Source organism: Crocodylus siamensis, chromosome 6 (genome assembly GCF_052110815.1).
Source record: "Crocodylus siamensis isolate JL-2025a chromosome 6, ASM5211081v1, whole genome shotgun sequence".
Classification (NCBI taxonomy): Eukaryota; Metazoa; Chordata; order Crocodylia; family Crocodylidae; genus Crocodylus; species Crocodylus siamensis.
This window is the reverse complement of record NC_143400.1, coordinates 91,937,024-92,008,472: the sequence shown is the minus strand read 5'-3', so window position 1 is coordinate 92,008,472 and position 71,449 is coordinate 91,937,024. Positions and strand designations below refer to the sequence as shown.

The following is a 71,449-nucleotide window of genomic DNA, read 5'->3' as shown; positions in this document are numbered from 1 at the left end:
CCCCGGGTCCTCCTTCCTCCGCTTTTTGAAGATGGGAACCACATTGGCCTCTTCCAGTCCTCCTGCACCACACCAGAGCCCCACGAGTGCTCGTACAGCCGTGCCGGGGGTCCCGCAATGACCGCAGCCAATTCCCTCAGCACGCAGGGGTGGAGATCGTCTGGACCAGCTGATCTAAACATGTCCAGTCCCTCCAGACGCCCCTGACTAGATCCGCCCTGACCCTGGGCCTGGGTGCGCCTCCCCTGGGGCCCGAGGGGGGCCCAGAGAGGGGGGTGGCTGTTTCGGTCCCTGCTCAGGAAAATGGAGGCAAAGAAATCGTTAAATAGGTTAGCTTTGTTGTCTGGTGTGATGTCCAAGTTTCCTAGCGTGTCTTGCAGGGCCCCACGTTACCCGGTACCTTCTTTTTGCCCGTGTATTTAAAAAACAACTTCCTGTTGTCTTCATTCCACTTTCGCTGCTTTTTGGGTGTCAGAAGGTTTTCCTGCCAACCGTCAAAACATGGAAGGAGGTTGTGAAAAGGAACCGATTTCTCAAGGTGACTTATTGTCTTTTAAATGGGGAAGAAAGTTTCTGGGCCAACAAGGCCTTTTCAGAGCTGGTTGGGAACAGGGAAAGAAGATAGACTTGTTTAAAAGCAAACCGAAGTCTGGAAAATTTTGGTGAGCTCCTGATCAGATCCCCAAATAGCTGATTCAGCACGCTCGATATTCCCCCACCCCACGTGCTGCACTTTGGTTTGGAAAATGTAAAAACTCTCATCTAAACCCAGAGTTTTGTGACATCTGGGATAAGGTCAGTGCTGTTTTCCTCAGCTTGACAGAATCCAATTACTAAAACTGGCAACAGGAGAAAAAGCACAAAGGGGCAAACCTACCCATGTGCAATGCACTTAGCGTCCACTACATGGACTTAGCCTCGTGGAAAAATAATATGCAAAGCAAGGTTTCGAGTAGATAGCAATGCCACCTAGCGAGCAGCAACTGAAACCCTCAGGGGAGCTCTTCGGAAACAGCTGAAGCCAGTGATGAAACTAAAGCTATATGAATGGCCTATGTGAACCAAGCAAAAAAAAGGTTATAGAAAAATGCAAGTTCTGTGCACATAAGTATCGAGCCAGGTGCCCCACACTACAGTCTCCCCCTCTCCCAACTTGTCAGCTGCATAAAGCAAAAAAAAGTTCAAAGACTTTTTAACAGATGAATAATTTACAGAAAAATGTGTGTTTTGGCAGATCTTGAATTCAAAATTTCCCTTTGACAGGGCCTTTCAGCTATATTTACTAGTTGAAAAAAGAAGTGACAGATGGCTTTAAAAATCAGAAATCAGCTCAGACCAGCATTTGTAAAGATGTTCCAGGTAAAAACAAATTTCTCCAGCTAAATTTAAACTACACGCCCGAGAAGGGGAGGGGGAAACCAATAATTCATCCAAAAGCCTAAAACTCCAAGCGGGGCTCCGGAGGTGTACGGAGCAGTGCAGGAGGATTCAACAAGGGAAGAGGCCACACGGCAGCCCTGACTGCATGGGAAAAGGCAATGAGCTCCAGTTCCCAATCAGCTTTCCATTTGAAAAGGTCCAAATGCCAGCGAGCGACTCACCCCACCATCTATCTGATGAAGATTTAAAAAAGAAAAAGAAAAAGAAAGAAAGAAAGAAAGAAAAGGGATCTAGGTTCTACGCAGCTATTTCCAAAACCATGCTGAGTTACAAGCAAGAGACCACAAATTAGACAGAAGTTGCCACTGATGTGGTTTTTTGGAAGAATTTGAAGCAGGAAAAAAAAGTAGCATGAGAAGAACTATTTCAAGGGGTGGTTGGGACTGGAATAAAGACATTGGGCAGCCGGCCACATTCCAACCAACCCCCAAAAAACCAATGCACGGCCAATTTGTAGACATGAACAGAACATCTCCGAAAGAATCGTTCCCAAACCACACGCTGCATAGGCTTTGGCAGTGGGTTTGAGGAGGGTGCAAATGGTTTTAAAACAGATTTTTAAACGCATTTCAAATTTGGTGGTGATTTCACTCAAACATGCAGAGACGTGGCAAAAGGCTTTTTCTTCCAATGGTCCATTTTGCTAACACCAGGGTCCTACACCCCAGCTCCACTGATTTTTTTTTTTTTGTTGTTAATATGGTCCTTGGGTGACACCCAGCGGTTGGACAGCAGATCGCAAGACTATCCTGGATTTCAGAAAAGGGTGCTGCGCATTCAATTAAAAAAAGAAATGAATAAGAAACTGGACAAAAGGACTTAGGCTGTCATCTTGCCAAAGACTGAGTCAGTGAGAGACTCCTATGTCGAGCTCAGTGGACAGCCTCAAGTAAAATGATAAATTTATCTACCCCAAGATGTTTTAAGCTAGCTAGTAGTTTTGAGTGCTTCCCTTCCCCATCCCTTCAAAGAGACCCAAATTTCCAAAAATAACTTCTGATCCATCCTTGGGTGGGTGCGTGTCGGGGCAGGGAAGAATCATCTCTCTTTAAAGGATTCCAAGTTGTACAACCCACACCAGAAGGACCAGAAATGGCTACTGCCAGGATTTTGGAGGTGACTAACACCAATTAGATGAACCAGGACTCTTTGTATGTTAAGTTGCAAGACCAGAACGCCGAGAAAGATGGACAACAGCAGCCGAAAACGGGAACGCCCATTTTAGGCGTGAGAAAGAGAGACATCTACAAAAGGCCGACTGCAAACTACAAAAGCAGCAGCCTTAATATGTAATGGCAAGGCTGAAGATATTTGTATTTCCGTCTGCATAAACAAACCCCATTGAAGTTCAGTTAAACAGATTGTCTGTAGAAGCCTGGTCTGCTGGGAAGAAGAAAAACATCAGAATCAGGTTTCCAAACGCCATGAAAACATGCCCCAAGGTCTGCCACTGCCCTGTGAAAGCAACGTGCAGGATGGTTTCTGCACCGACTGGCATATCAAAGAAAATTGGAGGCGATATTTCTGTTGCACATAATTAAAGAAATCTGCAACTATACAAATCCCAGGAACGAGAGAGGGTGGAAATCCATGCAATTGGGACATTCAAAAAACAATGTCTTAAAATCAATGGCATAACACAAGAGACTGAAGGACCTGCTTCGTCCATGGGAGCCTCCAGCATACTTGCGGAGGGGAGTGCTGTGGCCCGGCACTGCCGATGGGCCGGCTCTGCAGGGGTCAGAGAAAGACAGAGCATTAGACCACCCATGCCAGACAACATTCCTTCCAAGTGCTGCCTTGGCGGCTTCCCCCTCTCCTGCTGTCACCGGTGCTGCTCATGTAACCTTATTCTAGGTGCATGCATCCAGCAAACAGCGCACTCCATACAGGGGACAGGACAGTGGTGTCCTGGGCTAGTCCATGTCTACCCCCTTCAAAGACCCCTGCCATAATAGTGGTCATCTTTCCAGAGATGGCTCCAGTGCAATTCAAGCTACAGCGAGATGAAGAGAGCCCTGCCTTGGAGCTCAGCAGGATAGTCGCCATGCTGCTTTGTAGTTATTGTCTGCTCCCCAAGGTGGTTTTCATCACACAGACAGACCGTACTGCATACAAGCGTCTGACAGCAGAAACAAGACCTACCTTGCATTCCAAGCTCTGCCACGGAAGTCCCTTGATGCAATTAAACGCAATTTTGACTCTGGCATCAGCTCTTCCTTTCGTTACAGGTTTTACTTTTCTTGTAACACTGGTTTCAAGGCTTCTCAGTGACTAGGACACTCCTTCCACCAAACCCTCCAAAATCCAGGGTTTGAGTAACTCCAAAGAACATTGGTCTCTTTGGAAGCAACTGGGACCTTCGAGTGGGGACTAGTGCCATGTGTGAAGAGACATAAGAGGCACTTGACTCTAATGTGAAAATCACAAGAATGAAAAGTGGCCAGAACGTGCATGGGTGGGGGAAGAAATTCCCTGAAAATGTCCCACTTGCTTCTTTTCAGAGGGTGGCGGGGAAAAAAAAAAAAAAAAACCAACCACACACAGCAGTTTATTTCTCAAGATTTCACCCAGTTTCCAGCATTTTGTTTAAATGACACTGGCTGAAATGTTACATGCTCAGAAAGCTAAATTCACTCCCCAAATCCTTCTAGTCTGTTACTTGTAAAATCCATTAAGTTCAGGCACAAGCAAACCAAGGCTCATCTCTTCGGCTCCCAATGCCTATTACATATAAATAGTAATTATTGTTCCCGGCAAGGCTCTAGTGTCTCTTATGATTTTGTATTTTAATGATCTGATTTCTTAGCACTTTCCACTGAAAGAATATATTTAACAAGCATCCACGCTTCCTCCAAGATAGGATTTTTAAATTATGAATGTAATAAAGACAACGATGTTGCCACTCTCAGGATTAATAGCTTAAAGCGACATTCCCACTAAGCCTTCATTTTTGCCTTATTGGCCACAAATTCAGTAACCCTGACATGATTTTGTAAAATTTTGCAAGAAATGAAAGATTTAACTCTAGAGCTCCGTAACCTAATTAACCAGCAGGGCAGAAAGGTGCTATTTTTGTCTTATTCACACACAGTGCAGAAACAATGCTGTATTCGAGCAGTTCGGAGAGATCTGCCTGGTTTGGTTGTATCCTAGGTAGGAAAAGTGTCTATTTAATAGATGCAGCTTTACAGCATCGCGTGTATAAAACAGAAGATGGCCCAGGTTGTACAGTGTTACAGCTCAAACCACAGTGAACAGAAAGTTGTTTCACCACTTAACAGTGTCATTTGTAAATAGCTCGGCGCAAGCAAACTAAGCCAATTTGAAATCTTGCCCCTTTGCAGCATCTTGCACTGAACACTGCCTTAAAAATCATTATAATTGTTTTTAAGAATTGGGATGAAAACAAACTGCTTAAGGAATTCAGGATTATGGTCTGTGCTTCACTGTATTTCTATAGAAACACAGCATTCATTCAGTGCTTGAATCCTTGTCAAAGCAGTCGTGGTTTAGGAGCTTCAAGTGATTTCTCAGTTAAGCTTCCTTATGGCGATTCTCTTTCCAGCTATGTCAAACACTCAGAGGAACGAGGCCAGGTTAATATATCAGAGATACAACGCAAGCTCACCAGCGCAAGGGAAGGCTCCCAATACAGTCTAAAATGGATAAAATGCTCGGTGTCCATCTTCAACCATCAACAAGGCAAAGTAGGAGAGTACAGCACAACAGCAGCACCTGACTGTCAGCATTAAGCTTCTGCCTTCGTGCTACAAGGCTCAACGCAAGGCCTGCCCTCAAGTGTCTGGCAGAACCCAAGGCCTAATTTTTTGTCTCTTGTATTTGTGTTTGTACTTGCTACGCAGGCAGTTATTTTGGACTACAGATTAAAGCAATCAAAAAGTGGAAAACTAAATTCATTTGCAATTGTGTTTTAGGCATTTTACAATTCAGGTTGCTTAAATTCTCTCTCAAGCATGAAATGGACACAGGCTGTACCAATTCGGGGATTGCTGGGGTAATTCGAGAGTGGCTAGACCAATGGTTCTCAACCTTTTGAGACTCGAGCCCTCCCCCGCATCCTGGGACAATGCCAGCTCCTAGCTTTCCTTCATCTTCTGACTGCAGAAAAACAGCAGCAATTTCTTTATTGCAAAGAAGTCTGGAAGATGCAGCCGATCACAATGTTTTTACCATGACATATCCCCATTTGAAACCCCTGGGTTTAGCATGAGAATTGCGTTTGCATATCTAACCTTGCAAACATTGCCTGGCACTACACAGCACCCCTGAAAGGATCTCAAGGCACCCCAGGGTGCAGCAACATCCTGGGGGAGAAGAATCACAGGCCACACAGATCGTTGCAGGCTACAAGGTGAAATTTAACTCTCCACCAAGCCCACATGGCATGATTTATGAACGTCTGAAACTGTCCCCTGAGAGAACTCCTGATAGGTATCACTCCACTCACACATGCACTCCTCTAACAAAAACATCTGACACTGTTCTGTGTGAACAGCCCGAGAAGGAGGCTGTCTGCAGAAGAGAGTTCAGCTCCATTAAGGCATCAGAATAATTTCTGGTGAAGACTCGAGCCCTCTAGTTTCACAGTATACCAGAATGTGATGGTCTAAAATCAGGGGCGGGCAATTATTATATACAAGTGATTGCATAAGAGCTCAAAATGCAATCTTACTCTTGTATATTGTGGGGGGGGGGTGGAGGTATGTGGAAGGGTATGGAGTTTGTCGGGGGTTGTGAGTGTGTATGTAGGGCGTGGGGGTATTGTGGATGTAGGTGGGCAGGTGTGAGGTTTGTGGGGGGCTGTGGAGGGGGAGGGTGGCTGGGGCTGTGTGGGTGCGTGTGTGTAGCAGTGAGCAGGGCTTCCACCAGAGGCGTGCAGTTGTGGGGAGGCGGGTTTGAGGATATGTGGGGTGTGCATGGGAGCCCCCGCATGCACCCCCCATAGCTGGTCAACCCTTGCCTCCACCCTGCAACAGCCCAGAGCCTGGGCGCTCTGCAGTGCCTCCCCTACCACTGTCGACAGTACACTGCCCACGCCCCCTCCACCCAGCTATGGTGCATCCTGCTGCCCCGGGCCTGCAGCGCTGCTGGGCAGAAACTGTTACTCAGCACGGGGGAGGGAGAAAGCAGCCCTCCTCATTGCCGCTGGGGTGTTTTTGGTGCAGCTGCCCAGAGCCCTTACTGCGCCAGGCTGCCCTGCGGCATCTGTCCCACGGGCCATATTTTGCCCATCCCTAGTCTTAAAAACCAAAAAAACTCCAACAAACAAACCCCACCCAATAATGGCAACCCACCTTTTTGCCAGGCATGCTGCAAATTAGCCTTGTACCCTCCCCTAGTGGCACTCCAATTCCCCTCCCCTGCCTGATCGGCTGCTCTGTTTTCTGCTTCTTTCCTTGGGTTTTTCCTGCCCCATCTGCCACTGTGCTGCCTCCCTGTCCTCTCTCCCATCCTCTCCAATCCACACACAGAGGATCCCCACACCACCCGTCTTGCAGCTTGGTCACCCGTGGTCTAAAATGCTCATGATGACTCAGTGATCAAACCCATGCACTGATTACATTCTACATGTGTGACAGAGAGAATGAAGATCAACCTCCCCTCCCCCCCAAACACACTATTTTATTTTTTCAATTATCCTAATATCAACTTTGCCTTCCCTTTTTCAGATGCCCTGTGCTGGGAAGGTACACATTCAAGGTGTCAGTGTATTCCCTACACTGTCCAATAATCAGCTGGACCCACAACCTCGACAGGCCACTGACTGACAAGTACACAAAGCCTCCACCAATTCCAATACTGCATGGTGATATATATGAGACCCAGTTCTAGCAACAACAACAAAGTCTTGTTCTGAAGCTGTTATACAAGAGGGGAAAAAATATCACTTAAAATTTAACCACGAAATACTTCAAAACCTTTTCCCCCAAAAGGGGAAAAAAAATTTTAAAACACAGGGTTCAGCCCATCAAGCACAGAATCGTGAACAGCCATCAACAAGACATCCTGTCTGAAAAGCAGGAATCTGAGGCGTCTCAAAGCAGACATCAAGCACACATGTTGCCATTTACATAATTTATTCTTTGCATTTTGCTCATCTTATGCAATGAAAAGAGTTTCCACTTTTGTTTAAGGCTGGTCTCTGCAGCTTTCAGTCCCAGGCCCCCTGGCAATTAGACTGGTGCTTACATTCACAACACATCCACGGACCATTTTCATAGACAGAGCTCTTATGAGCATTTTTGAAGGTAAGCACATGTTAAGGGGTGAACCCCAAACTAATCAGATTTGAAACAACGGCTCCGATTAAAAGCAGTCTAGCTGAATTGGGACTTAAGTTTGACGTATGATGTTCAGTAGCCGAGCAACATTGTTGTGCTTCATCACGAGCCAATACTAGGCACAAACACAAAATATCTGCAAGTCTAATCATATACTGGTGTGCTGAACAGCTCTCCCTGGGCATACTCTGTTATTGCAAGGCTACACTGTTAAAAAAAAAAAAAAAAAAAAAGGTGACAGCAAGGTATGGCAAAGAGCAGGTCTGTGAAGGGAGTGCTGTGCCAGCAAGGCACTTAGCGACATGCTCTCCTCTTCAACCTCTCACGTGCCAGAAACGTTGTAGGATTATGCCACAAATGATGGGACTGAGGCCTCCAGTTCTCAGTGCCAGATAAGAAAATTGCTGGACAAACCCACACGACGTCCTGACAACGTTGTACTGGTCAGTCAAGCACTGAACACCCTTTAACTCTATGCGCTTGGAGGCATTTTTCCTTCTTGCATTTAGAACAGTGATTCAACCAAGGAGTTACAGGACCTGTGTGCGCCATGGGATCCTTTTAAGGGTGCCGGGGGGGGGCTGCACAGTTGTGTGTGCAAACGCCTACATGATTTACAAGATCAACCCAGGGAATGCGAATGCGCCGTGTCTGAAACATTCTGACCTGATGTGGTCTTTCAGAGCTCCGCAACACAATAATTGCTGTATTCTTTTTTTCCAGTCATCTAAAACGAAGCGGAAACGAAGAGTTTGCACGGGGGGAGCTAAGAGGGGTGAGCTTGAATCTAAAAAGCTTGAGAACCACTGACTTAGACAGTGCTTAGCACAATGAGACCTTGGCTTGCAACTGCTACCAGAATAAAAAACAAGAAGTCATCAAGATTTGAGATGTGCTCTGATGAGGAGCAACCGTTTTCTTTGATAGGGAATGCAACGAAGGGGAAAGGAATTTGAATAAACAGTACAAGTGAAAAGGGAACTCAGTTCTAGCACACAGGCAGAAGTGAAAGATTAAATTGAGATATGCATAAAATTGGCTGTTTTTCAGAGAGACTCAGAAACAGCCATTTAAGATTCAAGTAGTTAGTTACCAAGATAATCTGGCTTTGGCTAAAACCAGCTGTGACTTCAGTATCAGCTTCATAAGTCTCCCTACCATAGCCACGAACACACACACACGGCTCTCAAGCATATGAAAATACTATCAATCTGATTGGATGAACATCTTCACACTTTTTATTATACAGTCAAGTGCTGAAGTCTCATTTGTGCAAAGGCTGCTTTCCAACCATAGGAACAAGGTGGTCATGACAGCTAGATAAATGTTAACAGAACAAACCTCTTTTTTTAAATAGTTGCTAATAAAGGAAGTGGGGGTCTTCTACAAATCAAATTTGTAGGCAAATTTAACCTGCCTAAAAATAAAATAAAGGTGGGAATTCAGTACTACACAGCCACAATGAGAAAAAGTGGAATTTGAGATTTCAAAAGGTTCTAGCTGCTCTTTTTATGGCATTGAGTCTTTTTTTTTCTTGATACATTCAAAGCATTATTGCATCAGAAAAATGGATCATGCATCTTTATGTTTTCAGACAATTTTTTAACCTGTATTCTGTCATTTCTAGCTACATTTCAAAGGTGCACCAAATCTACAGTTTTATACTTTTTTTTAGTCGCATGCTCTGCCTATACGCATGCTTAGATAATAAATATTAAATACAGGAAAGAACATAAAAGAGAATCAAACTGACATTAGGAATATTTTGTGGCAGGTCTCTTAAGCTCTGCCAGTTAAAGAGCATGTCAGAAAAAGTTGAGGTAACAACAGTGGCCACACCACTCAGCTGAGACTTGTTTGAAATTCACGGAAGTTTTCAGAAATTCAAGTACACAAACACCAGCTGGAGCTCTTCAGAAATGCCAGAGGAATAGCATGACTTTAGTTTTATTAGTCTATTAACTGGCGTTCACACAGCTCCTTGTAAATCCTCTTTCTTACTCGGGGCATATCTTCCTGGGAGAACTGAAAAGGCTGGTCTAAGGCGAGGCACTTGCAGTACTGAGGAAAATGAAAAGGCTGAATTGAAACAGGGACATTCACAAGGCAAGTCCAATGACAAAGGCCAGGCGAGGTTTTAACATGACACTCTTACCTGGAGCACGAAAACCCCACAGTCACTGTCGTTTTTCTGTTGTGGAATGCACTGAGCGGGGATAAGAAAGGAGAAGTTAAGTGACACGCATCGTCTTCAGCTGGTCTTTCATTTTCAAAGCTCTATTTAACATTCAAAATTAGGCCCTGGAAGGAAAAAACGGATGAGCTCATTTCATAGACGTTAGGGGCTGGAAGGGACTTTATGAAGATCATCCATTTCATTGGTAACCAGTTGTTCTGTGGCTTTCACAAATGGAGTTGCCGTCATGCCACGTGATGAGAACTCAATACTTTGATGGGGTCAGGATGAGTAGCTCGAGTGTACAAGTTGAGATAAAAAACTGACAATAGCTCTTCCACCTGTGCCAGATTTTCCACATCCTATGCAACATGGTTTCCTCCCAATTACTTTAAGGAAATATTTGAGCACCACTACCTACTTGATATGGGCCAGACTTAAAAAAAACGCATCAAAAGTCATACAAGCCAAGAGAAGCACTTTGCAAAAGGCAACTCGAAAGCAGCAAGGACAATCTGCGATCAGGCCAGGGAAAGAAGTTTTTAGGTTAAGGGTCTGAAAACTGCCTAGATTCTTCCAAAATAGCAAAGATTTCATCCCAAAGTAATAAACCTTTCCGTTTCTGGGTTTTGTCGGTTCTGCTAATTTTTAACCCGTCTCCCCACTCTACTTCTGATACTAAGCGTGCCTTTAAATTTATGACATTGCAAGAAGAAAAACTAATCCTTTTTTTATACCCCAAGTCAGTCTCTCATGAGGCTATGCAGAATTGGCCGGGGGGGGGCAGAAAAAAAAAAAAAAAGGCAGCACAAAGACCATCTCAGAATTTGTACCAAAGCCTAAAAATATCCTGGGTGAGCAGGGAGCTCCTGGATGACTGTCTGATGTTCGATGACCTGTTTAGTGTCCTCCAAACTATTACAGGAGTTATGCAAGTCAAAAAATCCCTCATTTGCACTTCACGTGAGTTGCTCCCTTTTAGTCGCTGCCAGCTTTGCTTGTTAATGAACACAGTGCTGGTGGAACGCGTTAGGCTGACAGCCCTGAAGACCAAAGCTCTCAATCCATAGCATATGCACAATATACACAGCAGCAGTGCCAGACTTCTGCTTCTCCACCTTCCCTACACAAGGCCACTTCAAACTGTTTGGAACAGGCACTTGAACACTGGAGGAGAGCTGGTCTCTATAGCTCATTCCATCCTCAACCTCCCTGCCAACATGGAAGCAGACAGTAATGGCCTTGAAGCATGAATACTTATCTGCTGGACCCAATTTATGGAATAGATGGGATTAGGGACTTGTGTGAGAGCTCAACCAGTGACAAGAAGCCCACAGTGCCCCAATCCTACCATCTGCCTTTTAGCTTCAAAGATAAATATTTACTGCTTCTTAAAACTCTACAGATACAAGAGTGCAGATAGCCTACTTCAAGAGGCTAATGCTTTGGAGGGATTTACAATAGGCTCTGGCACTTACCTTTGTAACAGCAGTCTGCCAACCCTGAAGAAACTCGGGATGATTCTTCTCCTTTGCTTCAGTTAGTAAATACTTTCGTATGTTCTTTAAAAAGAAAAAAAAGAGCAGCAATCAGAAACTTCCTACTGCCCAGCAGTTACAACCAAAGAAGAAAACACCAATGAGGATCCTTGCTCTTATCTGTGCAGAATGGATGACATTTGCTTTTAAGCAAGGACGGAGCACAGACCTCGCACAGGAGGACAGATTTCACCTAAGGTAAGTTCAGCACTAGGGGCGAAGCTCAGCAGTAGGTGTTAAGGTGACAATTGATTTCAGTGGGGACAGCATTTTCTTACATCAAGGCTGAATTTGGCTCTGTAGTCTGCCAGCAGCAGCAAATACCCCAGGTGAGAGAAATTTCCACAGCTAGACTGGACACATCTTTTCCAGCATAACCTTGCATTTGTTCACACGGAGATGGCCAAGACGGCCAAATAAACCATGTCTGGCTCTTCCCCACATATCTGGGTTTCAAGACCTCTACAACTCAATCACCTCCACTGCTTGGCTCTACCAGGGTGAGTTGTGCAAGTGGCCTCCAAGGAACACCAACGTTTTGTGGGAGCATTTTTCCATGATGGGTAAAGGCCCAGCAAGTTTGGTGGAAAACGGAAAGAAGGGGACACACTCTCTGGTTGGCAGCATCTCTGCTTCTCTCAGGCACCTCTAATTCTTGAGAAATCACAAGTCCATTTGACTAAGTCCTGGCTGAGCTTGAAATGTTGGCCTCCAAAATGAACGAGACTGGTGTTGGGGGAAGGGCACACAGACCTGTTTGGGTGTATTGCTGGGACACTATGGCAGGTGCCCAAAATAGTGGTATGGGAGGAAGGAGGAATGGTGGGAGCTCCTGATGCATGCAAAGCAGCCTGACCTATGGAAGCGAAAAAGCAGGTGACCCCCAGTTCCATAATCAGCAGCTTCATCTTTGGCAAACACTGGCAGAAAACAAGTATTTTCATTTTGATATCCTGATGATGGGCTCTCCAGGGTACAGTAATTGCTACTCTGCCTTAAGATGACAACCATGCACACTTGGAAGTGGAAGCCTGCTGCATTAACAAGCAATTAAGGCAGCAAAATTATGCCTTACCCAAAAAAAAGAAAGTGGTCATTATATTTGCTAGTCCAGGCACAAACCACTTGCTTGTGCTTTACCTCAGTGATTAATATTTTGTTTGATGAAACGTATTATTTGTCCAGGTGACAAATTTTAAAAGTTTAAATAGTTATAATTTTAAAGCTAAAAGGTCCCCGACTCCTGATCCCTCGAAAAATAAGGCAAAAACTACAACTGTCTTTCGTTCACATGGTGTCAGAACAGCAATCTCCTTTAAAAAAATGGATCTCTCTTACTGTACTTGGCCTTTAGCATTTGCTTGTGTGGAGATGAAGGTAACAGTACAGCAACAGAAGGGTTTGTTAGATGCAGTTTGCCAGCAGGTTAAACCAGGAATTTGCAGCCTTTTTACTCTCAAGGCAGCCCTCAGAAAATACCAGTTCTTCATTTGCATTGAAACTGAGTGCACAAAAATAAAAAAGATCAATTCTTCTGTTGCAAAGAACATGGGCAGACCACAACAGATCAGAGCAGTGTTAATGCTACGGATTCCTATTTGAAACCTCTGGGTTTATCTTGCAAATTAGGTTTGCACACCTAACCATGCTAACAGTGTTTTGCACCCTATGGCACCCTTGAAAGGCTCTCAAGGCACCCCAGAGTGCCACAACACGTTAGCTGAGAATCACTGGGTTAGATGGATGCTTGACTGGGATGGTTTAGTCAGGGTCAATCTTGCCTTAAGCAGAGGGCTGGACTGGATGCTACCTCCTGAAGTCCCTTTGAGCCCTACTTCCCTATCATCCTGTGTGTCCCGTTCCAACGTTGGGAAGGATTCTGCCACCCTAAGCTAGGTTTGAGCCTGAATTTTCCCCACCTGTGAAACTAATTCATTATCTCTGTGAAAAGCTTTGCAACTACAGATGAAGCAAACAGCATACTTGCCAAACACTCCATTATTGCAAAAGTTGATACCATGCATAGAGTTATTTATTTTGGAGAGGGTAAAAAAATGACACTTCTAGAGCAAAAACTCAAGGGCGTTAGCCATAATCACTTCTCTTACCTCTACACAAAATTTAAAATGAATGCCTTGGGAATCATAAAATGAAATAATTCGATTGGGGATGTTCACTGTAATGAGGGACCAGTGGACTTCCAGATGAATCGGAATGAGCAAGAGGGTCTTTTTGAACAAATCCACCTGGCAAACGAAACAAAAAACACATTACAAAATTAATTCACAGCCTGCAGGAAAGCCAGGCACACATCCTGCAATGCTATACTTAAACAGCTTTGCTCTCTCCTGACTCCAGAATAAGAGTTCTCTCCGAATCCATCCCATAAAGAGTCCTTCACATGCATTTCAGTCATATGCTCACTTAAAGTATTAGGTGTGAGACGTGACTGCAGTACAAGAGTGACTGAACATGGTGGGGTTCCACCTTTAGTCTCCACCTACGATTGTGGCAAGGTGGACACACTTCACTTGTTAAAAATGGAAGATTGGGGGACTAATTTTATCCAAGGCTGACAACACAACCTGGAATCAATAGAGATCATTTATACATCTTCAGCAAGGAAGTTCCTGTATTCTGAACTCTGCTAGTTTGTATCGACTGCACAGTGCTGATGCCAGTAAAAAATGGGTCAGCAAATTAAGCAGTCACAACTCAAACTCCATAAACAAACAGCAGGCCTGTGCAATTTTCTAACCCTCATTCACTGCAACATGCCACTATGTTCTTGCCCAATTAACTGCAGTTCATCAGGGAAGAGTCAGAGTCTCTAGAGGAAGAACTGCAAGGTGTGTACAGCACCAAGCATATTCTGCTCTGCAAGCCACTCCAGCCAGCAATGTCATGGAAAGAAGAGATGTGATCTGCAAATTCAGCAAAATACAGGGCTACTATAGACCTAATCTACAAGTAGGCATTTGAGGGCATATTGCAACAGTAAGATAACTTCTGGCAAGGAACAATGGTGGTGGCTTGGTCACCCTTCTCCAAGAAGAGTGACTGCAGCGCATCATGGGAGATGGAGTCCCAGAGAGAAAGGTCTCAACCTCGGACTCCCTTTTCCCCTCTCTAAGGCAGTCTGTCTGATGGGGCTCCATCTCCCATGATGCACTAGGCACTCCTCTTGGAGAATACATGACCCTGGGTGTGGGACATCACAGGAGATGTGGGCACTGCTGTACCCGCTCCATAAAGGCACTGCAGCAGCATCTCTTAAGCATGATGTTTCCGTTTGTGGGTGAAAAAAAATTCACACTGAGCAGTTTAATGATTTTTTTTTGGCCAATCCTTGAAATTCTGCCCCACCTTCGCCCTGCTGAATAGCTTGATTCACGATTTAAGGGACTTTTGTAAGTGTTTGAGTGCAATATTTTTTCACCTGAGTTTCACTTAACTGTCTTGGTCCCCATTTGAACGCTCCCTACCGGACATGATCCAAGTGCTGCTCAAGGACATGGGAGCCAAGAAGTGAAACTGAACTCTTTTGTTTCACTTTAAGAATTTTTGCAAAACACAAAATAGTAATATTTAGTGCACAGGGGGAAAAAAAAAGAGAAAGCCAGACTTGTTTTAAGAAATTCCAGATTATTTAAGATGAGGATTTTGACCACTGTAACCCACTAAATACATATTCACAGAAGTGTAGGGCTGGAAGGGACCTCCTGAGATACCAGGTCCAGCCCCCCTGGTCTGGCCAGGAAAGGCTGCTGGGGTCAAATAACCCCAGCAAGGTGTGCATTCATGTATTAGTACACACCATTCCTAGCTGTGAGGAAGCTTTATTTAAACTTTCTTAATACTTGTGTTAATGCATTGCGGGCTTCAGCTGTCACCTCATTTCCATAAGAAATCAGCAATTTTCTCTCACAAAGACTCTTTCCAAGCTGACCTGGGTCGTGGAAGTCAGGCTGAATACCCTCCTTCTTGCAGATCACCAGCAAACAGGGTAATCACACAGGGTCATTAGCTACAGGCTCTCTCTTTAGGATAGTTGGCCAGGAGTAACCTTTTAGAGCTTAACAAACAATTCTACTGATGGTACTAAAAAATATTTGAATTCAGCTGAGCTGCCCAGAAGCTGAGTGGCTGGGAAGCACTAGGAGGTGGCTAAAAAGCGGCAAAACAAAAAAACTGATTCCCATATGTATTTAACAGTTTGACAAACTATACAAATTCACACAGAGTTTACCTACTTAAAGATGATTCAGTTTACAAAGCTGGGTTTCCAAAAATTTAACCACACCAAGTAAAATGGGGGCAACCTGCTGGCTTTTCAGGATTTTGTTTTGGGTTGTTACCGGACTTTTTAATACAGGCACTTTAATATTTCATGATAGCACTTCTCCCTAGTCACGGGAAGCATCAGCATGTGCTAGCTTAGTCCATATAAGTAGTAAGCAATAGAAAATAAAATGAAATAGTACCTTTTTAGTCCATCGTTTTACTCCATTATATCCTTTGGTTACCAGCTGCCTATGAAAAAAGCTGTTAAAGAAATGAACCTAGAAAGGCAAATTAAAAACAGAAGCGAGCTCAGAAGTGTTCATAAATGTATGCACAGTCACTCAAAAGAACTTGTACAAAACTAAACATTTAAACTGGCTATTTAAAACAGCAGTGAAATTAAATTTAAACTAGCTACCAATAGGAACAAGCAACTTGATGGGTGTTGCGGTAAGCTTTGGATATCAGTGTTCTTTAGAAGGAAGATAAAGCGGCTTTATTCCCCTAAAAACATCCGACGTAGTGTTTACACTTCGAGCCTTGCTATTGCCAGACCTCTTGTGTATCACTACAAGGTTTTGTTCGGGAACAGAAGAGCTGAAAAGAGTTATTGCTATTGTTCTTCCCCCCCCAAATCCCAGGGATTAAAGATCCCTATTCTCTCATTGTCCCCACTTAATAAATTTGCCAGAAGCTGTTTTCTGCTCCATGACTCAAAATAAATGCATAAATAGAAGGTGACCACCAAAAAATTCATGAAGTTTAACACAAACGTGGTCATTGGCATTCAACCCCATGGCCAGTTCCAGACTTCAGACAAAACACAGGCATTCGATCGTTTCTGAGTTGTACCGCATCCGCTCTGCGAGCAACTAGAACTGTTTGTGTGGACAAAGACGGCAGACTTCTATATTAGAAACCCCCCCCACAAAAACTCTATGTTAACCCTTCTATTACCCTGTACCATTATCATTTGCAATTAAAGGGATCACTCTGCACTGGCACTCACCAATCAGTCACATCTCACGTATTTTAAACACATCTGGTTTTGATACATTTTGCTGGTAGTGTGAGTGTAGAAAGCTCGAGTTATTGCTTGAACAAAAAAGTCAGACTTCAGCATTTGAAAATGCAGAACAGCCACTGGCTATTCCAACAGAAACTTCAAAATTGCATTCTACTAGGGACTAGCACAAGATCTCCCATGAGGATTTAAATTATGTGCTATTAAAAAAGAAAGAGCGGGTGGGGGTAGACAGATGCAATCTCCAATACCACAACTCTGGTGCATGCTTAGAAAGCACAGGGAATACTAATGAAGAATTACCATCACCACTTTAAAAAAAAGAGAGAGAGAAAAGAGGCAGTGCTGTTCATTCTGAGCATGGACATTGGAGGGTTATGGCTGGAAGAACCGATCTAAAAATGGCTTTCTGTGGTTCTTCCTTTGTGGTCTCAATGATTCCAGATGAGATTTGTCCAACTTGCTAGTAAACAGATGGCAATTTAAAAAGCACATTGCTACAAAGCCATTCCTGTGATCTGAAACGCAAGATGGGTTTGTCTGCCCCAAGCCCCCCTGTTGTGAGCTAGAAACACCGCATCCAGAAAGTAGCTCACAATTGTGTTGATGCATGAAGCAGAAGAGAACCCATCTCATTTCTGCGCACGGGCTGGGCTCAGAGTCTCGCTGGACTAGAAGCACTAAAGGTTTGTATCAGCACAGCAAACCAAGACGTCAAATGGACAGTAAATACAAAGCGGCCATTTCCCCATGGTCACTGAGTCGCTAGGAGGAATTTTAAACCAAGCTAAACCTTCCTTAAAGAAGTCAACTATCTCAGCTTCAGAAATGTTGCAATAGCATCCTAAGGACAAAAAGTGGTATCCCCTCCCCTCTCACTAAATATCTGCCACAGAAATGTCTCCTAGCTCACCACAGACAGCACTGTAGATTGCCAGAGTAGATGTGGCCTTGCCATCTCCTTCCCCATCTAGAAGTGCGCTACCTAAATGAGGCACTGTACATGCACTGATAAGCCCTGATGCAACTCCACAGCTGGATGCAACATAACTACATCAGCATAAGGCTGTGCTGGATCACACTGGGAGCATCTCATCCTGATTCAGGCTGCCATAAATTTTGCAGCCTTAACCTGCCTTCCATAGGTTTGAAATGCTTATGGCCTTACACCACCTTTCCTGTTGAGCCCATAACAGTTATCCTTTCAGGAGGCGAGCAGAGGGAGGGGGGGAAAAAAGGCTCACCTTGTCTGGGACTGCATCCATTATGAGCTCGCCATACATGTTAATAATCTGCAAGAGTTAGTAAAGATTTTAGTTTGCTTGAAATAACTTTTCCGTACAATTATATCACTGAGAAAACCCAGGCCTTGTGAGTACGTGTAAAAAGCACACTTGGAATTCAAGACAAGAAGTTGACTAATTGGAGTGGACTGATGCTCCGGTATTCTGAAGGGCAAGCGCTGGAACTAATGGGCTGCCAGAAAAGACACAATTTAACTGGCTGAAAGACTTCCTCAATCTAAAATATAGTTTTAATTCAAGTCTACTAGTGTATGTCTGAGCCTTTCAAGTCGCTCTAGTGTTTTGGCAATGGGCCACACATTACTGTTATATCCTGGTTTTCTTGTATTACAGTCTGTTTTTCTAGCATTGGAACTGAAGAGGAGGAAATACATGTACATTTTTAAATATCTGCAACAACTGCTGTCTCAGAAAGGAAGTGCAGTCTTGTTGCATGTGCACAAGTCTGCAGTCAGAGACTCGAGAGCTATTTCTGGGTCTGCCACTGCCAAGTCACCTGACCCTGCCTCTCCTCTATCAGACGAACTTTTCTTACCAAGGTGGTGGGTGGGTTGTGAGGGTTACTGATATTTTTAGAAGCCACAAAGAGGTAAAGACCCACATAAATACCAAGCATCTCTAACCTGGTCATTTAGCCAGTTCTGACCATCCAGTGTAGTCAAATCATCCATATCTAGCATGTGCTTATTATAGAAGACCCGGAAATTGCAAGTGGAAGATTTTGGATGCTTTGCCCGATAGTTCATGATTTCCTTGGTGATAAAAGGCTTTCTAAAACAAAATGAAGATTGCAGAAACAGACATGACAGGTTATTCCTATTCAAATGGAATTGTATTCCAACAAGAGGCAGTTTCTATGTGGCACAGGGATTAGTAATTCAAGTCATCTTTTTTTTCCCCTAGAAGTCATATAGAATATTAAAAAGCTACAAACCTATGGGAAAAATCTTCGTTAAAGACTTCCTTTAATTTTCCCATGACATCTTTTTCACAGAGTGGAACTAAACTGCCATATTTCTTCATAACTTCATCCAGGAATCCTTTGTATAAAAGCAGATAAAATGTAAAGGCAAACATGAAAAAAAAATAGTTCACTGGTCTCTGAAAACTAGTTACCTGAGCTTTTATCAGTACTTAATAAACCAGTCACCTCCCCAGCCATTGGTAAGGGTGCGCACAGTTGATTTTATACTAAAGAGCATGGCCCTGAAAGCAGAACCCCATATAACAAGCCCAACATCACCTGAAAGTCGGCTCTATAAAAACATTTTTTAAATGCTTTGGGGCCCAATTCTCTTCCCTTTTCACCACCGCAAGTGAGGAAAATCAGGCCCTCTGCTCATTTCTATTACTATCTTCATTGTATGGCCAATTCAACATGCTACTGCTTTCAGAGAGAATTAGAGTATTCACTGAGTTTTCTAGCCTTGCCATTACAAAAATTGCCTCCAATGTGAACGGAGCACAGGGTAGGAGCTGCCAGCAGCCAAGTTCACACAGGAGCCCCCATGACTCCTCACTGCTGCAGCACTGCTGACCACCATGCACTCTTTGCCAGTTCCTACCAATGAATTCAATACCTTCCACACTGCGGTTAAGGCATCCAACTGAGGATGGGAGGCATTTCCCACTGCTCTGCTTGGTACTGCTCTGAACTACAGGGACAACAGCAACTGGAGATATTCACTGGGAAGAATGAAAAGACTGAAGCTGGAGGGCCAGGGAGAGGAAGCAAAAATAAAAGAGCAACAAACCAATTTCTCTTAGTGGTCAGAAAACACATGGTAAGCACATTGCCCTTCAAGCATCCAAAACCCAGCTCCCTTCGGGTAGTCAAGAGGCTTTTTGAAATGGGGAAAGGACTTTGAAGGGTGTCAGAAATCCACTAGCTAGAAGCTTAACAGATGGAGGAAGCATAGAGCAAGGCCTGAGAGACAGCATCCTCTTTCCAGGGAAATGAAGGAGGGAACAATTGTTAGCTCTCCCTCCATTGCATAATGCCCTTGTGCCAAAAGCCCTCTATAATTTACACTGGCTTTTAATAACTTCATTTATCCTGATGAATATTCAGGCTCTGAATAACCTTCCAAGCAGTTTACATGAAGTTAGAAATGAATGAGGCCAAGAAAGACAGGAAAGGCAGAGGGGATAAAGTGAAAAGGATTAAAAAAAACCCCCAAAGTATGGAATTCGCAAGACTATGGGGAAAGAAATGGAAGAGGAAAAAGGAGAGGAAGAGATATAAACAACATAAAAGGAGATGGAAAAGGGGATTCAGGATGAAAAGGAAGGAAGGGCACAGACTGAAAAGACACAGCTGGATCCATTACAGGGGAAGGAGGGGAACGAAGCTGGGATAGGACTGAAATATTTCAAACAAAAGAAAGAAGAAATATGAGTTACACTAAAAGTCCATCACACATTGTGCAGTGACTGCTGGAAGAGAGTCAGGGACAGCGAGAACAACCTCCAGTGAGAAGATGCTGAAGTAGAGAATGTTAAAGTACAGATGTTAAGCTGCACTTTACAAATTTCCCCCTGCAAATACTAGGAGGATGTTAAGACACTGGACTGGGCACCTCTAGCTATTACTCCTGGCCAGAGCTGGACCTCAATCCTGTTGGTGTAAAATCGAGAGCGACTTGAAGAGGAAAAACACCAAGTTCAAAAGTTCAAAGCTGGCGTGAGATCAGAATCTCCAGGGTGGAATTTACAGTTGAGCCCTAATTAGATACTTAATGTGGCTTTAGAACAAACCAAAATGCTGCGAGCCTGGTAACATCCCAGCTCGGGGTTTTGAATTTCTCTGCAACAGCTGATGACATCCGCAGAACTCTGGATACAGCTGCACTCCCCCACGTGTCGAGAGCCGGTCAACACTGGGACCCCATTTTGCTGGGATAGCAATTTCATTTACTGGACTGATTTTTTTTTTTTAAACAACACTTCTCTGCTGGCTAAAGCTCTTGTGTACACAGTTACAGCAGCACAAGCACCTTTGCAGGGAGACTATTTAAGCTGGAAGAACTGACAGAAGCTAGATCAGCACCACCCATTTCTTACCAGTCAGATCTGTGACCATGTTAATGGGGTTTGCTGGTGCAGAAATAGTCACAGGATAGCAGCAAACCTTTTCTAGAGGAGCCCTGTCCCAAGTCACCCTGAAACAGAGCCTTGACTCCAAAAGTGGGCAGTTTTATGGTCACCTACTTTCATTCAGAAAGTTCTTGATTGCTTTCTGAAGTCACACAAGTGTTGTTAATTTGGAAGTTAACGCAATGCTGACTGCTTTTATACGCTTAGGCTACTTAAGTTTGTAGCAGAAAGAAGGATCAGCTAAAGAAGATATGAAGGTGGGAGCCGTCAAAACAATAAACTTAACTTTTATCTAAGGTGACATTTTTAGTTAGTGTCTCAAGCAGTAGGACCACCATCCCCTTAGAACAAGACAAATTATATTCCACCACCATCATGAAGAGCACGATCTCTTCACAAAGACACTCAATGCATCCCTGTCCCTCATTTTCTGGCCCAGCATCAACCTTCGCCAAAGCCAAAAGGAACCAAACAATAGAGCAACTTGTATGGAGGGATGGTCAAATCTAAGCCATATTTTAACTGCAGCCCATCACTCTTCCAAAAGCATGAACCATAAAAAGTAGCCTGATGTTTTACCAGATGGGGAAATCTGTCCTGGGCAAATTTATGAGCACTCTTTTAACACTGATGTGTCAAAGGTAACATATAATGCAACCTTTTCCAACAGAAACCAAGAAACCCTTAGTTATAGTGATTATATTAAGCTCCAAAACAGCACCTTAACATTTCCTCCTGTGTAGCATCTTTAAACTGGCTAGTCCCTATTATGTTAAGAAATGCCCGTTGCCAGGATGCATACACACCTAACACTGGATACAAGACTACTTCCTTTTCCTCCCAAGTTGTGTATTAGAGAGACTCATTTAGGCAGCACAGGCTCCCCTTTAAAGGTTGGATGGATTTTTTGTTAACCAAATGAGATGTAGCATAAATAAATGTTTATTTGCAAAATAAAATGGTTTGCAAATAAAACCCCCACCTGGTAAATCATGTTGCTTGTAACCAAAACTAGACTTTTCCCCACTATTGCTTACAAAACTTAGATTTTAGGAAGCTTGAAAACCTGGAACTGAAATTGAGTGGTTTAACCTGATAATAGCCTTTTAAAAGCTCAAGATAAAGAGCATTAAAATGCTAACAAATATCTTTTACCGGTGACCTGACTAAAGTTAAGCTGTTCTCCACAACAAACCCTTAAAAATAAAAGGCTCATGTCAACCAAGCATTAATTCACATGCTTCCAAAGGCACCCGACTAAAGCCTGAACGAGCCTGCCAAGCAAGCACAGCGCTGCCCTAACAGCCTTCCTCTTTCTAGTTCCCCCAACTACACACTCAGCTAGGCACTTTTTGTACTACATGATGTAAAACCCTTTTAATACAGGAATTCAAGTGATAAAGAAACATCACAGGCTACAGCCAGCTATTCATAAGGTGCCCTAAGACATGCATAAGGGGTATACCACAAAGCCACGCTGCCAATTGCTCATCAGCCACATGAGATGCTTTCTGACTGTTCCTTTTGCCTCCCTTTCGAGTTCCTGATTTTAGTCCTGTGCTTTCTGGCAGAGGCTCCTCAAGAGGGCTTTTACAGTAAGGGTGATCTAATAGCTTTGAACTAAAAATGTCAAGGTTTAGGGAGCTTTCTACTTCCATCTGGCTACAGCTGTCTTCGTTTTGTGCCAGCTCCATAAAGAAAGGTCCATTCTCATTCGTGCTAGAATCCTCTTTGTAGGATTCCAATGATATTGTTCCATCAGTGCCCATAATCTGATCACAGTCTATATCTTCTTGCCCTGAAATTGCAATTTCTTTTTCTGTTACTGAGATGAAAAAATCATCATCATGGCAACCGTCCACTGCAGGTACCTCTTCTGACTCCACCCCCTGCAAGGTCTCTGTATCCACCAGAGGAGCTGCTTCATGCAGCTCTGGCTGGCAGATTTTAACACTGCCATCCTGGTCTCCAGATGCCAGCTCCTCAGAAAATAGCTCGTCGCACTGCAATGCATCCTGTGTAAGGCAGATGTCAGATGTATGCGTTTCATTCTCCTCTGCTACAGATTCGGGTGTATTATTGTTCATATCTGATGAGCTGTACAGGTTCCAGAGAGGGTGACTCTTAGATATCCAACAGGAAAGCCAGCTACACCAAGCCCTTTTAGAGTTCTCTTGGAGAGTCTCCTGACAGTCCCTGGTAACCTTCTCCACCCAGCTAGGCTTGGCTTTACTCGATTTGCAGATCTTTCCTCTTGCTCTGCCTGTCGGGGATTTTACGACTCTATACCGAAGCCTAGGCATAGAAAGTTTCTTATGCATCATAAATAAGGATCTCTTTTGTACAATATACTGGTTAAATTTGGACCTCTTTTGGGTAGTCAAGGGGCCACAAGTTCCATTCTGCTCCAGCCCTTTGCAACAAGGCTTCCTTTTACAGTTGTTCAGAACTACTAGGACCGTGTTGCCTTCATCATAACTGCTGTCCTCCCCAGTATGTGCAAGACCATCTTTCTTTACAGGTGAGGCAGCACCGCACAGCTCACCACAACAGGCACTGGGGCCATTGCCCTGGAAGCTGTTAAAACCAGTGTTAGTTTGTAATCCTGTGCTCAAGAGATCTTCACCCTGGAAGGACTCATTGTCCAGCTCCTTCAGTTCCTCTATAGATGGGTTTCTAGTCTTGCCATGATAGTAGCACCTTCTTGTCCTCCTGGATGTTTTTGCAGGAAAGGTTCTAGGTTCAGCAGTTGGTTTTTGATGACTTTTTGCATTTAGAAGCACTTCAGGAGCCCACGGACTCTGGAATTTGAGCGTCTTCCTTCTGCACTGGAGATACCTGCACAGTTTGTTCTGCTTTGGCCTCCCAACTGACTGATTACTCAGTCTTTGTTTCTTAGTTAGGAAGAAATGCTGCTTTTGGAAGCAGTATTTCCTGAGCCCCCAAAACCCAGTGGTCCATCTTCTAGAAAGGGCCAACGAGTGACTTCTTTTCCAATGTAAGTTTCTGCTGTGTTCTTTCATTTTTCTGCTGCATTATGATCTGGAAGGGCAGCTGTAAGAATAAGAAAATAGAGAAGTTGCATTTCAGATAGTCTTGAATTAGACAGAATCAAAACACAGGAAGCACTTTCCTCAGGCAGCATGCCCAGCTGCACTCGCAGTCACCTCCCAAATGCTATCACTGCACTCCAGCAGATGTAGCAACTCGGATACCTGCAGCGCCACACTCAACTCCCCTCCAAGTCAGGCCAGAGAATAGGTGAGTTTAACACCCAATCTCCCCATATCCCAACTGGAGTTTTGACTCCACAGCTTTCAGCATGTCACTCTCAATACCCCCAATTTGTGAAGTGTAGCTGCTTAACCTCTAGTCTCACAAGTTATGTCAGCCACCCAGCATTCATCATCACCAGATGCCATCAGTACCACATTGAAGCCTTGCTATAGTATCACAAACCTGGGCGTACTCTATGGAGTCACCTATAGCAGTCATTTTTTAAAAGGATAACAAAACTTGCACTTTGCAATGCAAGAAGCTTCCTTTCTCCAGAAAAAATGAAGCTTCACAATAGCCAAGCTCTACTGTACAATGGTTCCTTTACCCATAGAGCTATGCCTTATGGAGTCAGAGGGCAGCTCACCAGATTGCCATGAAGTAAGAGTTAATTAACTCCAGTTAACCAAACACCACCAGCTCAGGACACTAGCCCAAGAAATCCCTATCCCATCTGCAATAACTGCATATTAGACTTAAGAAACACTGCTTTGACTCTTTATGTAAAAGCAAACAATTGCCCGAGTACTTGGCCCTTAAATTCAGAATTACCAACTTGCCCACACCTACTTCAGCACAGTTAATGGCTTAATTAGTGATCGAAGTACATGGAGATGCTGACACTCCTCCCAGATCCTTCTGAAATGGAGAAGAAATATAAGGAGCATCTCCACTGTTGCGGCCATCAGCAATCATTTTCCTGGCAGACTGGGTTAGCAGAAGAGCTGAATGTTTGACACAAAGAAAGAGCAGGCCAGCAGCATCAGAAAGAGGGGAAGACTGTAAAGGCCTCTCTCAAACACGAACACAAGAAGCTGTTCCTATCAAAGTCCTACACTACCTCAGAGAAGCTGTGTACTATAAAAGGCTCACAGCTCTGTTAAACTGTGCAAAGGTTTAAAAGAGGACACCGAGGGCAAGCAGAAATTATTTTTCACTCCCTTAGACTTTGTTTTTCCCTCCGCAACCTACTAAGAGATCTGTTTTTCAAGAAGGACTATTATTATAGGATTTGGGTTTCTTCCACAGTCACAAGAGAATCAAGTACAACATAAAAAGGGAACTGTCTGTGAGCATTAAAGAAGAAATGCCTTTTAACTGAGATCAAGCCTGGAAAATGTCAGCCTTAAAGGCAGATCTCAGGAAGTGATCAACATATGGAAACAGGTGTTCAGAACAGGAGTCCCGATGTAACCATGAGTACTGCAAAGCCTATAAAAACAGAGGACCAAAAAAAAAAAAAAGAAAGCAGGTTTTATTTTATAGAAGGGTAGAAACATAAACAGAGGGCAAACTTAAAAGGTAAATGCTTAAAGCTGCACACCCTGTGCAAAGAAAGGTTAGATGCTCACTGGAGACAGAGATCTGAACCAGGAAATAAAACACTGCACTTATGGATGGGAAGATGGAGGTAAAAACAGGAAGTCCCAGCAGCAAATGATCTCATTTATAAAACAGCTGTTATCCTAAATGGGATGCAGCCGCACCTCCAAGCAGGGGGCTTTTCTACTCTTGGCTTTCCCCACCCCAAAGCAGAGATGCTGCTTATGGTCAGGTTGACACCGACGGCACACGCTCCTGAGTGATGAGGAACTGCCTGATAAAGGTCCCCCTAGTAATTGTACCCGAAAACCCAGAGCAGCTTCCCTGGCTCAGCAGCATCTCGCTCACCGGCCGTCTTATAGCTGCCTGTAACTGTCACAGGCCCTTCCGGAACATCCCCTGGTCCCTGCAGCACCGCGCGGAGGGCGAGGAGCACGGCACAGAGACACAAGCAGAACAAAGCCGGTGTAACGTCAGGTTATTGCTTTGTAAATGCCCCCTCCATTGGGTTTGTGCGTCACCGCTGTCCGAGAAGACATCAGGAGCGCACTGCTCGGTGCTCTGTTAAACCTGCCATTTGGCGCACAATGCATCACACTCTTCCAGCACTGCAGGAAGGATCAACCGGGACAGCGCTGACCTGAGCACAAACAGCTGGCTATTTAACCCTCAGCAGACCTAGACAGTGGCAAAGTACTGCCAGCTTCCACTGTCTCATCCTTGAGACTGCTATCGTGATAGCAATCACAGGAAAAATTCAGGGGGAAGTCCTGTGGAAATCAAGCCCAAGGAGAAAATGCACCTGAACTGGTCTGAGGACAAACTGCCATTGCAGAACATCGCTATCCAGATACAACGACATCAGTATTGGTGCTCCACAATGGTGGGAATGCTTTAAGAACTGCTCCAAAAGTTACTCTCACCCCCCAAAAAAAAGCTTCATTATAACAGGCAAGGTTCTTTGGGTAAATCCAGTATCTTTTATTAGACCAACTCAAATAGTTGGCAAAAATTCTTCTTAGCAAGCTTTTGGGCACATGACCAACACTGCTATAACCTATACCCCTGAAATGTGAAAGATATTGCATTTTGTCATTATAACAGAGTATTTTCATGCCGCTGGTAGTAGGGTTATCCTAGCATAGCCTTTTAGGTGAATATGACCCACCCCCCTGATATTTTTATTTAAGTATATCTTTATAAATATAATTTAGAAAAAAGGGAATTAATTACTTGGATTTGGCAAATAAAATTTACAACTTGGGAGCAACTTGGCTAAACTGCAAAACCAAGGTATTCAAAATATTCCAGCTAATTCTGCAAAAAACTTAACTTTAAAATAACACAATGCAATATGAAATACTAAACAAAATCAGTTTACACTTAAGTTTAAAGGCTGTCATATTACTTACGGCCAATTTTATCTTGGGTACGCATAGCCACTGAATAATCACATCAGTAGAAGTTCCCGGCCCTTAAATAAGCAAATGCAAAACTGGGTCCTTAGCATTAAAAAAGAACCCCTATGGGGGGGAGGTGGGGGTGCTAAAGATTGTTGCATACACAAACTCCACTAGCTCATTAGTGAAGGAGTCAGTGCTTATACAAGCTTCCCACTTGCATTTTAGTCAGCATGCTACATGCCATGTTAAAACAATCAACTATACACATTACATTAACAATTTACAAGACTGCAACTATGTCACCCTCCTTTTTGAATTGAAGTATTAATTAAAGATGCAAATACACCATTTTTTGACCGTGGATTCCTTTCTTTTTACTGTTCGGCTGACAGCTTAACCATGAAGGGACATACATTTTCTAAGTTTTTTGTTTGTTTTTTTTGTTTTTTAGGAGTCCAAAATGTACCAGAACCATACCACTGAGTTAGAAACTTGTGCTGACTGGCTTTAATAAGAACAGCATTCTACCCAAAAATAATTAAATACCCCAATGATTAAACATGGGAATAGAAAATAGATCAGCTATACATACACCACAAAACTAGGACACAACCACCTCACAGTGTACTAGCATAACCACTTGCAGTTACTGATTATTTAGACTACAGCTACGAACACGGGACAGCATTTCATTTAATGCAAACAAAAGAATGACAAGTTTGCACTATCGGGTACAGTGTCTCTCCTCACTTCCTTTCTAAACTGTTGCTGCGCTCTGTGCCCTGCTGAACGACTGCTGAGTCTCACCTCAAAATCTGTAGCAATCCCCAAGAAGCAGCTCTGGGATGAAAGACACCAAGGAAATGCAAGATACACAAAAAATGCTAGTGACACCAAAACACAAGAACATATGACTGAAAAGGACTCTCACAGGGTCACCAAGTGCACTGTTTTGCTGTTTGGCAAGTTTAGTTGCCAACCCAAGCACAAAACTTACCAACCTGTACTTAACAGCTAAGCAGGTTTGCCCCTATTAAAAGGCTGGGCCATAATCTCATTCTTTGGATGCTGGAAACCATCTTCTAATTCCCAACCTAAACTTACATCTGGCCAGTTAATGACAACTTGACTTTAAAGAATAGCGTTGATTCAGTTAAGAAAACCTGGCAAAAACACAGAAATAGATTTTTAAAGAGAAAATGCATTGACTGATTTACAAGGAGGTTAAAATGGATTTTTAATCAGGCATTATTTTTAAGTATATTTTGTATAAATAAAAGGATGATAATGCCACTTTAAGTTGTTTTCAGCTTTCATCTTTTTGTTTTGTTTGAAATACCAGCAACTCCATGCTGACAACTTCCTAAGCACCGAGAAGTGTGGAAATCCCTAAACTGAAGGTTTAAGTTTATTTTCATAACCCATGCAGAGACAGGAACAGAGTAAATGGAAGCCCATGCGCAGCTTCCCCTAGTTACAGCACAGGGACTGAGGAACTCCACTGTGACTTGTTTTTTAAATGGACGATTTCAGAGCCTATTAGCAAGCACCTGCAACTTTCACTAATTCCAAAAAAAGTGAGCATCTCCATTTGTCTCAGGGGCATTAACTGTCAAGACTGACATTTTAAATTTTTTGTCTCAAAACAGGTTGAATTAGCTGCATGTTCTGGTTACAGCAAGTTCTATTTCTTTGAAGACGTCCCACAGGGACAGGTGCTTCACTGGCAGGAGGAGGAAGGAATTACTCCCTCTCAGTGTACAATTTCTTCCTACCTTACCAAACAAATTCCTAACAACTGTGTTCAACCTCAGCAACCCATCTCCGCTGCATACTCACTGCCGTTGCACAGCCCAGATCACTAACGTTTGGAAGACTTCAGCAGTGAGAAAACTGGCACTCTGAAGCAGATGATGCTTTTGTTTGAGAGAGGGAAAGAGTGCTGTAAAACTTTGCAAGAGAAGACTGGAAGGCAGAGAGGAAGAGGTTGGGCAGCCCCGTAGTTGTGCACTTCCTATTTTGAGAAATTTTAGATCTAAGTCTCCTTCCTTCCCGTCTAACTTGTAAGATCACCCCAAGCACTACAACAGTCCCAGCCAGCACCACTCTTCTGTATTTGCCTAGATTTAAAACCCTCCCACACTGCTAAAGAGGCTGCACCTGACCCCTCACACTCCATGCCTTTTCTTTTTTTTCTTTTTTTTTTTTTTTTATTACTTGTACAAGCCAAACATCAAGGAGCACTATGCAAGTGCCAGGAACTTACTGTCCTACCACGGGACAAGAAGACCATAAGGTTTTTGGGGCAGGACAGAGGCAGACAGAAGGGGAAAGCGGTAGCTCTTCAGAGCCCGACAACCCGGCTCCGCTCCCGGGACTGCTTCAGAGTGACGCAACCTGCTTACGGATACGGCTAGCGCGGGACACCCGGCTCCCGTCAGTGCCGGACAGCGAGAGACTATAGAGCGCAGAACCAGCTCCAGGACCCGCCGCTTGAAGATGAGCTGCAAACTTGGAGTGGACGAGATCACGCGGTGACCACCGCTGTCGGCACTAGGAAATGATATTCACACTCAGGAAGGCGCTTCCCCCAGGGCCGGCCACAAGAGTTTTGGGGGGCTGCCTCCTGTCATGCAGGGTTGCTTTCAGGGGTATGTGACCCAGACAATACTTGCCCCGAGCCACCACAGCACCTGCCGGTTCTCCCCATCTCCCCCACACCCCGAAGTCCGCAGGCGGGGTGCAGGGCCCACCCACCCAACCCCAGTGACGGGGTCTCATGGACCTTAGCTTCCCCCGTAGTAAAAACACCTCTTGGGGAGGATGCCAGGGGGAAGGGATGTAGCTGCAACAGGCTGCCCCAACAAAACCCCATGTGGAAGGGGAGGGTGCTTTCCAAGCTTCCCTCACACACTCCCAAATACCCACCCCAACCAGGAGCCCCCCAAAACCAACCCCAACGCCACAAACCGGGAGGGGGCAGAAACTCTACCCCCATAAAGGCGGGGTGCAGAGCTGCCACCCACAAAAAGGGGGTGCTCCCCGCCACCTGCCAGACGCCCAGTCACGCTGGGGACAGGCTGACTGCGCCCCCACCCCCCACGCATGCGCACTCCCGCCCAGGCCCCCCCGGCGGTGGCGCCCCCACCTCGATCCCTGAGGGCCGCCCGGCGCATCCCGGCAGCGGAGAAGCCCCCGAGCTCCGCCCCAGCCCCGGCGCGTCCCGCCCGCCCGGCAGCGCCTCACGTGGGCACAGGCCCAGCCGCAGCGCCGACGCACGCTGATGACCTCACTCGCCTGCGACGGGCGCCTTTGGAGGGAGAGGGAAAGATGCGCGGCTGCGCCGCACATGCGCACATCGCCCCCACGAAGCCGGCGGCAGTTAAAGGGGCCGCGCCCGCATGCCCGCTTCCTGCCCCTGCTGCAAGGCTGTGCCCGGGGGGCACCCTGCCCGCCCTCCCTCGCTGCAGGCGCGGGTGTCCCCGGAGCCTGTTTAATCCTCGGGGCATTGAGCGACCTTCTGCTTCCCTGTGCCTCAGTTTTCCCTAGCTGCTGCATGGAGTGAAGGCCCAGAGCCGCGCTGTGCTTGGCACCTGCGCCCCAGCCTGGTGACCGCTGTGGGAGCCAGCTGCCAGCGTCCCCCCCTGCACGCAGGGGAGCCACCGAGGCAGGGCCCCTAAATGAATCCCTGCCGCGGGAAATGGGCTGTGAAGCCAGGGCGAGGGGTGATGCGCGGTGGCCCTGCTAAGCCCAGCGCGGGTGGGGTGCCAGGCCCGGGCTGGGGCCTGGGGCCGGTTCCTCTTTTGTCCTGCCACTTTGGAAACGGGAACAGTCCAGCCCAGCTCGCTCTGCTGCCCCGGGGAAGCCACCGGCCACACGAGCGCTGCCCCGCGTTTCCGAGGACGGCTCTTTGCTGGTCAGACCGGAGGTCCGTCCAGTCCGGGTTTTGCGAAAGAGTCTCGGGGGGCCAGCTGTGAGATTTGTGTTCAAATAGTCCGAACCTCTTGTCCCAGAGCAAAAGGGTTCTCGTATTTTCCGCCAGAGCATCCGCTCCTGGCACCCACGAACGGCGGAGTCACAAGGTCAGAAGGATCTTGAGGGTCCTTTGCACCGACGCACTGACAGCAGCAGGGTGGACAAAGTGGACGACTGCTTTGACTCGCTGGGCGTGCAATTAATGTGACTGAACATGGGCGACTGGTACTTCCTGAGTCTGGGGAGGCACCAGATTGCCGACCAGGGGGGTCCCCCCACGGCCAATCGTGTCGCCAGTGCAACTGAATAAATTCCAGTGCAACCTGAGCCAGAGTAAACTAATTCCGATGTCACTGTCTGCACGTGCATTTAAGCACAGTAATTTACTTCCCCATCAGACAGTACCTGTGTTTGATGGGACTATCCAATGCTGGAGTAAATTAATTTACTGTGCCCTAATTGCAGGGCGTGTACAAAGAGTCATGCTTTACTGTGCAGTTAATTAGTCCACAGTGCAGTAAAGCACACGTGTAGATGCACCCAGTGTATCAGTTCCTCTGTTCTCGTGTATGGCACTTCAGAGTAGGGGTGGTCATAAGAATTGCCATTGACTGGGTCAGACCATGGGTCCATCCTGCCCAGTCTCCTGTTACAGCATTTCTTAGTGCGCATTGTCCCATGGTCACTTAAGCAACAAATAGGCCTGTGTCACAGACAGCAGATGCTGAAAGGGACAGTGTACTGGGCACGACCAGAGTTTTTTCTCCACTGTTCCTCTCTCACTTGCAGCCTCCAGCGTTTAATGTCAAGGAAGTTCTGATTTGGAGGCTGTGCCCCTCACTCCAATGCTCAATAGCTACTGATGCCCCTTTTCCTGCAAGAGTGTGTCTAATCCATTTTAGCATCTGGCTAAACTGGCAGCTTCCACCACATCTGGTGGCAACGAGTTCCACGCTTTAATTACACACAGTGTGAAACAGAACTGCCTTTTGTTACTTGTAAACTGAATACCTCCTAGTTTCATTTTCTGGCCCCTAGTTCTTGTACTGCGAGACAGAATAAATAATAAATCCCTATTGACTTGCACTTCGCTATTTAGTATTCTGTGAACCCTTCTCATGGCCCCCACCTCAAGCGTGTCTTTTCTAAACTGAACAGACCTAGGGTTTTTAACCTCTCTTTATCTGGAGTCCCCTCCATACCACTGATCATCCTTGTTGCCCTTCTCTGGACCGTCTCTGGTTCTTCTATACTCTCTTTGAGGTGTGGGGACCAGAACTGGGCACACTATTTAAGGTGTGGACGCACCATGGATTTAGAAAGGGGCATGATGATCCTTTCTGTATGGTTCACAATTCCCTTCTTCATAGTCCTTAACATTTTGTTTGCCTTTCTGAGGGCTGCTGGACACCGAGCTGATGTTTTTAGCAAACTGCCCACAATGACTCCCAGATCCTGCCATTATTTTCCCCGATATGTCACTGCAGGAATCACCACCCGTGAGAAGTGGGCTGTGCAACGAAAGCACAAAAGACAAGGATGTGGGGATGCCATGGGGTGACCCTGGTGCAGTACCAGGCTGAAGCACTCGCTGTTGCTCACACTTGTTCCTCTTTCTCTCCCATTCTGCCATTTTGCCAGCAAACTGGAAACAGTCCAGCCCAGCTCAGTCTGCAGCCCTGGGCAACCCTTGTCTCTTCCTGCTTGACCACGGGCCACGTGAGCAGCGCTGCAGGTTTCCAACCAGCAACTGAATTCTGCAGCACTGTGAATCCCCCAAACAAGCAGCTTCATTAGGACGGAGGCTGGAGGGTGCAACGAGGAGACAGGAGGCTCAGCTGCCACGGTGAATGGAAAGGGGATTCCTCGCTCAGCTGCTTGGTGCTGACAGGCCCTGCCATTTCTCCTGCCTCTCTGATAGCCTGCGCAGCAACCCAGTCCTGGCCCTGCCTGGTCAGTCACTAGTGTTAGTGACCCCCCAAGCACTTACAAAGCATGACATAGTGTCCAAACTCATCAGATGGGCTTTAAAATCACAAGGTGCTTCTTTAAAGTACATTTGGGGATTGTTGTATTCACCCCTGGGTTCTGTGCCTGCAAGTGCACACAAGTCACTTTGCAAATTCTTCCACCAGTGAGTATTCGATATGATCATTAGGGGTTCAGCCTACAGATTAAGCCTTTTTAGGCCTCTGAATGCTGGAAGTTAAGATTTAAAGGAAGAGGGGCAGGGGATGGAGCCGCCTGAGCAAGCCCTGTATAAATGCTTTTCCCCTTCTCTAGGATGTATTTGGTAGCCATGTTGGTCTGAGACAAAAAAGAAATGCAAAAATATAGAGCTCATGCTACAGAGTGTTACCTTTTATTAGACCAACTAAGAAATCACACAAAAAATTGTCTTTTTTTTTGCAAGCTTTCAGGCTCAGAGAAAATTAGAGATGGTAAAAACTACCCATAGGTAGCAAATAAACTTCACTTTTGTACAGATGGAGCTGAAGATGGAAGTCTGTCCCTCTGGGTCCATGAAAGGTCTTGGTGGGTTGCTCTTTGTTGTGTAGATCAGGCAGGATTCCTTCCCTGGTGGTGTCCGATGGCAGGCAGGGAGGTGTAGAAATCTTTTTTGTTGTTCAGCAATGAAGTTTAAAATCCAAAATCAGCTAGTGCGACAAAGAGCAATCTACAAAGACACTCTTGTGGACCCTGAGGGACAGACTTCCATCTTCAGCTCCCTCTGTGCAAAAGCAAAGTTTATTGCCTACCTAGGGGGACTTTTTAGACCTTTAATTTTCCCTGAACCTGAAGAAGGGCATGTGAGCTCGAAAGCTTGCGGAAAAAGAGAATTGTTTTGTGATTCCTTAGTTCAGGGCTTCTCAAACTTTGTGTTAGTGCGACCCCGGAAACGTGACGGCACGAAGAAGCGGGGGTACTTGGGAAGCAGCAAGCTGCTGCTATACGCAGCCACTACACCCCTCCCCAATGCAACCCCCACTGCGCCCCTCCCCAACGTGACCCGCTATGTCTAATACGAGGTTTCATCTCTGAACCAAGAGCTCTAGATTTTTGCATTTCTTCCCCTTCTCTGCCATGGTGAGATACCTGGATGGATCTGTGCTCTGATCCTATATGGCATTTCTTCTGCTCTCCACATCCCTGAGGACTAGTAACACATTTCTTTAAATGCAAAAAGTAAGATTGTCACATGGCCAACACATGTTTTAACAAGCTCACTGAGCATCACAGCATTTGTGGGAATCACTCGACTGGACCCTATCGAGTGATGGAAAGGAATGGTGGCTTCATCACGGGTGGCATTTTGTGCTCAGACGCAAAGCCTGCAGGTTTTTGTGATGGTTGGCTTTGCTGCATTTAAATATTGGCTGGATTCAGATCTTTTTTCAAGTAACTGGGCTTTGAATCTCCTGCCCCACTGGGCATCAGTGGGGGCTGACCAGCAGAATTATAACCAAAAGCCCCTACCATATGAGCTAAATGGGTACTTCCAGTGCCTTGTAGCAGAGCTGGGATTATATCTGGAACAGATGCTGGACTGGGACACGTAAAACACACTAAACCAGTAGGTTACTAAGTCTTTTATGCAACCAAGCAGCAGTAGGTCCTTACAGGGTAGGAGTAAATTTCCATATATTCATGTTTTATTTAGAGGTTCCTCATAATCTGCCTGCATTCACCCAAGAATGGAAGAACAGCTACACCAGAAAACCACGGCAAATGAAGATTTTGGCAACTGACATGCTTTTAAAATGCAAATGTACTTGTTCTGCACCACTGCTGCTCTCATTTTCATTTTAGAATAGGAGTACGACTGAGGACATTGCCAAAGGGCAGATATATTCCAGAGTTTGGGGCTTTCAGTGTATGAAACCTGTAGGTACATACCTGTACATCTCAGCACAAACTCAGAAATTAATACATTGAAAGGATCATCATTACAATGCAACTGAACAAAAAAACCAAATTGGTAAAGTACACGCACAAATAAACACATTTACTAGAAGTTCATATTTTAAAAAGAAAACATGAGAACAACACTGACCCGTTTCAGTCTCCTAGCATGCTGGCAAGCTTCCTGAGGAAATATACTTTCCAATTAAAAAGTTTAAAAAAATGACTACCTTAAATTCTCAAAGCTGACTAGGAATTCAAGGTACCTCAATCTTTAGTTGCTTGCTTGAGATACCTTTAAGAGCCTCAACATGACCACAGCCCGCTCTTTGGTGAGAGCAGCTGCAAGCTGCTGGGAAGAGATGGCCTCCACCTCTCTCCCCTGGGGAGGAGGCTCTTCTCAGCCAGACCGGATGACCTGCTCCACTGGGCTTTAAACTAAGCCCGCTGGGGGACCGGGGGACTACCGCCACTGCTGGCCCGCTGATCAACCCTTGCAAAGCCAGCAGGCCAAGGCACTTAAGGGAGCCCACCCCTGCCCCAGCCCTGGTACAATCTGTGGGCAAGGCAAGAGCCCCCAAGGGGACAGTCGTCTGCCTGTACACAAATGCCAGGAGCTTGGGGAATACGCAGGAGGATTTTGTCCTCCTGCTCAATGCAAATAATTATGACATCATTGGGATAATGGAGACCTGGTGGGACTCCACCCATGGCTGGACCTTGGGTATAGCTGGCTATACCCTGTACAGGAGGGATCGAGTAGATAAAAGGGGCAGGGGTGTAGCTTTCTATGTTAAGGAAAGCTACATGTCCCTGCAAGCTGATGTTGGCGACCAGGGTGGATGGCTGGAGACCCTCTGGGTTAAAACCCATGGAGAACACGGCACAGGGGACACAACGGTGGGAGTCTACTACAGACCTCCCACCCAAAGTCCTGAGCTTGACCAGGAGTTCTCCCGGGAACTGGCTGAGGCCGCTTGCTCCAGGACCAGGGTTGTCATGGGTAACTTCAATTACCCAGACATCTCGTGGGAAGATCACTCAGCAAAATCCGAGCGGTTGCAAATCTTCCTCTCATGCATGGATGACCTCTACCGGACTCAAGAAGTCTATGGGCCAACGAGAGGCAAAGTGCTGCTCGACCTGGTACTGGCTACGGGGGATGACCTAATCGGCGACCTAGTGATCGATGGGAAGCTGGGTGACAGCGACCACGAGCTGATCGCCTTCACCATCCGCCATAAAGCTGGCAAGTCAGTCAGCAACACGGAAGTCCTTGACTTCAGAAAAGCCGACTTTGACAAGCTCAAGAGGCTTGTTGGTCAGGCCCTCAGGGACCGTGACCCCAGGGAGAGGGGAGTTCAAGAAAAGTGGTTGCTCCTCAAGGGAGCGATCCTCAAAGCACAAGCTAAGTCTATTCCATCTCGGAGGAAGGGCAGCAAGAGGGCACAGCAGCCCCCCTGGCTCTCCAGGGACCTAGCAGACCTCCTGAGGCTAAAAAGAAAGGCCTACAAAGGATGGAGGAAAGGATTCACCTCCAAGGAGGATTATTCTGCACTGGTCCGGTCCTGCAGGGAGCAAACCAGGAAAGCCAAGGCTGCAACTGAACTCCAACTAGCTTTGAGCATCAAGGACAATAAAAAGTCCTTTTTCAGCTATGTGGGGAGCCGGAGGAAAAGCAAGGGCAACATTGGACCCCTGCTGAACCAGATGGGGCAACTGACAACTGATGATGCCCAAGAAAAAGCCAACCTATTAAATGGGTACTTTCCGTCGGTCTTTCATCAGTCCCATGGGACGCCCATGCCCGCTACGGGACAGGGAGGTCTGGGTGAGGGAGATCCCCTGCCCTCCACTAATGCTGACCTCGTGAAGGAACATCTTGAGAAGCTGGATACCTTCAAGTCAGCCAGCCCTGACAATCTGCACCCCAGGGTACTCAAGGAGCTGGTAAGCATCATAGCCCAGACGCTGGCATGGATCTTTGAAAACTCCTGGCGCTCTGGTGTAGTGCCCGAAGACTGGAAGAAGGCCAATGTGGTGCCGATCTTCAAGAAAGGGAGGAAAGTGGATCCGGCTAACTACAGGCCCATTAGCCTGACTTCTATCCTGGGGAAGATCTTAGAAAGTTTATTAAAGAGGCCATCCTTGATGGACTGGCCCAGGCTAACATCCTAAGGGATAGCCAGCACGGGTTTGTTGTGGGTAGGTCTTGCTTGACCAATCTCATTTCCTTCTACAACCAGGTGACCTATCACCTGGACAAGGGAGAAGAAATTGATGTCATATATCTTGACTTCAAAAAAGCCTTCAATCTGGTATCCCATGGTCACCTCTTGGCGAAACCGGCCAATTGTGGCCTTGAGTCTACCATGATCCGCTGGCTGGGAAATTGGCTCCATAGTTGGACCCAGAGGGTTGTAATTGATGGCAGTCACTCATCGTGGTGCCCTGTGACCAGTGGGGTCCCTCAAGGCTCTGTCCTGGGACCCATATTGTTCAACATCATCATTAACGATGTGGACATTGCAGTCAGGAGCGGACTGGCCAAGTTCGCCGATGACACCAAACTTTGGGGCAAAGCATCCATACCAGAAGACAGGTGGGTGATCCAGGCTGACCTGGACAGGCTCAGCAAATGGGCGGATGAGAACCTGATGGTGTTTAACTCTGAGAAATGCAAGGTTCTCCACCTTGGGAAGAAAAACCTGCAGCATCCTTATAGGCTCGGCAGTGCTACGTTGGATAGCACTACAGAAGAAAGGAACTTGGGGGTCATCATTGACCACAAGATGAACATGAGCCTGCAATGCGATGCTGCGGCTAGTAAAGCGACCAAAATGCTGGCGTGCATCCATAGATGCTTCTCGAGCAAATCCCAGGACATCTTTCTCCCCTTGTACTAGGCCTTGGTGAGGCCGCAGCTGGAGTACTGCGTCCAGTTTTGGGCCCCACAATTCAAATAGGATGTGGAGAAGCTTGAGAGAGTCCAGAGGAGAGCCACACGTATAATCAGAGGTCAGGAAAACAGACCTTATGCCGACAGGCTGAGAGCCATGGGGCTTTTTAGCCTGGAAAAGCGCAGGCTCAGGGGTGATCTGGTGGCCACCTATAAGTTTATCAGGGGTGACCACCAGGACCTGGGGGAACGTTTGTTCACCAGATCGCCCCAAGGGATGATGAAGTTGAATGGTTATAAACTCCTGCAAGACCGTTTCAGGCTGGACATAAGGAAGAATTTCTTCATTGCCTGAGCCCCCAAGGTCTGGAACAGCCTGCCATTGGAGGTGGTTCAAGCACCTACAATGAACACTTTCAAGAACAAATTGGATGCTTGTCTTGCTGGGATCCTATGACCCCAGCTGACTTCCTGCCCTTTGGGCGGGGGGCTGGACTCGATGATTTTCCAAGGTCCCTTCCAGCCCTAATGTCTATGAAATCTAAATCTATGAAATCTATGAAATTTTTAGCTGGCCAATGCTAAGCAGCTGCTGAAAACTGGGCTGCTTTAAGGTTTCTCAAGTTGGGCCCCCAAATAAAAGTTTGTTCCTCTGTCTTCTGTCTCCATAGTAATAAAACTCAGCACCCAAGCTACAAGTCAGGTATCTACCATGTCTCCGGTATCTATCAAGATATCGTCCATGTATCATCTGTTTACCATGAGCCCAGATTGCTTTTTCTTCTAGACCAATGCAGGTCCAACCTGGATACCTGACACATGGAAGAGATCAAATTTTAGCCATTTTTTAAAATGAAATCCTCATATTTACCCAAGGAGGAAGCAACTACGTCCGCTTGTAACCTGAGATATTGCTCCCGGCTTTGTTCAAGCTAATTTGCATCATCACAGAACCTCACAAGAGAGGCGAGGTATCCAGGTTGTAGCCACATTGGTCTAGAGGAAAAGGCAATCAGGACTTGTAATAGAGATGATATCCTTTATTAGACCAACAAGATTTTTGCAAAAAAATGTATTTGATTGCAAGCTTTTGGGCTTTTTAAGACTCTTTGACAGCTAAGACCTGCCTGCCCAGAGGAATTTTCCATCTATTGATGCCTCTATGAAATCTTATGAAATATGAACTTTCATTTCTACCCAGGAGAACTTTTACACTCTTTTCTCCAATGCCTGATGAAGGGTGTTTGCACCTGAAAGCTTGCAATTAAAGATTTTTTTTGGCAAAAATCTTGTTGGTCTAATAAAGGACATCACCTCTACCATGAGCCCAGATTGCTTTTTCCTCTAAACCAATATGGCTACAACCTGGATACCTGACACATGGAAGAGACTGAATTTTAGCTTATTTTTTAAATGAAATCTTCATATTTTCCCAAGGAAGAAGCAACTATAAGCACCTGAAACCTGAGATACTGCTCCTGCCTTTGTTTTGTTCTCCATCTTCTGTCTCCATCATAATAATACTCAGCACCCAGGCTCCAAGTCACATGGACTTTCAAAGGCACCTGGCAACAAGTCTCCTAGTTATGCTTCCCAAAAACAGGAGTGACATCAATGCTTTTGAAAATGCCACCTGTTGTCTCGGCACCATGGCTGTATCAGGTAGCAGAGGCCTTTAACACTGGGATTATAGCTCTCTTTTGGCTACATTCCTATATTTTGTTTTCTGCACTGGATTGTCTTTAAGCTTTCTCATGGAAGGCCAAGCTGAGAGAGCAATGACAGGGCAGCAGTTAAGGCACTACCTAACAGTCTGAGACCTGCATTCAAGTGCCTCCATGTCCTCCAGAAATTTCCTGTGTGACCATGACCATGGCCAAGTTGCTTAGCCTCTCAGTTCCCATTCTATAAAATGAAACAATGGGGCCAATTTTTTTGGCAGGCGTGCCACAAAGTAAGCCCTGTGCCCCCCCGAGCACTACTCTAGTCCCCTTCCTCTGCCTGATCTGCCACTCTGTTCTCTGCTTCCTGCCCTGTGCTCCCTGCCTGATCTGCTGCTCTGCTTTTTGCTTCCTGCCCTATCTACCACTTGCTGCCTGCCTCCACCCCGATCTGCCATGTGTCACACACACAGGTTGCCTTTGCCACTTGTGACGTGTGTGCTGTAGATTGGCCACTCCTACTGTAAAGCACAGGTGATAGCACCTTACTTCCTCACCCAGGTGCTGAAATGCTATGGTAATGGCACATCTCTTACAGAGACAGTGCAAGGCTTAGCAATTTTCTTGCTGTTGATTATTGTATCTCGGGGTATGGTTATACTGCATTGTGGTATAGACATCTCTGACCCAGCTTTCATCCAGATACCTCAGGTCCTACTAGCAATTAGGGCTGTGCAAAGCTTTGGGTGCTGATTTGATTCGGAGGAGATTCAGCCAGATTCAGTGGCTGAATCTCCAAATCTGAATCAAATCAGGAGACTAGTAAAAAGGTCCAAATCAATTTGACGGTCTGTGAATTGATTCAGAAAAGATTCGGAGAGCTTTGGAGATTCGGGCAGCCCCCGCTCACTGCCGCTGGGAGCTGGACCCAGACTCTGTGCCAGTAAGTAGGGGGCGGAGGGGGTTGGAGAAGGGGGGAGGGGACCATGGGGGGACACCCATCAGGCCACATCCCCTGCCAAGCCCTCCTGAGTGCCTGCCAAACCCCGCCTGCTCTCCCAGCCCCTCGTGGCTGTCCTGCCTGGCCCCAGCTCCTGGCTCTTTAAACAAAGCAAAAAATAAAAAAGCTCCACATGCACCGGCTATTGTAGCGGCCATCAGGGCTTCTGGGGGCTCATGGCAGAGCCCCACAGGCAGCTTGGGGCAGTGGGGGGGTAGCAGAAATCATCCTGTTCCCCTCCCCCCCCCCCCGGCCTGGCAGGAGCTGGTAAGTTCACAGCTTTTTTTTTTTTTTTTTTTAAGAGCTGAGAGCTGGGGCCAGGCAGGGCAGCCATCAGTGGGGAGGGTGCACAGTGTCTTGCAACAGAAGGTTAGAGCACCACTGATACTGCTGGTAGAGTCCTCCTAGGACTTGGTGTACAGCAAAATAGTGTGTTATTCCTGTGTGAGAGGCTGAAGTGTTGAGTGATAACAAGGATTATATTTGCCACAAGAATCTTACTGAGTTGCATTGGCTAAAGACTTCAGGTTTTTCTTAACTGATAAAGGAGAGAGGAACTTAACAGATGCTTTCATGAATGGGACTGATAATAAGGCATTGGTATAGGGCCAAAAAGTCTAAAAACTGGGAGCTTACAGTGGTGGGGAATTCAGGGTGAACTTTTCCAACAATGTTGCTGTCTTTCTGGGCCCTGCAAAGGCGTTCATGAAAAAATGAACAGACACCGAGACCTGGAGAATTTACACTTCAAACTTAATTATGTAAGAGGTTCAAAACACATGCTCGCACACATATATATGTGAGCATACACACATGATGCTATGTTGTCATAGCAATGCGCTACAGCGACATAACATCCATGGGCATCTACATATCACCAGCAGCTACTTCGCCGTAGCAATGTGCTCCCTCGGTATAGCGTACCACTAGGGCGAAGTAACTGTGCACCACGCGTTTGGTGTAGCATGGGCTGTTTCTGTGCCCCGATTTAGTACTTCCAAAAAGAAGTACTAAATCGGAAGCACTATTCCAAATCTCCAAAAGGAAGTGCTAAATCATGGCACAGTAACAACGTCGCCATAGTGACACGTGTAGATGTGCCCAGTATGTATAATGTTTGTGAGTGTGTGTGTGTGTCTGTGTGTGTGTGTACCTGTATATGTACACACTATTGCTGCATCGGGTCAATATAATGAACACAGCAAGGCATTGTTGAGAAGGAAGGAAGGAAGAAAAATGCAGACAGTTTAGTAGACAAGATGGCATGGTGCTAAAGTCACTATCCAGTATTCCTTCCTTGGAAACCTCCCATGTTCTTCACAGAAGTTGCAATTAAGCACAAAAAAAAGGCTCCAGTGCTGAGGAAGAGGTTGCTTCAAGTCAGGACTGGTCATTTGCCAGAGATGGGGCAGTGTGTGGTGAACTGCCCCAGTATTTAAGAAATGAGTCGGGAGGCCAGTGCTCATTGTCAGCCACAGGTCAGATAATACCAGTTCGTTTCCTGTCCTTGGCCTTGGAATGCAGGTCAGGTTAGCAACTTGTCCAGAATGGAAAGAAGTAGCCTGTTAAATGTGTAAAACCTCATTTTTTCACCCCTGCTATCTATCCCAAGGGTGAGCAGCAGCAAGGGCATCTCAAAGTCAGGGCAAATGAATGTGTATGTGTGAGCTCTACCAGGCAAACATCCACATGGGTAATTCTCCCCAGCTGAGTAGCCCCATGGGATACTTGAGTTTGTGGTTCTGGTAGGGCTGGGCCCCAGGTGAGCAACTCACCTTTTCAGCTTGTAGCAGCAGGCTCACCTGGCCGTTCAAAAGGTTTTCAGTGTGGCTGGCCCAAGACCAGTGGCTGCGAACACTTGAATTTCAACTCAGTTAATGGGTGAGGGTTTAAGGGTATTGAGGATAATGAACAGCTGATCCTAGGAATGAGAAAGCAGGTTCATTGCAGAACGCTTTCAGATGATTTTCACCGGGATGAAACGCACATGATATTATGGGTGGGATTCCAGAGCCCGGAAGCATCACCTAAATCAGGACCCCCAGAGCACTGGAGGCTGTGAACCTGGTGAGACAGTTTCATCCCTGAGAAATTAAATCTCTAAAAAGACATTTAGAATACACATCCTTGTTAATTAGCAAGGAGCCAGGGGAGGGGCACGCTGAAGTGCTTTGGGTTAGAGTACAAGGCAGTCGAGGGGAAAGGGACTTAACGGTGGGAGGCTACTACAGACCTCCCAACCAGGGAGAAGAGCTTGACCAGGAACTCTTGGGTCAGCTCACAGAGGTAGTGAAGGCTAAGGATGTGGTAGCCATGGGGGACCTGAACTTCCCCGACATCTGCTGGGAGGAGCAGTCAGCCAGGTCTGACCGCTCACGTCGGTTCTCGGCCAGAGTGCAGGACCTCCATCTAACCCAGGAGGTGCACAGCCCCACCAGGGGAGATGCCTTGTTGGACCTAGTGCTGGCCACAGGTGATGGCCTGGTGAGGGGGCTGCAGGTGCTTGACCACCTGGGCAACAGCGATCATCACCTGCTGGGACTCACCATCCAGCGCAAGGTGGCAAAGGCATGCAGTAAGGCAGCGGCCCTAGATTTTAGGAGGGCAGACTTCAACGAGCTAAGGAGGATAGTTGGAGAAGCGCTGAGGTCCCAGAGGGGAGGGGAGCCAGGTGTCCAAGGAGAGTGGTCGCTCCTTAAGGAGACGATCCCCAAGCCCAAAGGAAGGTAATCCCAACAAGGATCAAAGGGAGCAGGAGAGCACACAAGCCTCTGTGGCTCACCAAAAGCATCCGGGAATGTCTCCTTGCTAAAAAGGAGGCTTACACCCAATGGAAAGAAGGGGTCATCACCAGGGAGGACTATTCTGCAGTCGCTCGGGGATGTAGGGGGGTAGTTAGGAAGGCCAAGGCAGAGATGGAACTGGGACTAGCTTCCCAGATTAAGGACAATAAGAAGTCTTTTTTTAAATACATAGGGGGTAAAAAGAAGGCCCCGGGTAATGTGGGGCCCTTGCAGGACGCGTTGGGAAATTTGGTCATCACACCAGACGGCAAAGCTAACTTGTTTAATGATTTCTTTGCCTCCGTCTTCCTAAGTAGGGACCAGAACAGCCGCCTCCCTGCTGGGCCCCCCTCGGGCCCCGGGGGAGGCACACCTGGGCCACGTGTTAGCGAGGATTTAGTTAGGGAGCTTCTGGAGGGGTTGGATGTATTCAAGTCAGCCGGCCCGGATGATCTCCACCCTAGAGTTCTAAAGGAACTGGCCGAGGTCATTGCAAGTCCCCTGGCACGGCTTTACAAGCACTCGTGGTGCTCTGGTGAGGTACCGGAGGACTGGAAGAGGGCCAACGTGGTTCCCATCTTCAAAAAAGGCAGGAAGGAGGACCCGGGAAACTATAGGCCGGTTAGTCTTACCTCGATCCTAGGCAAACTGTTCGAGAAAATTATGCAGGCACACATCCAGGAGGGGCCAGCAGGGGACTGCATGCTTAGGGGCAACCAACACGGGTTCATCAGTGGCAGGTCCTGTCAGACCAACCTGGTGGCCTTTTACGACCAGATCACCAGATCATTAGATGCAGGGGCAGCAGTGGACATCGTCTTCCTGGACTTCCAGAAGGCTTTCGACACTGTCTCTCACCCCGTTCTCATTAAGAAACTGGGGGGCTGTGGTGTCGACACCCACACAGTCAAATGGGTCGCCAACTGGCTGGTGGGCCGCACCCAGAGGGGGGTAGTGGATGGGTCCTTCTCAACCTGGAAGGACGTGGGCAGTGGGGTCCCCCAGGGCTCGGTCCTCGGGCCCGCACTGTTCAACATCTTCATCAGTGATTTGGACGAGGGGGTAAAAAGCACCTGTTCAGATTTGCTGATGACACTAAGATGTGGGGGGACGTGGGCACATTGGAAGGATGCAACAGGCTACAATCAGACCTAGACAGGTTACAGAGGTGGGCGGACGAGAAGGGGATGGGTTTCAACACAGACAAGTGCAAGGTGATGCACCTTGGGAGGAAAAACCGGCATCATACCTACAGGTTGGGGAACTCCCCTCTTGTCAGCACGGAGGCGGAAAGGGATCTGGGGGTCATCATTGACTCCAAGATGAACATGGGCCGGCAGTGTGGGGAGGCAGTCAGGAAGGCCAACCGCACCTTGTCCTGCATCCACAGATGCATCTTGAGCAGGTCCAGGGAGGTGATCCTCCCCCTCCACGCGGCACTGGTCAGGCCGCAGCTGGAGGACTGCATCCAGTTCTGGGCACTGCGCTTCAGGAGGGATGTGGACAACACGGAGAGGGTCCGGAGGAGGCCACTCGCATGATCGGGGCAACAGGGCAGGCCCTATGAGGAGAGGCTACGACCTGAACCTGTTCAGCCTCCACAAGAGAAGGCTGTGGGGGGATCTTGTGGCCTGTTATAAACTAGTCAGGGGGGACCAGCAGGCACTGGGGAAGTCCCTGTTTCCCCGAGCACCGCCAGGAGTGACCAGGAATAACGGTCACAAGCTGGCAGAGGGTAGGTTTAGGCTAGATATCAGGAGGCGCGACTTCACAGTCAGGGCGGCTAGGGTCTGGAACCAGCTTGCAAGAGAAGGGGTGCAGGCTCCTACCCTGGGGGTGTTTAAGAGGAGGTTAGATGAACATCTTGCTGGGGTCGTTTGACCCCAGTACTCTTTCCTGCCATGGCAGGGGGTCGGACTAGATGATCTGCTCAGGTCCCTTCCGACCCGACCAACTATGAAACTATGAAACAAAGAGCTTGTCCACATTACAGAGACGATGTCATTATGGCTGTCATCAGTCTGCCAAGGTAAATGTAGCATATACTGATGGAAGGTTTCTTCTGCCCATACCACTATGTCACCCTCCTGTGAACAATACAAGATAAGCCAACACTAGCCCACCTCTGTCCGCACCAGCGGGCTTTCTAGCATAGTGGATGCAATCTTTTCAACCCCTTCCCAGCTGCCAGAGCTATGCCAGCTGCAGAGACCAGGCCAAAGGAAGGGCAAGGATATACCTGACCTGGGATCACATTAATGCCAAAGCTGAAAACAGACTTCGTCTCCCAAGTGCCATCTCACTCTCAACCCTGCTGGGTTACTCTGCCTTTTTGTAATATCAGCTTCATGTCCTCCTGCACAAACCGTGCATTACTGCTCTCTTAAGGCAGGGAGCATGTTTTGATTCAGAAGTGGGTCTTCCTGTGCTGTAACGGGTTGGCAGTGCACACCTGACACAGTTTACCCCAGTAGCAGTGCTGAGCTGGCTTGAAGAACAATACAAGGGCATCTTACTGGGCAGCTTCATAGACTCTGGGCCAGATTTTGTTCTCATTGGTCTCATCTAGACTGAGAAACAAGTGGTCTTCTGAAACGGGGTAGTCAACCTGGGGCATGAGCACCACAGCAGCATGGGCAGGCAAGGTTCTTCGAGTAGATGTGAGATCTTCTATTAGAGCAACTGAGTGGTTGGGAAAACGTTCTTAGCGAGCTTTTGGGTGCAATCACCCTTCTTCAGTCTTTGATGTTCTCTACTCCCTATGCCTAAAGAAGGGCGATTGCATCTGAAAGCTTGCTAAGAACTTGCGTCCAACCACTCAGTTGTTCTAATAAAAGATCTCATGTCTGCTCGAAAACCCTTGCCTGTTTATGTCCTTAGACCAACACAGCTACAACTAAAAACCCAGCAACACACACGTGGCATGGGCAGCCTCTGTGTGTCTGGTATGTGGCAGATCAGGGAGGGGACAGGCAGCACAGCAGCAGATAGGGCAGGGAGCAGAAGGCAGAGCAGGAGATCAGTCAGGAAACACATGGCAGGCAGCAGAGCAGGAGATCAGGCAAAGGACTGGCACTTAGGAGGGGCCTGGGGCTAATTTGTGGCACATCTGCCAGAAAGGTTTTAATACATATTCCCTGACTGAACTGTTTTTTAAACACCACCTATGACCTCAAGGAAACAGGGTTTTCAGGGTACTAAATCATGTTAATTGGTCGTGGCCAACCGTAAGGGAGAACCCCGTATGCATCATGACAACAAAGACAGACACGGGTCTTTGGGTGAATCTGATAGCTTTTATTAGATCAACTTCAATAGTTGGAAAACAATTATTAAGCAAGCTTTCGGGTTCAAAACTCGTCAGGCTAAGGAAGTTACAGCAGTTGGTGTGTGCTCTTCCTGGATGGGATGAAAAGTAAAGAAGCCGGAGGCTGGGCTGGTCTGCACACAAGATGGGTAGTCAGTGAAAATGTAGATTGAGGAGTCAATGGGTGAGAGACAGGTGAGGGGGGAAGAGGGAGAAGGGGGATGAATAGTGGAGAGATACCTGGGGAGTCAGATGTCAGGCAGGTTATAATGTGTCATAAATCCAGTGTCCATGATTTTTAGTATCCAGGAGGTTGATGAAGTGGAGTTCATAGGCTCGACTCTGGGAAGTGTTTTGTAAGCTCCCTTTGAGGATCAGGACTGAGAGACTGGAGGGAGAGTGGTTTTCTTGGGAGAAATGTGCCCCCAAGGGCAGTTGGGTATTCCTGTCTTTGATAGATGTCCGGTGTGCGTTCATTCTGGTGCGCAGTTGTTTGGTCTCTCCTACGTATTTTCCACCAGGGCATTTGGTGCATTGGATGAGATGTATTACATTTCTGGAGGTGCAGCTGTAAGATGCAGGGATGCGGATGGCTCTGCTGTGGGGTGTAGTGATTGTGGGGGTGGTGGAGATGTGTTAGCAGGTTTTGCATTTCTTGTCCTGGCATGGTCTGGATCCTTTTGGTGTGTTCTGGGCTTGAGGAAGTTTGCTTCTGGTGATGAGGTTGGCGAGGTTCGGTGCTTGTTTGAAGGCTAGGATGGGTGGCTCTGGGAAGATCTTTTTAAGAATAGGGTCTCTTTCTAGTATGGGTTGCAATTGTTTGAGGATTTTCCATACAGGTTCGAGGGAGGGGTGATACGTCATAACCAGCACCGTGCGATTTGCGGGGGGGGGTTCTTCTGTACTGCAGCAGTTCTTCCCTTGGTATCCAGGTGGCTCTTTCAAACATGCGATCGCTCTCTGGAGGAGTGTCCTTGTTGGGTGAAAGCCTATTTAAGAGTGGTGAGGTGGCAATCCCAGGTGTTCTCTTCAGTGCAAATTCGGTGGGATCTGAGGGCTTGGCTGTATATCACAGCTTTTTTGGTGTGTTTAGGGTGATTGCTGGTTCTGTGCAGAGACGTATGTTGGCCTGTGGGTTTCTTGTATAACATGGTCTGTATTTTATCATTCTGGACACTGATCATCGTGTCTGAAAAGGAGACGTTGGTGCTGGAGTACTCTAGAGAAAGTTGGATGGAGGGATGGGGATTGCTGAATTTCTGATGGACCTCAATCAGAGATTGTAGGTTTTCAGTCCAAATGATGAAGATGTCATCGATATATTTTAAGTATAATAAGGGTTTGATGGTGCAGTTCTTGAGGAGGTCTTCTTCCAGGTGGCTCATAAAAAAGTTGGCACTGTGGGGCCATTTTGGTGCCCATAGCTGTTCCCATCATCTGGAGGAAGTGTTGATTATTGAAAGTGAAATTGTGTGTGAGGAGGAAGTGTGTAAGGTCAGTAATATCTTTGGGTCTGTATTCTGAGTTGCCATCTTGTTCCTGTAGATATGTAAGGCAGGCCTGGATGCCGTCCTGGTGTGGGATGTTGGTACATAGGCTGGTATATTATCGAATTCATGACAACAAATACGTTTTAGAAGTATTAACAGCCGGCTTATACTGATACACAAAAAAATGTTAGCTTATGTTTCACGCACACACACACGCGCACACACACACACACACACACTTTGCTCCCAGGCTTGGCCAACTGCATTTAGCACCAAAACTAGAAGTCACTGACATACTGCAACCAAGTGTGAATCTGTGACACTTTCCCTTGCCTGCAACAGGGTGTGAGCACAGGAAAGCCCTGGCCTGGGAGCCCTTACCTTTCAAAAAGGCAGCAGCTGATTATACACGCTAATTGTTGGGTGTGAACCATCTGAGAATGCTTCAAAGGCAGCAAATCCCTCCAATGTTTAAAACTCCTTCATCCAGGGTTAAAGCTGGAGGAGGGGAGGGTAGCTGTAGGTGAATGGTTGCTTCCCTTTTGAAAAGTCATCAAGGGCTCATGCGCCCACATCCACCGTTTGTGTATCAAGCCCAGATGCTGGTTTGAGTCCTGATTAACTACTGCAAAGACAAAAGGAGCTACTCCAGATTAACACTGTTGTGATCGCGAGCAGCATTTTGGCCTGATGAACAAGTTATTCCAGCTTATGGCCCTTTGCCGAGTATCTAGTCACCGTTCAGTAGGAAGTTCATATCCCCCAGTCAACTAAATAGTCAGTGCAAACAGACTGTCAACCTAAAGGAAGGGAACGGACGCCGAGTTGAGTGTCTGAGCAGACCATACGGATGGAGAGTCATTCTGCAGTCCGGCCACGGCTCGGATCTTGCAGCTCCCGGGCACATGCAGCGTATCACTGAAGATGTCTAGTGCAGCCTAACAGCACATGCTTCATGAGATTCATTAGCGGACTGAAACTAATTACGCCTACAGGAGGGAGACTTTGTTGCTGGGAGGCAAGATCATTAGCAATGGTACTTTGCTGTCTGATAGGAGAGATTTCTGTCTGCTTAAACTGACTGTCGGTCCCAGGCTCGGTGACTCAGCAAAGCCTGCGGATGAGTTTCTCCTTCTGTGGGAGGGCTGGTCCCCCCCAGACCCGTTCTCTGGCCTTGGCCCTGTTTTCCTAGCCAGCTGGTGGCACCCTGGATTAGGAGAACAGGACGAAGGGCGTAGCCCGTACAGCTGTAAAGCCAGCCATACTGCACGGAGCCGTGGGAGAGAAAGGCAGTGTTACATAAATGTCCTGCTCCCAGCACAGCCAGAAATTACCAACCTGAGCGGTGTAATTTGGGCTGCACTTAGGTACTCATTACACCCCTGTGCAGCAAACAGCTTCCATACTAAAATGCCAATTATAGCTTCCCTTCAGGAAAGGAAGGACTTGGGGCTGGGCGTGGGATTCAGATTTCGGAGGGCTGAGCTTAGCCCCTTTAGTCGCAGGCCTCCTGGGTCACTTCATCTCTCCTGGCTCTCCGTTGCCCATCTGGAAACTGGAGAGCACCTTTCCTCCAGGGGTTTTGCGTTACTGAGCCTGGGATGCTCAAGACGGGGTAGCGGTGAGGCCCAGATAAGTCCTGGTATCAATCAATAGATGAGTTTTACTCACTAGAGGGAGTGAGCCCAGTTCTTCTCTAAAGAAAACTTGGCCCACGGAGTGAAACATTTGGAAGCACAGTGTTGTCAGCTTCCATTAAACACAATAGGCACTGAGGGTGCTGATCCCCTGGCAGGATTAGCCCTTTCACGTGGCTGCTTGTTGCATCGAATTCACCCCTCCCAAAGTACAAAGCCTGTTTAAATGACACATCATGGATCTGGCAGCTGTAACCAAGTGCAGTCCCTTGCCTGCCTGATTCAGCACTATAACATTGTGTGCATCTAAACAGAGACATTTAAAAATTGCTCCAGTGATTTCCACCTCTCAGAGTGCCTGGATGTGACCTGACTTTGCAACCAGGTACAGCTGTCTGTGCGCTTGCCGCTTCCATGCGAGGTATTTTATGAGACCCCTTTGACTGACAAGGTTTCCAAGGATGGTCTGCAATTACCATTTGCAGGGGAACTCCAGCAGGCTCCTTTCACCCATCACCAGCTCATCCTTGATTTCCAAGGCCGGCTGGGCTGCTGCTGTCAGCCACTTCATCTCCGAACAAAAACGTATTGTGACCTGGGAGATCAAGTCCTCCTACTTCCTCTTATTTTTATAGCTGCTTCAGATGAAATTCACCCACCAGCCACAAGCAACAGCACAATTTACATCCCTGTGAATGAATCCAGAAACAGCCGGATGCTAACTCAAATAGGTAAGACACCAAATAACATCCACTTTCTACGCACCCATAATTCACCACTGTTCTTTCCAGAGAGGCGAGAGACTGTCAGATTAGGAGCTATTTCAACCCCCCCTGCCCAGAAGAAGCCCTACACCCCATGCCTTATATTAAAATATTAATTTTCCAGTGACCTAAGAAATATGCCAGATTCCTAGGGAATAACTGACTGCCAGGTGAAGACTGCAGTCAGACAAGCCAGAAGAAAAAAAAGTTTTGTGGCTTGATTTGTTCACACCGTGCTGAAGAATGTGTCAAGAAGCCTTGTCAGAATTACTGTTCCAGCTACCATAATGCATTATTGAACAACTTTAACAAGCTCACTATCAAATGCTTTTATTATCTTTCCTGGGAGATTGTAGCGGGTGCTGGGAAAGCAGCCAATGCCTCACCAATGCTGACTTCACAGCTGCATTCAGGAACCACGTTTAAACATGATTCCTGCCCAGTTGTAAGCCATGACCGGCTAGCAGATGGATGGAGCAAATATGCTGCTGCTTTTAAGAATGCCTTTGTTTTAGCCCATATGCCTTGGCTCTGCCCACATCTGTTGCCCACACTACACTGTAACAAGGCTTACCAGGAACTCCCCTATCTGTGCCATCCAGGCTTAAATTGAAATCAGTATAAACAAGACCTTAATGGATGCAGTCCAAGGAGCTTACACTGGCAGCAATCAAGGGAGGAGAAAATAATAGCACTGCTCCTTGGAGATGATTTCTGTGGCAACAGCACATTACGGTTTGCAATGTCCAGTTTACAGTCCAGATCATTACTGTAAATCAGAGTGGCCTCAGTGGAGCTATGACTGTTTATACTAGCTGAGGATCTGATGCTACAATTCAGGCAATGAGGAATTCATGAAAAGGGGGGTAAAGGTGCCCATTTAGGAAGTTTAGGGCCTTGCCTAGGCTAGGACTAAAAGATGTGAGGTTAGCATATTAGCTAGAATATGCTAACATATTTTGGCACTAGAGATAGGGAGGGCATGTTGCCTTTTAACACATGCTTATCTACTCAAGTGAAAGCCTAGGCCTTAGCATATATTAAAGACAGAAGATAACATCATCAAAGGCTCCTAGGAAACTTAAGAAGCTAAGCCCCATTTTCCAAAGTGCCAAAGGCCTTTAGGTCACATTCGATTATAACGGCCAAGGTCATCTTTAGCAAAATGGGCCCAAGGCTCCTAAGGCTCTCGAGTGCTTTTGCAAACGTTATGCTGCATGCCTCACCTGGATCAGGCTGGCCTTGACGGTGCAGTGCCTACAACATGGCAGAGTATGTGTACTGGTCTCATACCTGAGCCCTAGTGCAGACAGGGCTGAGGAAGGCAGCAGAGAGGCAGGGCAGAAAGCCGAGCTGCACTGTGGGGTAGAGTGAGCTGGTTTTGGAGAGGCGGTTGTTCTGAGGCTGAATTTCTGATGTTTCATTCAGGCCATTCTGACACTTTGCTCTTGCAAGCGAACCGAGCCTGGTGGTGACAACGCAGGTCCCATGAACGGAGGGGGAGGGAGGGGGAAAAATGATTTTCTCCACCATAAATCACCACTTAGACTGCTTGGGGAAGAAGGATGTTCTCGAGCAGACCCCTTGGACCTTTCATGCCGCATTTTCCTCCACATCTGGAAAGTACTTCCCCCTTCCCAGAGAGGGTGTTTCATAAGTGGCTTGAGGCCCTCAAATGGAATCATCATCACCATCATTTTTATTCCATCGATGTTCCCTATACACTGAATTAACCCTGCAGAGGCATCAGCGACCAGCTTTTCAAAAATGCCCTTTGGACTGAGTGCCAAATCTTGCTAGCTGGAAAAATATGGAGGTTTCTCTTGTGGCGACACACACACACATTGACAACACATAAGTGTTGAGAGTGGGGGGGAACTCTCCTCCCTGCTGCTGCCCCGGCTGCTGCCAGGGGCTGGCTCTGACCAGGCTGAAGCCCATGCACCCGGTGCCCTGGAGTCAGCGCAGAAATTGCGCTACTGCCACCACCACTGCCTTCACTGCAGCTGGGCTCTGGCTGGGTGGCAGCCCTGCACCTCACTGTTGGCACAGATATTGGGGGGGGTACATGCCCCCTCGTACTTCCCAATGCATTGCCAATCCACACACACACAGCTCTGGCTGGGTGGCAGCCCTGCACCCTACAACCCACTGTTGGCACAGATATTTGAGGGGGGCACATGCCCCCTTGTACTTTCCAGTGCATTGCCAATCAACAGACACACACACACACATACAGAGATATACCTAATTTTCTGTTTTAAAATGTGCCTAGCAATTTGCAACCAGCCACACTGCCAAGCCCTTTTAGCAAATCCAGTCACCTACATGTGGAGCACTTCTGAAATCTGCCCGTTAATTGGGCTTTGGTGGGAGCTGAGCTCTTTTGAAAATCCTGGTTCAGTTGTGTGTGCTGAGTACTTTTGAAAGCCTGGCCCCAGGGGCTTGGTCTAGGCGGGATCTGCTCTGTAAGGGAGCCTGTTCCTTACATGATTGTCAGCTCTGTGGAGGGTGCGGTGAGACGTCTATGGGACTAAGGCCAAGAAGAGGAGAGAGGCAGATGGATAGTGGTGGGTAAATGACACCGTTCCGCCTCCACATTTTTAAGCAAACAGATCCTAAGGCTCTTCCCCAGGCAATACTCCCAGGACCTGCAGGAAACTCAGCTCTGACCCTAGTTCTGCTAAAAAAGGCCTCATGAGGTCACTCTGGGTATAAACAAATGTATTTTTGCAGCAGCTTCAAAAGAGGAAGGGAAGCTGCTGCTGTGCTTAGCTGCATGTAACTGTTACATGTGCCAGGGTGGATCCAGGGTGGCGCGGTGCCATGGTGCAACTACACCCACTCTGGCGCCTGCTCCACCCAAAGTGTAAAACCGATTGCCTGGCAGTGGAAGCAACATCCCCGTTCAGGCAACAGTGACTGAGCCAGTTGATGTCACGGGTCATTATTCGCCACCTAATTCCTTCTGAACTCCACAGGTCTAAATGTCCCTCTCTACTTTTTTAATGGTCTTAACGTTCCACTGATTAAGCTTTCCTTTCTTCTGCAGGTCTGCTGTTACCTGCTCCTGGTAATATAGCTCCTATCTCACAGCCCTGCAGACTGCTTGAACTCTAGTGAAAAACATTAACTCGGGTATGGAAATCACTTTCAGTGAAGCCTTGGATGTCAAGATACTCAAGAAGGCTAGGTTTTGTGTTATGGATCTGAAACAGAGATGTCCATTGAATTCTAATGGCTACAGGACTAATGAAACAACATCTTTTGCTTATTTTTTGCTTGGGTATTTTGTTTTTCTACATAATGCACGGTATAGCAACTTTATATTTGCTTTTGCTTTGATCTGAAACTAATTAATCTATCCCTAGGCCAACAGCTTTTTAATAAAGTATCTAGTTTCTTTTTAACTTGATAACAATATGCACTGTGTTTATATGGGATAATGCATCACATTATCTGCACCCTCCTTTTCAAAATCCTAGATCCATCCATGTATGTGGATCCATCAATCCACATCAATCCTAGATCAATCCTAGATCCATCAATCCTAGATCCATCCATGCAAGACAAGTGAGGACATTTGTCCTCTGTTGACTACAACAAAACTGCTCTTGATTTATACCAATATGAGGGTAGAATCTGGCCCTGAACAAGATTTTCTAGGACACATGGCAGGAGACACCTACTTCCCATTTACACCTTGGAAGATCACCTTCAAAATCCAGTCCATGATTAGTAAGGGGGCATGAAATCACCTCTGGTCAGTCAGCTTTCAGTGGGTGTCTAAGTAAGAAGCTGCATCTGAAGCAAGAATGGGAAAAGTACCAGATACATACGATATTAGCCAGGTCCTTTGAAAGTCCTTCACTAGTGTGACAGCTGCTGTCTTGACTGACACATCAGGGATGAAACCAGGACCCTCCAACTTAAACTAAAAGCACCAAGGTTTTGCAGCTGGGAAGAAATCAGAGCCCCCGGGGTGTGGCACAAATGAAAATTATGACATGCTTTCATCAGTTGTTAATACCAGTATTGAAGATGTTTCCAGCAATGTGAGTGCACCCCATTGAGTGTGTTGTAAAAAAATGTAGAGCTGGGCTCTATAGGGACAAAGCTTGCAGCTAGTTTGTGCAATAAACTCCCTCCAGAGGTGGTGCAGTCACCTACCTTGGAGGTTTTCAAGAGGAGACTGGACAGTCACCTTGCTGGGGTCACCTAACCCCAGTTGTCTTCCTGCCTGGGGGGGGGCTGGACCCTTCCCTACAAGGTCCCTTCCAGCCCCTAACATCTATGAATCTAGTTCTGACTCCCCTATATTCAAGGAGCAGTGGGTGGGTTGGGATCCAGGATTCTGGTCCTGAACATACCAGATCCATTCCTAGGCTTCGTATATCTTACGGTGGAAAGTGACTTTCACTGTGGGGTGGGGTGGGGGGAGGCAGGAGGGGGATATTCTCTAAATTCCTTCCATCTACACCCTCCTCATTATTCCTCTCCTCTCCCTGGCTGTTATCAGAACAGTTTGTCCCAGCTACAGTGCCTGGCTCAGGGTCACTCCATCACCAGCAGTACAGGGAACCACTCCATGCTCATAAAGCCTTGCTAATTATGCCCTCCCAAGCTGGGATGGAAGGTCAGTTCCCAAACTGGCTTCTCAGGTGGTTAATAAAATCCGCTGGCTCTGTGCAGACAGGCTGCTTCTGTAGCAGGTGAATCACTCCATACTCGGAGAACAAATGAGGAGGGACAGTTTGATGCATGGCCCTGCTGCTGACAAAGAAATACGATCCCATTGTGAGAGACCACATCTGGCACCTGCAGCGATTCTCCTTCACACATGCACATTTCACAGCGAGGCTTTGGAAGGCAGCACAACGGCGCACATCACTAACCTGAACAGCTGCCCTTCCTCCCAGCACCGCACTGCTGGGACCACATAAATTGGCTTCCATTTTTAACAAGTATGTACTAGGCTGTGTGGTTTTCTGGACTAAAACCAAAAACCTTTCACTTCCTATGGAATGGGGGCCTGGGATGAAACATGGAAACCCACAACCGGCCTTTTTCCTTGCTATAAATGGGCCAAATGGCTTTGGAGACGTGCTGGTGTCTCCAGATATGAGCTCAGACGTGTCTCTTCACTAAAGGAAGACTCCACTGTGTAATTCTGGCTCACTGAAGCCAACAGCAGAGTTCAGTGGGGCAGGATTTCACCACAGGGTGCCAAAGTCTGTTCAGCGGAGTCGGCGTGGGATCTTCCTCCTGGATGTTTTGAGATTGAAAGTTCTCCAAGGAGCAGAAAAATATTTTCTTAAATTATTTATATTCGACCTTGAAAGAAAAAAAAATAGAGAGGTGATGGTAAAGCCCCAGAACAGGTTTCCTTCTCTAGAGAAGTTGTGGAGTCTCCATCCTGGGAACTTTTCAAGAGCAAGTTGGACAGACACTTGGCTGGGATGATCCTGCCTTGAGCAGGGGGCTGGACTCGTTGACCTGGCCAGGTCCCTTCCAGCCCGGCTTTCCTATGATCCTATTTAATTTTCAGTCCATGTAGCCTGCACTGAAAGACTTCAGTGTGTCTTTGGTCTTCCTGAACTGCCGTGGCTTCTCACATCTCCATATCCCACCCCAGGCCTCCTTCCTGCACAGGACAACCTCTATGAGATACCAGCCTGCTCTCAGGCTGGACCATGAGAATGCATTATGGGAGTCCCAGGAACAAAGCTAGGGCATTCTGGATGTTTTGAGGCATTGTGCCCGGTAGATAGGGTTGCCAACTCTCCTGGACTGTCCTGGGGTCTCCAGGAATTAGATATAAATCTCCAGGAGACTGCCAAGGAGATAAGTGACAGGGCATTCATTAAAATAAGTATTAAATGTTGAATCCAACTTATACAGTAGTCCAGTGGGTTTTTAAAATGCAGTTGTGATATGCATTTGTCTTCATGACATAATGACTCATTAATGGCATTATGTCATGTGATGAAACCTCCTGGAGTAGATGCAAACCGAGTTGGCAACCCGACTGGCAGATGTACAGACGAGTTGTTTGTGCAGTTTCGCTTAGGTTAGGTGGAGACATGGATAGGACAGTTTAGAAAGGGATGATCCTGCCTTGAGCAGAGGTTGACTAAATGACCTCCTGAGGCCCCTTCCAGCCCCCTTCTCTGTGAGGCACCACAAGTAGTCAACTTGGGAGTCCAGGCCATGATGGAAATTGGGCTTATAAAATGGCTAAAGCACAGCTCCCACAAGTATGGTGATGACTCAGACCCAGTTCAAGCTGAAATAGAGTGGGTCAATGTTTCCAATGAAGCAGACTTCTTTGGAACTGTCCATCCTACAAAAAAAAAGGAAAAAAAGAGAGAGAGCAAAAAAAAATCAATGTACCGTTGTCTTCCCCAACATGAGACAAAAATGGATTTTTGCAATACTAGAATTTCCGAGAGAACAAAACCCTGATTCTAGACAGCTCTGTTCTTCTCATAACCAGCAGTTTCAACCTGGCACGGCTCTTTTGAAGCTAATGCAGTTGCTCTAGATTTACAAGGTGTAATTAAGGGAGAATTTAGGTGCTGGAGTTTCATGTTGCAAGAGCCCAACACCAATCTTTCCCATGCCTTCACCTGAGGAAGACATCAGGTGAAGGAAAGCAAGGTACCAGTTGTCAGTTAGGCACAGCCTGAGTGTCTCTGAGGAACTGTGGCCCCAACTCCACCGGTCTGGGTCCACAGGGAAGGCCTCTGTTGAAAATGTTCCTCCTCTGGACCCCCGAGAGATTTACCCTTAGCCATCACCAAACAGAGATGTCTCACGGCACAACAGACACAGGCAACTTCTGCTATCCAGAAAAGCATTTCAGAAGCAAATGATACTTTTTAAAGTCATATCACAGGAACTGCCACAAAGCACTTCTGTGTCCGCTGAAGTTGCACTGAACTCAACAGGACTTCAACCCACGCTGGTAGTTAAGCATGGGCTGAAGTGCTTTGCCAAACAGAGATGGATTTAAGCAGGTCAATGACAAACCTGGGTGCCACCAGCGGAGTCAGCATTAATCAAGAAACCACAGCAAAACAAACCCCTCCTGGGCGAACGGGAGCAAATGGATCTGTACACTCCCCACAAATGTGATAAGTGTTTGCGCGTGATGCATCAGTCCAGCTGCATTATTTAAAACCGCAGGAAAGACAGTTAAAAAAACCCAATTCTGCAAAGAACCCAGAGTGGTATGCTGAAGAGTCACCTAGGGCTTGGGATTTGTGAGCTGAATATTACTGTGAATCTTCCCATAAGTAGCCACCAGAATTATTTCATAGGATAAAAAAGCAACTCTGACAATCTATCCTCCTTTTTTTTTTAACCCTCAGCCAAGGCGGCAGGCGTTTTCACAGCTGATGTTGTATGATCTTCCTCTAGAGCCAGAAGCCAAAGGACTACTCTTTAGCTGTCAAGCTCTCCACTTTTAGCCTTCCTTTTCCCAGCTAACAGATTAACAGAATCCGAATCTGAGGACACACGCATACGTACACAGTTCCACTCCTAAGTGACGTGGCCTTGTCCTTTCTTCCTCTGCACGTCCATTTGCAACTGACTACCAGGCTAATTAGGCGACGCTGCTCTTTGTCTCAAGCCGTGTACTTTCTGGGAGGTCGGCAATTCATTAGGTACTTCCACGGCGTGACGGAGTAGGTCTGACCTTGATTGAAATGCAAGAAATATGGAGACAATTTATTCATATCAATGGTCTGATTTAAAAAGGTAGAAAAGGCCTGATCCTGGAAGGTGTGAGCACCGCTGCAAAGTGTGGCATGATGTTGACTCCAGTCAACTTCAGTGGGAGCTGACAGTGCTCAGTACCTCTCAGCTGGCCATCAGCATCTTGCAGCACTGAACCCATCATCGTGGATCCAAGCAGTGTGAACTCTTTGTCACACAACTGGTCCTTCCTCAAGCAAAGTGACTTCAGCAGAACTAGTCAGTGCATCTTCAGGTGGTATCGTTAACCGTCAAAGCCATCTGAGCAGCTGTGTGATCCTTGCAGGGATATCAGGAGATATAAAAAATAATGTATATAGACATCACCATGGAAAAGTGACGGGGTACAAAGAAGCCTGCACTTTATTTGTGATAGCAGTTAAACTACACTAGATACGGTAGGAACAAATTAAGAAAACCCGCCATCAAACCAAGGCACCGCAGAAGCTCAGTAGTCACAGCACGATGGCTGTATAAACACTGGAGCTAATTGAAAACCACCCCCGTATAGAGCCAGACTAACAAGATACCCGAGGTTATTGGTTTCAGGTTGGTCAAGGTGGCATCACTGGTGCCTAACTGAGGGCCAAGTGAAATGAGGTGAGTAGGCTTCAGCCTGCTCCCACCAGACAGAGCGACCCACCCCATCATGAGTTAGAATAGCGAAGATAAAGACTAAAAGGGACACACACTGCCCCTTTCCACACCTTTAACTCTCCTCTGCAACAAGAAGGGGTGCTGGGTGGCGGGCAAGTCCCTCAGGACGTGTGGTGCTGCATAAGGGTGAGGTCTTAGATGCCACCATGACCTCATTGTTGGGGAGTATTCCAGTGTTTCACAAGCATAAAAGGGGGCAGGGGAATAAACTGAGATTATGGAGATGTACCGTTGCCTTTCATGAGCTATAAAACAGGGACGATATTTGTGCTAATCTTTCAGTGCAAAGAGAGCAGGGTTAACTACAGGTACAGTAGTAGTTGTATGAAATCTGCTCCCACCCTAGTGTCCTGCAAGGATAGGGGGCATGTCAAAGAGCCCGCCCGGAGCACCCATTGATGAATTAGCATCCCATGCAGATCTGCGCTCTGACAGATGGTCGGCCTTTACTGAGCGAGTAGGAGCAGAGCGATTTTTTCCACCAACACTGCAGTGGACACTACGTTCAACAACATGGGGGTGACCTTGCTGAGTGTCCAAGGAGCCAGTTGCTCTTCATGACCTGAAAAAACAGAAATTCTTTGCATGGGCCACTGATGCTCCTACTACTGTCTTGCATGATGCCCTAATAACTTGACTTTCCTGTCCTGGGTGCCAGCTACCCGCAGGTTGTTTACACAGATATTTAATTTCCTTCTGTCTTGCAGATTGAAAATTAATGGATAATAAAATGAGAAGCAGAGCTGGAACCAAAACATACAGATGCACACTGTACCTAGAAGGGGAGGAGAGGCGGGTATGTAAAAGAAGCAGAGACTTAGCGCTCTTCAAATCTTTCTGAATGGGGGGAAGGGGGGAAGATATCAATAGCCTCTATTTCCAAGTGTTCTGTATTTGCCAGGAGTCCCTGCAGTTCTGCTGCAGACTTCACCTGGAAAGAAAAATACCAGGTATTTAGAGTGTTTTGTGGTGGGGGAAATGGTATTTTTGGTTCTAAAACTATGCCCCTTTTGAGGAGCACAATCCTTTAGCATCTGCTCTCCTATTTATGTCCATAGGCTCAGCTTTCTTACAATCTCTTTGCTTCTAAACAACTACTCTTATGTCTACAATGCTGTAAAAGTATATGGCACTTTATATACCTGCAAGAAAACCAGGGGCTCATATAACTTGGCTGAATGGGGCAGCTTTGATGGCACAGATAGGAGGGTTTAAGCATCTGGTTCTCAGCAGAATATTTACAATAGCAGAGAGTATTTTTTTAAAAAAAAACAAAAACAAAAAACCCCCCAACTAGTATTAAAACTGGGAACAGGCCAGATTCAGCCCAGCTGGAGAAAGAGAACAAGCAGATAAAAGAGGCAGCACAGACAGGCAGAGAGGGACCCACCAGCTGAGCTCTAAGAGAGAAGGGATGCTGTGCATTGGGTTACTAGAGCCAAAAGAATAGATCAGGCAGGTCACAGGCCACAGCAGATGCGAGTCCTCATCTAGGCAGGTGCATATACACCTTTAGTGCTGCCAGGATGAGTGTTGCTAGCACACAGGCATGGTTCTTGCGATAGCAGCCACTTAAATCAGGCCGTAACTGAAGTGTGTGTCAGGGCAAGTGAGATAGCAAAGCCAGAGGATGTGAATTTATAAGGTCTGATCTTTTGTGAATCCCTGCGGTTCCCATCCCTTGTCACTCTATAGCTATGACAGCTTAAATGGCTCATTGATCCCCTCACCCAGGCAAACAGACAAACCAGGCCGGGATGCATCTCAAAAGTCTCGGGGCAGCTCTACCCTGTCTTGAAATGTTCCAGCTGAATTCAAATGCACTGTCAGGATAACAACCACCCAGTGAATCTCAAGTGCAAGCAAGGGGCATAAAGAGCCAATTCTATGTTCATATGAAGCACATTGGCTTTTTGTCCTCTTGTCAGAGGTGGTTTCCTTACTCAAATCATACCTCTATGCCTCTTCTCCAGGACCCTGTGCAGCACTCTTGAGACAAAGCAAGGAAACCAGTGCATGCAAGGACCATCTATGCGCACCTCTCATTTTTGTGGGTATCCTTCTTTGCTGTCGTGATGGGTTTTCCTGGATGCCTGTAAGCTCCAGCAGATTTTGGAACTGGATTTGCAAGGCTCCTTCCTTTAGGTCGGGAGTCCTACGTAATGATCACGCAGAGAGAGCCATTGGCCCAACAGTCAGGTTGCCCTGTCCGAGATTTTTAGGGGTATCTGGAAGCAAAGGTTGTGCAGGCAAAGGGAACAAAGGACATGCTGGGTGATTTGAATACGACTTATCCCCCTATAAGAATGACTCTTGCAGAAGAATAAAAGTCCGCAAGGCATCTCATGACAAAGCAGAAACACTAGAAGAGAAGCACCGGCTTTGGTCCTCCCAGGATCACTGGAAGCATGGTACACACTAGTCTTATAGATAGCAGTAGTATTCAAATCAGCATCTTTGATCCGTTATCTCCATGGTTACAGCCTGCAATGGCTCTGGCTCAAAATTGCCAGGCCAAATATTACTAAAATTTAGGATAATTCAGACCTCCATTTGGAGTTTGGGGCCATCTGTAGTCAGGCTTCCTCCCACTCCTCGACCTAGAATGGGTGTTAATTGTAACAAAAGCAGTGACACAACAGATGCTTAAGGCAGGACCAAGGCACCCTAAGCCCGGGGTTTGAATTACGGGGGAACTTGGGGGAGGCTGAGCCCCCCATAAGAGATGAGAGCTCCCCTGCAAAATTTGAAAATCGTAACTTGGAGAGGAGGTCGCCGATTCTATTAATTAGGACATTGTGATGGGCAGCCCAATTTTTTTTGCAGACCACCCCCCTCCAAGAGTCAAAGTGTAATTCAAACGCTGCCTAAGCCCATGATTCTCAGCCAAAATGCCATGGTGCTAGGCACTGGGGCATGGGTGGTCAGGGATGGTCACCTAGCAGGCAGGCCAGGTACTCAGGGAACTGCGAGGCCAGAGATGCCAGCAGTCACAACTGGAACCAGGAGCCAGTGCCAGAGTCAGGATTTTCCATGAGCCAAGAGTGAAAACCAGAGATCTGATAGGTGAAGCAAGAAACCACATAAGGGTCAGGAGCAAGCACCAGCGCCTTTGCCTGGACATGGTACTGCAGGCTGGGCCCAGCCTTTAAAGGCTGGAGCAGGTTGAGCCTGTTGCCTGTGGCCCCGGGGGGTTGGCAGCTCTGATTGCCCTACTAGGACAAGCAGGGCCAGGCTTGCTACAGGTGGCACATGTTCCCGTGCAGCCTCAGGGGATGAATTGCTCTGATTTCCTGAGTGGGACTGGCTGGGCTCAGAGCTCTGACCTGGCCTCATTACGCCAGCACTTTGTGGTGCAGTGAGATCCTTGTAAAGCTGTTGTAGTATTTGCACACCTACCTGTGCAAACACCTACACATGATTCACAAGAGAAACCTGGAGACCTCAAACAGCAATCCATAGCATCAGAAATGTTCTGGTCTGCTACAGCTGGAGTTTTTTACACAAGGAGAACTGCTGTCTCATTCCTCTATAATCAAAAAATGAACAAAAGCAGGGTGCTGGCATTTTCCAAGGGGGACCTTGAGTCTGAAAAGGTTGCAAACCACTGCCCTAAGCAAATATGGATGCAAGGGACTTAAGGTGATCACTAAGCATGAGCTAAATGAGACAGAGATGAAAGAGTGATCTTGCAAGAGGTAAAATGCATTCAGCAGTGTTAACCTGCTCCACGATGAAAAGCCCCATGAAATTAACAGCGGAGGAAATCCGGAACGGCAGTTTTCAAGAGGAACGCCGGTCTAACTTGTTAAGCAGCTGCTTCCCTGCTCTTTTTTTATGCCCCGTTCACCTCTTCACCTTTAATTCTGCAATACCCTTCTGAGCCGCACGAACAACCAGGGAAAGCTGACAGGCGTAGGATGGTTTCCAGTTATCTGTTAACAATGACAGTGACAGATCCATGGGACAAACGGATTGAGCTTCTTGTCTGGAAGATGATGGATGCCTTATATCCGTGGTGAATGGAAAAAACAAACCCTTTGGCCTTGTTTATTTGAGAAGCTTTGGACTCGGCTCACCAGGAGAAGCCGCAGATGAGCTTCCATGGAGAAAGAGAGAACTGTCACCAGTCACCCATCCCGCCCAGTCTCCTGCCCGTGAGAGTTGGCCAAGAGGCTTCAGGAGAAGCTGAAAAATACTTGTTATGCTGTAATAGGCCCCTGGGGGGAAATTTTGCCCAATCTCAGGCAATCAGTGCCTGCCCCCTGGCCTGAAGCAGGTGAGCTGAAATGTTTGCGGATGGGTTTAGGTTATATACACTAAAACACAAGCAATAAGAAGACAAAGATGCTGTAAACATGGCTGGCTCCTGGGAGGATTACACCCCGAGGTGCTCGTGCCACTTTACTGCCTTGCTGCCAGAGCAAGGAGCACGGCGGAAGCAGAGGCAGCACGGCTGGGGGCTTCCTCCTGCTGTCCACAGCTATTGCTGGAGCCCCTTGAACTTGTGGGAAGCCCTGCATTATTTACAGCAGCCTTGGGACTGAGTGACACATAGTCCACCGGACAGGTAGAGGAACACGAAGGTGCGAGTTCCTGCTCCATCGCACCCCAGCCTGTCCTGTCCCCTCACTTGCCCACTCGTGTTTATCAAATCAGCGCTGTGCAGGACAGAACCCGCGCAGATGGGAGAGGCTCGCCGTGCCTGGGCGCGGAGCGAGAGCCGGCTAGTTAAAGTCTCACATCACATCATCTCTGGAGATTAAGGTAAAAGCAGGAAGAAAGCCAGGGGCTGTTCTCCTCTCTTCCCTCCATCCCCTCTTCCTGGGTGGAAAGAGAAGTAGACACAAGGAAGAAGAGATTTTTCTGCACCGTCACCTTGTGATCAGCCTATGAAGCTCCCTGTTCCTCGCCTAGTCCACATGTGCCGGAACAGGTGAAAAGGGGAAGCGTTAAGGGTTTCTGCTGGGAAGGAAGAGGAGAGCTGTTAGTGCACTGGATCTATTCTGCTCTGCCGCAGGCTTCCTGAACGATCACAAGCAAGTCATTTGGAGTTCGATCCGGACTCAATCAAAGTCCCCAGATACAGTGTTTCTCAACACTGACGGGACGGTCGTGTAGGTGGGACTTCAACTCACTGCCTGACTGAAAAAAATCAAAGGTGTTTGCACTTCGAATAGACAAATCAACAGCTATCTCAAAAAGTGGGGGGTTGTTTTTATCACGGTGGGACCAGGGTTTTTTGACAAAATGGTTGGTGGGATGGAAGGTGCAAAAGGTTAAGAGCCACTGCCCAGATGCACTCAAGACAAGCTTAGGATCCAGCCTGCTCCCTGCCTCAGTTTCCCTGTTTGTCACACAGGGATAACAAGAGTAGCTGTTCTTTGATTGGCATCCAGAACTCAATCATGCATCCTTAATGAGGCACAAACAAGCTACATCATCCCTGATCACACGTTTCATACGTTGCCACCGGACATTTCTTCTGGCCAAGGACAGTAACTTGCTTCCTTTATACCAGTGAGTCTCAGCCTTTTCAGGTTGAGATCCCTCCCTTGTTAGACTCAAGGCACCCACTGGAAAATGGCAGCTCTTTACTTTCACTCATTCTTAGACCGCAGAAGAATAACAGAGCAATTCTTCTGCTGCAAAGAACTCGGGAAGCAGCTGGGCAGAAAGCTTGGGACACTATGGATTGCTTTTTGAAATGTCTGGGTATATCTGGTGAGTCGTGTGGAGGTGTTGGTATACCTAACCACGCTAATATTATGTTGCCCTCATGGCGCCTTTAAAAGGACTCATGGCACCTCAAGATGTCACAACGGCCTGGTGGAAAAACACTGCTTTAGAAACAAAGCTAGAGCAAGAGCCCACCATTATCAGATTACAGCCTTGAGTGAAGGCTTGTGGGAAATGCATTATGATTAATCTGCCTCTCCCTGTATCTATTAATGAGGAACATAGCCCATCCTTTGCAAAATGCTGCTTTAGAAACAATGCTCCAATTTTTACACAAAAACCATGGCTCCTTTGTATTTATGCTCCCGGACTAAGCAGCTGTCATTTAGGCTTCTAGTCTCCGGCCAGCTTTCAGCTCTGCATTTCCTTTCATCTAGGGCCTGTGCTACGTGATGGCAGCTCAGGGCAGCGACCTATGACTCGTTATGCTTCTTATCTCATGACGTTCAGACTAACTTATAAGTGCAAGTAATTAGTTAAAGATGTTTCATGACAAATTGGACAAATGGAATCATAATGGTTAAATTAACATCTAGAGGTCAGTGTTAAGGTCCCCTGATAGCTATGCCTCTGTGGAATGCAAGCTGTTAGGCTCCACAAATTATCTTGCTGCAAGGTTTTTTCTTTTCTTTTTTTTTTCAAGTAAAATGTTTCTTTAGTACATTAAGGGCAGGGAGGTAGCCACTGAGCAAGGGCCTGATCCAGGGGAAATAATCTGTGGTTGTCTTCTGAACAAGTCATTCCCCAGCACACCAACCTTAAAGTCACATAAGATGGGAGTCTGAAGAACCAGGACAGCCTTCAAAGGACGAGGTGGGGGGAATCAAAGTACAAGCACTTGCCATGGACAGGTGCTACATTTTCACTAGTGTAACTACCATTACATTGTTGTGAAAGAGGAGCAGACAGAGGGTGCATCCATGAGACGTTTACTGTGCAGTTGACTATTAGCTGAGCAGTAAAACTCTCAGCATCTACATGTGTGCCCCTATTAGACGGGACTAAACGCATTTACTTTGCAGCTGGGTAGCACTTGTAAATGCATGTCCTATCCTGCTGTGGAGTAAAAAACTCCACAGCAGCAAATGTGTAGATGCTGGAGGGGCTCCCTGTGGCATGAGGTTGCTTCAGTGTGGGGGCAGCCTGTCAACTAGCCCCATGATGAAGCACCCTTGTGCCCCAACCAGCCCCTCTGCAGCACATTGAGCCGGGGGCACCGCCAGCTGGGGTTGCTCCACAACAGCTCAATGTGCTGCACATAAATAAGCTTTGGACCATATTTGCTCTGCAGTTTATTGCTCCTGGGAACACGTTCAAATGGTGCACCCAGGGGCAATAAATGCCAAAGCAATAAGCTCCAGAGTTTATTCATGTACTGTAATTACACAGGTAGAGGCACCCAGAAAGCGGTAAAACTATAGAAGCATACCAGTATAGTAGGGCTGGGCAAAACTTCAAGTGCTGATTCAATTTGGAGGAGATTTGGCCCAATTTGATGGCTGAATCTCCAAATCTGAATTGAATCAGGGGACCAATTTAAGGTCCAAAAAGGTCTGGACAGCTTTAGCGATCCGGGCAGTCCCCTCTGGCTGCAGCAGGGAGCTGGACCTGGACTCTGTGCTGATAAATAGGGGGTGGGGGAGGGGAGGCTGGAGGAATGGGGAGGGGAACATGGGGGGACCCCTGCCAGAACCCATCCCCTGCCTGCTCCCCCAGCTCCACTGTGCACATCCCACCTCCCGCCCACTGTCACAGCCCCTCCCATGCCTACCCCACCCGGCCCAGCTCCTGGTTGTTTAAAAAAAAAACCCTACTCACCAGGTGCTGCCAGGCAGGGGCCGATTCCTGCTGCTTCCCATTGCTCCCTGCCATGTGGGGGGGCTTTGCCATAAGCCTCCCTGCTCCAATGGCTGCCCAGCCCTTTAAACAAAAAAAACCCTAGACTTACTGGCTGCTGCAGCAGCCTTGGGGGTTCTGGGGGCTCATGTAAGACCCCCCCTGCAGTGTGGGACAGTGGGAAGCAATGGGGATCATTGCTCCTGCCCCACTGGGCAGGAGCCGGTGAGTCAAATCCTTTTTTTTGTTTTTTTTAAAGGGCCAGAGCTGTGCTGGGTGGGGCAGCCATGGTGGGGCTGGGACAGCAGGGGGGCAGTCAGGGGGCTCATGGCAGAGCCCCCCACATGGCATGGGGTAGTGGGGGGCAGCAGGGATCACCCCCTACCAGGCAGGAGCTGGTGAGTGCAGGCTTTTTTTTTTTCCCAAAGAGCCGGAAGCTAGGGCCAGGTGGGGCTGGGAGAACGGGCGGGGGATGGGGCCTGTGTGATTTGGATATTCAGCTGACTTGGCAGCAGCCAAATATCTGAATCAGATTTGGCCAAATCGATTCAGGACACTGTCCCCCGAATTGGCCGAATCCAAAGAAAGTACTAGCCCCTTCGCACAGGCCTACTGTATAGATGTCATCAGTCTGCACCCATCCTGGGATAGCCTTTTGCTAGAGGCAAATGGACATTACCTGTCCCCTGCCACCTACTGGCATGATGCTGGAGTAGCCACCTACTGTGGGCAGCTGCAGCAGGATAAGGACTCCTCTGTTGCACAAAACAGATGCACAGAAACAGTGTGCATTGGACAGGAGCATGAGATGGTCCAGTCATCTCCACTGATGCTAATTGTTTGCTCTCCTTTAGCATCTTCCAACTGAAAACTCCAAGTACGTTCTTCAGGGATGGAGTTTGTTTCTCAAAAACTAAATGAATTAGATAAGTGTCCAACACCCTCAAAGCATCCAGGTTCTACTGGGCTGACTGTGGCACTGCTGCTTACTCGGTTTTGTGCCTGAGAATGAGGCCATCCAAGCCATTTTGGACACACCACCCAAGAGCGTTCAGCCACCCCACGTCTAGCTGGCACTCAGACTGAGGAGAAGACTGTCTCCCCTTGCCAGTCTCTGATCTCACCCCCCTTTTAGCACCAGCAACACAGCGCCCATCTTCCCAGAGCAGTGTAAACATTTACCAAGAAGAGACAGGGAAGTATGATTTGACACGAGGAGATTAAGCCGTGTCGGTTTTCCAAGGAAACAGAGTTCTTCGGCTGTCAGCTACCTGCCAGAGGATGACACCTATTGTTCTTTTAAGAATAATTACCTCTGATTGCTGCCAAGATCACTAATTCGTCATGATACAGAATGACAGTGTAACCCACTGCTTTATCCTGGCACACGTTCGCTGAGGGATGGCAGGTGAATCTGCACCAGTTTGAACAATGCTTTGACGGGCCCTGGGCATCCCCCGTCTGCACCACAACCCTTCTGGGCTCGGGGGAGGCAATCCTCTGGCTTTGTGGTCTACAGGGATGTCGGGAACGTGCCTGTCCAGCTGCAAATGGAAAGGCTGTATGGTGAACTGGACCCTGTGGGCCAAGAGGCCTCTTTTAGATTTGTGCTCACAGGTTTTCTGGGTGCTGAGAAGTATAACTGCAGTGATGGGAACAGCTGTCCCTTGCCCCATGAGCCCTGCTGCAAAAAGCTAGGATTGCCAATGTGTTTGCAAACTGAAAATCCCAAAATAAAGATCGGTTTTGGTTAATCTAAATATGTCAGCTTGGTATATATGGAATATGCTGTTTTGACCTTGGCTTTCCTCTTCTCCATCAGCATTTACTAATATTTCAAAAGTAAAAGTTGTTTTTACATGGACCCCTCCCCCCCGAAACTTTCCACTTCAAAAATCTCTCCTGTATTGACATTTTCTATATTTGTCTCCTCAAATACTTTGAGGTGCAAGGTTCAAAGAAACCAACCCTTTTCTGCAAATGGTTTCAGTTTGGACAAATAGGTATTTTAGGATGAAAGAATGTTTTCAAAGTTATTTTGTTTTATCAGGTTAATCAAAAAAATCCTGACTGACCCTGTCAAATAACCTGTAGTGGTGCCACTTGCATTTTATATTCAGCGCTGACAATGAGCACCCAAAGCGCTAACCACCCGCTAAACTGGATTTATATGGCAAAAATCATGGAGCTGTAGTATGTGGGTTGCTCGTCGTACAATCTACCACCCAAATTCTGGCTGGCACCTAAAATCTAGCACAACAGAGGGAGAGCATAGCATGGACCATTATGCCCCATTTCTCATAGTTCCTAGATTCCCGCATAACCTCCATATCAGAACCAGCAGTTTTGAAATGAGGTTTTCCCTTGACAGTTCAGATGTTTGTACCAGATCCAAACGGTACTATCTGGCACTCACTTGGCACTGGTATAGCTTTTTCTAGGACAATGGGGAGCAAAAAAATCAGGCCCTGCAATTAGGGAGCAGATAATAGTTTCCAGACATTATCTACACAGAGTAAGAAGAATGCCATCACACAAGTCATTCTAACTCAGTGCAATGCCATCACCTGTCCCTTGCCTGACATCCGTGTAAAAGCATATCAATACCCGAGCAAATATTCGGAGCGGCTTTAATTATTTACAATGAAAACCATGCTAGGATACATCAAAGCTCCCTGATACATAAGAGGAGCCTATTGTGTAATTCTAACTAAGCATTTATTAGCTTAATTCTGTTTATCCTCGGGTTTTAATTTAATTGCCCAATCAGCATGAATTTAAAAAAGGCTGATGAATTTCAAAAGGAGAAGAAAAGCCCAAATATGACCATTTGTTACGATAATCCATTTAAGAATAAAATGCAGGGAAGTTTATTAAAAATAAATGTGCATTTCTTCAGGAAGAAATATTTCCAGATTTGAATTTATGCATTGGAAAGAAAAGAGCTTAATAACTATGTGTCTCTCTTCTCATTTATGTTGACGCCGTGTCAATAAGACCTGATAAACGGCTTGAGATAAAAGAGCAACTGGGAGATAAGTTTATGTTTGTTTTGCTTTTTAAATATGAATTAAGGTAATAAATCAGCCTTCCCATAAACACAAATGTATCAAGCTCCTTGTCTCCAAAAGGAGCACACCGCTTTGGGATATCAATAAGGAACATAATGTTCCTGCTGGCATTTCCCTTTTTAAATCAACGCTGAGGTTACCTCCTTGATTTTGAATGAGTTGCCCAAGGATGAATTGATCCACAATATCTACTCTAAAAAAAATGTTCTGAGAGCACTTTTCAATCAGCATGGAGACACTCTTGGCCAATATTTAGTGATTCTAAATACAGTCACACCATAAACGTTATTTAGTAGCTTCTTGAACGGCAGTTTATCACTGCATTCATTACTCCCTATACAAGTTGTCCTATATCATCCATCTGACAGCTCAAGGGATCTGGTACCTTGACTACTGGCAATGCCGATATAATCAGGGCCCAAGCTTGACTTCTACACAGCTTCTCTTTAATCAGGGCTGACACTCACCTTAGATTTCACTTCAAACGGTGCCAGAAGAATTTCTCAGCAGCTGAGGTTTCTCATCAGGAGAGCAGAACGTCGTTTTACGAGTGGATCAGAGCTGCTAACCCAGCAGCATCCATGAGCCTCAGAAAATGACACCATTAACGGAGGGGCCTGCTTCACCTATCAAATTGGCGGTGACCCTTTGAATTTGGGGCATGGAGGAGTTCTGTTTAATCTGCTAGAAAGGAATAATAAAGGCGAGGCACGTTACAGGACTAGGCGGAGGGCATTCAGCCAGAATTCAGGACCAGACTGCGCAGGAGGCCTGGCGCACACACAGCATATTTGATGGTATCTCTGTATCAGTCAGGGGCCGTATGAGTCCTGGATGTTTGTGCTGGTAAAAATAGCGACGTTAGCAAAAGCCTTAACCCAGTTATAGCAGCAAAAAGAGTCCTCTTGCAGGTATCAGTTATTCTGTTTGAACACGGGTTTAAGGCATGCTAGCAAGTGACTCCTTTGCTCTGTCTCCGCTGGCGAGTGTACCACTAGAGCGATCATGGTTTACTGTGTTACACAGGAGCAAGCCCCTTAATTATCCCGATCCATCTCCAAAGTATCGCTTCATTTGCATGGCGCTAGCAGGGATTCATCCTGATGTAAGAAAGAAGAATTTGACCCTCGGCTCTGTCCACAGTTGTGAGGGACCGTGTCCAATAATGAAAGATGGTCAGTGCATGGGCTCCCCGGCCCTTTCTGCCAAAGCTTACAGTAATCCAACTGAGCTCCGCCTCGTGGTGGATGGGCAATGCAAAGGGACCTGATGCCACAGCAAATCATTTATGTTACAAGTGATTTAAAACATGCCTGGGTTCAGGTAGGCCTGGGGGCCCACAGACTGGGCTGCAGATCAGCTGTGCCCTCCCATAGCTAATCCCTAGAAAAAAAATCAGAAGAGTTTGTATTTCTAGAGTGACGGTGAAAAGTCTAAGCTCCCACGCAAAGCAGACATTTCTGGGGGCAGGGGGAATATGGAAAACCTAATTTTCCTTTGAAAACTAGTTCTGAGTGAGCAGCCCTAATTATAATAGAATATTTCCATGTGCACCACCCGTGCTACAGCAAGATCATGAAAACTAAATTGCATTTAAGCCTGACTTTGAGTGAGATTCTCTTTGCATTTGCAGAAGTGGGAGCCCTGCCCTCCTTCCTGAACACTTGACCCTCTCCTGACACAAGGCGGGCGGGTGTTCGATCGTGCCACAGAAAAACTGAGCAGCATCAATGCTAATGTCAGCTGTTAATCTCGCTACAACCGTGGTTCCCTCAAATGCTACAGCTGAAATGCAGC

At 46.8% G+C, this 71,449-nt stretch overlaps 1 protein-coding gene and 1 long non-coding RNA gene across 5 annotated transcripts; both read right to left on the bottom strand.

Moving 5' to 3' along the window:
* Positions 1-8,960: 8,960 nt before the first annotated feature.
* On the bottom strand, positions 8,961-30,454 carry SENP5 (SUMO specific peptidase 5). 4 transcript variants are annotated; one of them, XM_090051446.1, is made up of 11 exons: positions 30,318-30,437; positions 29,575-29,722; positions 22,633-24,221; positions 19,006-19,111; positions 18,695-18,842; positions 18,012-18,059; positions 15,944-16,021; positions 13,568-13,705; positions 11,400-11,483; positions 9,901-9,951; positions 8,961-9,806 (listed from the first exon to the last, which is right to left on the bottom strand). In XM_090051446.1, the coding sequence occupies exons 3-11, from the start codon at positions 24,188-24,190 to the stop codon at positions 9,696-9,698; spliced, it is 2,322 nt and encodes a 773-aa protein (XP_089907572.1). In that variant the 5' UTR covers positions 24,191-24,221; positions 29,575-29,722; positions 30,318-30,437; the 3' UTR covers positions 8,961-9,695. The 4 variants fall into 4 exon arrangements, with proteins under 4 accessions (XP_089907572.1, XP_089907571.1, XP_089907573.1 ...); XM_090051445.1 differs by lacking the exon at positions 29,575-29,722 and having other exon boundaries at positions 30,318-30,454; XM_090051447.1 differs by lacking the exons at positions 29,575-29,722; positions 30,318-30,437 and adding an exon at positions 29,436-29,573.
* Positions 30,455-55,852: 25,398 nt separating this feature from the next.
* On the bottom strand, positions 55,853-70,238 carry LOC149863162 (uncharacterized). Its single transcript, XR_016443022.1, has 3 exons — positions 70,120-70,238; positions 58,122-58,290; positions 55,853-56,931 (listed from the first exon to the last, which is right to left on the bottom strand). It is a non-coding gene; the product is annotated as an uncharacterized LOC149863162 (long non-coding RNA).
* Between the last annotated feature and the right edge of the window lie 1,211 nt (positions 70,239-71,449).

What these genes read in the sequence shown, in the direction of transcription:
- SENP5 (XM_090051445.1), bottom strand. Translation starts at nt 24,190, where the DNA reads ATGAAAGAACACAGCAGAAACTTACATTGGAAAAGAAGTCACTCGTTG. An exon ending in AACGAAGATTTTTCCCATAG is followed by an intron (nt 18,843 to 19,005) that starts GTTTGTAGCTTT and finishes ATTTTGTTTTAG; the next exon opens with AAAGCCTTTTATCACCAAGG. An exon ending in TAAAACGATGGACTAAAAAG is followed by an intron (nt 13,706 to 15,943) that starts GTACTATTTCAT and finishes TTCGTTTGCCAG; the next exon opens with GTGGATTTGTTCAAAAAGAC.